Source organism: Megascapheus bottae, chromosome 26, assembly GCF_031878675.1.
Source record: "Megascapheus bottae isolate mThoBot1 chromosome 26, mThoBot2.hap1, whole genome shotgun sequence".
Classification (NCBI taxonomy): domain Eukaryota; kingdom Metazoa; phylum Chordata; class Mammalia; order Rodentia; family Geomyidae; genus Megascapheus; species Megascapheus bottae.
In genome coordinates this window covers 5,926,991-5,998,501 of record NC_143534.1, presented here as the reverse complement: position 1 = coordinate 5,998,501, position 71,511 = coordinate 5,926,991, and the positions used below count along the sequence as shown (strand labels likewise).

The 71,511-nt window shown below is 38.8% G+C and overlaps 3 protein-coding genes and 2 pseudogenes across 4 annotated transcripts; 4 read left to right on the top strand and 1 right to left on the bottom strand.

Annotated features, from left to right (window-relative positions):
* Nucleotides 1-207: 207 nt before the first annotated feature.
* LOC150045875 (aldo-keto reductase family 1 member C18-like) lies at nt 208-8,419 on the bottom strand (annotated as a pseudogene).
* A 7,747-nt stretch (nt 8,420-16,166) lies between these two features.
* LOC150045874 (aldo-keto reductase family 1 member C13-like) lies at nt 16,167-27,988 on the top strand. The gene is made up of 9 exons (XM_090318822.1): nt 16,167-16,295; nt 17,991-18,158; nt 18,988-19,104; nt 19,919-19,996; nt 20,493-20,615; nt 23,080-23,189; nt 23,795-23,960; nt 26,088-26,170; nt 27,697-27,988. The coding sequence occupies exons 1-9, from the start codon at nt 16,212-16,214 to the stop codon at nt 27,737-27,739; spliced, it is 972 nt and encodes a 323-aa protein (XP_090174948.1). The 5' UTR covers nt 16,167-16,211; the 3' UTR covers nt 27,740-27,988.
* Nucleotides 27,989-30,547: 2,559 nt separating this feature from the next.
* LOC150045873 (prostaglandin-E(2) 9-reductase-like) lies at nt 30,548-43,501 on the top strand. 2 transcript variants are annotated; one of them, XM_090318821.1, is made up of 10 exons: nt 30,548-30,707; nt 31,738-31,893; nt 34,773-34,940; nt 35,816-35,932; nt 36,691-36,768; nt 37,583-37,705; nt 40,967-41,076; nt 41,302-41,467; nt 42,023-42,105; nt 43,259-43,501. In XM_090318821.1, the coding sequence occupies exons 2-10, from the start codon at nt 31,810-31,812 to the stop codon at nt 43,299-43,301; spliced, it is 972 nt and encodes a 323-aa protein (XP_090174947.1). In that variant the 5' UTR covers nt 30,548-30,707; nt 31,738-31,809; the 3' UTR covers nt 43,302-43,501. The 2 variants fall into 2 exon arrangements, with proteins under 2 accessions (XP_090174947.1, XP_090174946.1); XM_090318820.1 differs by having other exon boundaries at nt 31,735-31,893.
* Nucleotides 43,502-45,488: 1,987 nt separating this feature from the next.
* On the top strand, nt 45,489-57,464 carry LOC150045872 (aldo-keto reductase family 1 member C13-like). Its single transcript, XM_090318819.1, has 9 exons — nt 45,489-45,603; nt 48,051-48,218; nt 49,187-49,303; nt 50,165-50,242; nt 50,748-50,870; nt 53,295-53,404; nt 53,893-54,058; nt 56,574-56,656; nt 57,211-57,464. Exons 1-9 carry the CDS (start codon nt 45,520-45,522, stop codon nt 57,251-57,253), a joined length of 972 nt encoding a protein of 323 aa, XP_090174945.1. The 5' UTR covers nt 45,489-45,519; the 3' UTR covers nt 57,254-57,464.
* Nucleotides 57,465-63,499: 6,035 nt separating this feature from the next.
* Nucleotides 63,500-71,511, top strand: part of LOC150045871 (estradiol 17 beta-dehydrogenase 5-like) — a 10,570-nt pseudogene continuing 2,558 nt past the window's right edge.

The following is a 71,511-nucleotide window of genomic DNA, read 5'->3' as shown; positions in this document are numbered from 1 at the left end:
TCAAACACTGTTTGGAAAAGGAGATGGAGAGAGGAACAATGGATGCATGGCTAGTGTGTATTCTGCACATCTATAAACGTATGCCGATTGAAAAACCCATATATTGTAAATATACACTGACTCAAACAATATGAGAGTAGCTATTAGAAGAGTTAGTTATTCACCCTTGTACAGGGTTTAGAACCCATCGCTGATGTACAGCTGAGTCTAAATCCCAGCTGCCTCCAGCAGCGCCGTTGCAGAGGAAGAGCAGGTCTGCAACCTGGCGAGGCAGAAGCGCAGACTGAGCGCAGCCTGCCCACGGTGCCTCCTGAGAGCCTGCGGGAAGCACAGCAGGGAGGCTGCGCCAGGGTCCAGCAGAGTCCTGAGCATCACCTGCATGTTCTCTTCGATCCGCTCCTCGTTGAAACTCTTGGCCAGGACCACAAGTCCTCTCTGCAGCAGGTAGCGAAGGGAAATCAAGGCTGGAGTTCGCTGGTGCTTTTTCGCGATGGCAGCCAGAACTGGGTCTTCCAAGAGAACTGGGGAGCTTTGGTCCACCCTGGAAGGAGAGGCCGAGGCTGGGCAGTGCGTTTGCAGGCGGCTTCCCAAGCCCAGCCATTCACACCAGAGCTCCTCAAACGTTGCCCTAGGACCCCCAACCCCGGTGTGGGTGTGGTCTGCTCCCCCTGCCTGGTCCCGGGGGCCCTTGACAGTGAAGACCCAGACCTAGTCTGGAGGAACTGAAGCCATTTCCTCAGTTGTTCCTCAAGTGCCATTCCTTTTCTGTTTCTTCTTTAGTGTCAGTCCTGGGGCGTGAACTTAGGGCATGGGCACTGTCCCTGAGCTTTCCTTCCTTCCTTCCTTCCTTCCTTCCTTCCTTCCTTCCTTCCTTCCTTCCTTCCTTCCTTCCTTCTTTCCTTCCTCCTTCCTTCCTTCCTTTTTTGTTTCTTCCTTTCATTCGCCTAGTGCTTTACCATTCGGGCCATAGCATCAATTACAGCATATTAGTGGTTATTTGGAGATAATGGTGTCATGGGCTCTTCTGCCTTGGTTGGCTTAGCACCAGAATCATCAAATTTCAACCCCCTGAATGCCTAGGATTGCAGGCTACCAGCACCCAGCCTTATTTTCTTATTACCCGTATTTATATCGTTGAGTTCCCAGCGCACCATAGACAACCAGAACGATGTCATTCAACTTGCAGAAATCCAGCAGTTTGCTTTGGTTCAGGTAAGGATGACATTCTACCTCTAGAGGGACAAGATACAGGATGACACTGAATGAAAGGACCTCCAGGATAGAGAAACAAAAGCCATATAATGAGTGAGTGTTGTCCTTAATGTACTATGTTATCTCTCATCTCTTTTGCTGTCCCTTGGTTATCTCATATTGTTACAGCATTTTACCTTGTTATCTGATATATTATTTATATGTTTATCTGGTTGTTTGAAATAGGATAGGGAAGGGGGGAAAACAAGATGAGGGGCAGGGGTGGGGGGAGGGAAATGGGGACCAAGACATGAGAAAGGGTATCAATGTTTGTGAAGTAATGCACCTTCTGTCTGGTGAATGTAATGTAACCCTTCTATTAATTACAATAAAAATCATATAAAAAAGAATTCACGTATAAAATCCTATATTAAAGCACAAAATAAATATTTAAAAAAGCTGAAAAAATATGTAAATTAGCATGACACTGTAACACAAAAAGTATCAAGAAAAGATTACTATTATTTTTTCCCAGCTCAGGGCCTGGAACTTTTACACAGTTTTGTCCTTCAGTCAAAGCCCCAATGTAGACTACTGGATAAATCCTTCTGGAAAACATGAGGAAAGGAATTAGGGATCATTGTTTATTGAAGGAGGCTAAGAAACATGGCAGAAAGCTGCTTGTAAGCTTCTTGGAATTAGGTTAAAAATGAGGAAGTATGAAAGATATTTTGAAAAATCAGTGGGGAATCTGATAATGGACTGTATATCAAGAGTGAAAAACTATCCATTTCCTTAGGTCTAACAATGCAACTGCAACTTCAAAGGGCAGTCAGTAATTTCTTTTGTAGATGATGTTTTGTGAAGTCTGTTGTAGTGAATAAATTTATCTACAATTAGATTTCAACAATGCAACAAACTGTTACATAGGCATGCATTCATACAGATAATGCCCCATGCAATTACCTCCATTAGAGGGAATAGCAAAAATTAACCATTTTGGACATACGTGGGAAAATATGGACACTTTAAAGATTTGAATGTGCACATCACAAAAACTGGTGTAGAACAAATATTAATATTTGGGAATCTGTTTCTGTATTACTTCCTATTAAATACCGCTCCATCTATAATATGATATATATGATAGTAATATGTATATTTACAGTAATTTTATATGTAATATTATATAAACAATATGTATTATGTAGTAATATTATATAATAGTATATTATATAATATATGTATTATATATACACACATATGTATATACATTCTTGACCAACAAATCTTGTTCTTTGTGACAAAGAAACTCAGAACATAGAACACTGTGCAGAATAGAAGTTCTTAAACCAGTAATCTAATGCTATCTAATGGCAAGAAGCAGGTGAGAAGATCAGCTGAAGTGCCATCAGACAGAAGAGAAGACCAGCTTTACTTTGCTTAGTTTCTGAATGCAGACTTCATCTACCTTCAATCTTACCATAAATAGGCAGTTCTTCTTCTCTACCGGGGGTGTCTTTCATAGTGTCCATTAATTTTTTTCCCTTTACAGTTATGCCTTTGGGCTAAAATCTTGAAACCAGAGATAACATGACAAATGCCTCAAGGATGTAAGTCCCATTTAAACCCACACCACTGAGCTCATGAAGATTCCATGGTTTTTATTGTTCTTCCTATGATTTCAGGGCCATATCTCATATACACCTTGTGCTCTTTAGAGCACATTGCTGACCACTCTCTTGCATCTTTCATGTTGTAGGGATAAGTATATCTTCTCTTTGAAATGTGACTATTGGGTAAAATGAAACATGACTGTATTTGCTTCTGGAAATTCTTTGTGTGTGTGTGTGTGTGTGTGTGTGTGTGTGTGTGTGTGTGTGTGCATCTATATATATATATGTATATATATATATACATATGAATGTATTTGTTCACAGGGCTTGAACTTGGGTCCTGGATGCTGTCCCTGAGCTCTTCTTCTGCTCAAGGTTAGTGCTCTGCCACTTGGAGCAACAGCACCACTTTCTGTTTTATAGTGGTTAATTGGAGTTTCATCAACTTTTCTGCATGGGCTGGTTTTGAACCACAATCCTCAGATCTGAGACTCCCAAGTAACTAGGATTACTGGTTGACCCACAGAACCTGGCTCTTTAAAAAATATTTTCATTATAGTTAAGTAGTTGTACAAAGGAGTTATCAACAAAGCAATTTACAACTATCATATTATACATTTGCAAGTTAGATCTTTGGTCTCAATGTTTGTTTTTTTTTTTTTCCTTTTCCTTTTTTGGTTTTGCTTTACAAAGCAAAGATACAGTTAACGGTTCTCCATGCTCTTATCTTCTGTTCCACAAAAGAAATATGATTGAGGGGAGGACATACCTGGCAATAGCACGGGACCAAAGCAATGTAAAATGGAAGGAAAGAAGATGGTGGCAGCTCACCTGGTTGCAGACAGGCTTGTACTTGAGTCCTGGCATGTTCAGGATCCTCTCCAGCTGTCTGCGGTTAAAGTTGGACACGCCGATGGACTTAGCCAGCCCTGCATCCTTACACTTCTCCATGGCCTGAGGAGGAAAAACAGTGGTAAAGAATGACTTATGCAGTGGGCTATCAAACTTAATAAATGCAAGATCGTATTGTTCTAAACAGCTCTGTCCAGACATGAAAATAAAGCTAACTGCCATGGGTTGTGGACAAGAGAAAACCCAGGAAAGCGAATTAGAGGAAACAATAGTGCCAGCAATGAACAGAATTTTTGTGCTCTCCATGAGAAAGATAATTCTTGTTTTCGCTTTTGTTTTTCTTTTCTTGGCCATGGGGCTTAAACTCTGGGCCTGGTGCTGTCCCTGAGCTCTTCAGCTCAAGGCTAGGGCTCTAGCACTTTGAGCCACAGCCCCACTTCTGGTTTTCTTGTAGTTAATTGGAGATAAGAGTCTCAGTCTTTTGTGTCTGGGCTGGCTAGGATCCTCAGATCTCAGCCACCTGAGTAGCTAGGATTTCAGGCATGAGTCACCAGTGCCCAGCAAGAAAGATAATTCTATATAAAGGAAAAAGAAAGATTATTATCATCATTTTCTCCAATCCATCTTCATTTCTCTATATTATATTATATAATATGTTCTATTCCATCCTTTAAGCAAAACTGCCATAATAGAGATAGTTAATTTCTACAAGACAGAATGCATTTCCTTTTCTTACCTGTGGAGTTTTGTCCTGACTCTCACTCTTTCAACTTTCCCCAAGACCTCCATTACAATTACTTACTTCCCATGTGGCACAGAGATCCACTATGTCAAGCTTAAAATTTCCATGTTCATCTTTTGGATAAATCTCATCTCCTGGCTGCAATGGAAGGAACCATGAAAGCTATCTCACAAGATTCATCTCTCCACCCACAGCGATATGCTCAGGCAGGGCTATGTCTGGAGCTGAAATCAGCTAGAATGCTGACTTACCTACGAAAGAGGTACAAGCGTCTGCATCTGGGTTTGTAAGGCATGTCTTTGGGTGATAGGCTTATTCTAATTTCTTACCTCAATGATGTGTGTTAATAAATAATACATTCTCAGGTCCTCATGGGGTACCTATGAGTAACTGCCTTACTTTCCATCCCCTTGTGTTTTTTCCACTGGAAAAATGCCTATCTTTCACTAAGAAAATCAGTTTTACATGGCCTTGTGAATTAGGGTATTGACTTAGGCTAAACAATCAAAGATGAATTAGTGGTCAACTGTGGTCTTTGAGATCATGACAGCTTCAGAGCCAGGCAAGTGAGCAAATGATGGCCAATCAGGATTTCTCAAGGTGAATTTTGATAGAGAAGATACAGTACAAATGGCTGTGAGCTTGCACTCTCTTAAGGCTCTATTTGCCCCTAGTCAAAATGGGACAAAACTTAGTCAAACTTCTCATGATGAAGAACAGGCCAGAAAGTATTTCAGAAGATTTCTCCTACTATGCCAATCTATCCATGGCCTTGACTACCCAATTTGATGTCATCTTGAGTAGATTTGTAGCTTTGCATCCATAATTGAGCTTAACTCATCCACTTATTAAAAGAGGGTCAGGCTGACAGCTGAGGTTAGATTGATATTAAAAATTGCCTACCTTTAGAGACACTGGGAAATGAATAAGATAGAGGTCAACATAATCTAGTTGAAGCCTTTTCAATGATCTTTCCAGGCTAGGTTGAACAAGCTCTGGTTGATGAGAAGTAGACCAAAGCTATAGAGGTTGGAGAAAGAAGTTGTGATAGTTTAATAAATTATCAAAATTTGTGGCTTCTCTTCACCTACATTGAGACATTTTTTGACCAGTTAGACATTGATGGTCACAGAAAACTTACTCTCTTTTATCCTGCATCTCCTTTGAGGCACTCTATTAAGCATAGTTCACTCCATTACTATGTACACATGCACATCTATGTATAATACCTTTGAAGTAGAAAATATGTCTTCTCTCTTCACAGTGCCATCTGCAATCTTGCTTTGTATGGCCTGCCCTACCTCCTCTTCATTTTGGTACAAAGAAGCAGAATCAATATGTCAAAACCCAGCATCAATTGCAAACTTGGTGTAGTCTGTAATCATTTTCCCGGGAACCTAGAGGAACAATGAAAAGTAGTGATTTTCACATATAATTGATGCTACTTTATATACTTGCAGTGAACTGTATTCCAATTAGCCTTTCCTCATGCCTTGCACAAATTCTGTGCTTGGGTAAGTAATCGATGGAAATGCGCCTTTCTTGTGTCAATGACAAGATTTGGGCCATATAAGGAACAGTTCAAGTTCTGAGAAATCATTCTTCTTTTATTTTTATTTTGTTGTCTTATCTTCATGTGCAGTTTGCTCAAAGGGAAAAGAGTGAAAATGTGCAACAGTGGCACTCATTGCACACTGTGATGAAAGTGAATTATACCATTCGTGGGGACGAGGGGGGAGGGGTTGGCACATAATAAGGGAAAGGAAAATCCTGTAAATCCTGTACCTCACTCATCTAAATGTAATCCCACTCACCTCATATTTATAATAACAGTAAAGTAAATTTTAAAAAGGGAACTCACTGAATAGAAGTACTTATGATCACTCCAGAATCAGTGCTTCGCTACAATCAAATTCACGGGGCTCTGTGCATAGTTTTACAACAGTGGTTTTTTCTTTTGTTTTTAGACAGCGAGATTATACAATTAACACAGGAAAAGTTTCACAGGAGGAAGTATTTTTAGCAGATATTCTGTATGGCCTAGAAATCTTCTTCACAGTGAAATTACATGGAATCCTTTAGCACTGAATTTAGAGAATACATTGGCATAAATGTAGTTTTCAAGGAAGGCCTTTCTGAGCCTCAATTCCCAAGTCTTTCACTAATGGCTGGTTATATAGACAGCCTTGCGAATCCTCAAATTCCAGACTCTGATCAGGAAGCAAGAACACATAAACCCCACTGCTTGCATGTGAGTTTGGGTTCCTCCACCATCTACAGTAGCCATAAAATGGCAAGAAATTAAGTTCTAAGATATCAGTGGCTCTTGTTTGAAAACAGCAGTTTGCATGCCAACCTTTCCCTACACCGCTATTTTTATGTGCATGTCAGGAGTAAATATGGACACTAAAGATATATATATATTTAAATATGCAGATTTACATGTGAGAAGTCATCAATACTATGAGAGGAAAATTCAAGTAGGTATCAGCCTTCATACCAAAGAATTTTTTTTTTTTGCCAGTTCTGAACTCAGGGCCTGGGCACTGTCCTTGGATATTTTTTACTCAAGACTAGTGCCCTGCCACTTGAACTATAGTGCCACTTCTGGCTTTTTCTGAGTATGTGGTACTGAGAAATCGAACCCAGTGCTTCGTACATGCTAGACAAGCACTCTACCACTAGGCCACACTCCAGGCCCACCCAAGATCATTTTTTAAAGGGAAATTATCGATAAGTTATCAACTTATATACCAAATATAGATAACAACTTGACAGTGCATTTATTTAAAAAGTAAAAAAGATAAATCAAACACACACTTTCTATTTAGTTAAAAAATGAAGACCCTATCTATTTCTCAGTAAAATTAGAGTGAATGAGATTTTTAGGTCTCCTAATCCTTTCTTGATACCAGTCCTGAATTATCTGAGGTGTAAAGGCACAAAAAGAGTCACCAAGGCTTAGGATCCAGTTATGCTTTTAGTTCTCCCCTTCGCTTCCTCAATTTTCCCCCAAGTCATCTCCCGTGGCTTCACAATTGCTTTAAAAATACTGAATCTGGGGCCGGGAGCATGGTCTACTGGTAGAGTGCTTGTCTAGCATGCACAAACCAGTAGGTTCAATTCCTCAGTACCACATGCATAGAAAAGAGCCAGAAGTGGTGTTGTGGCTCAAGTGGTAGAGTACTAGCCATGAGAAACTCCAAGGACAGTGCCCAGGCCCAGAGTTCAAGCCGCAGGACTTTCTAAAAAACTCAAAACAACCAAACGAAAAAAACGGATCACAAACCTTAACGTAAGATTTGAAACTATGAAAGTGCTAAATGAAAACATAAGTGAATGAATTCAGAACTTCAGGATCAACAACGTTTTTAGATACATTCCCTAAACCACAGAGAACAAGGAAACAAACAAATGGGAAAGGAGACAAACTAGAATGAATTAAGTCAAGAATGTTGTCAATGCCAAAGGAAACAATCAATAGAGCAAAGAGACAGTTTCTAGAATGTGAAAAGTAGTTATCATTTAATCATCTCATAAAATGTTGAGTCACATCATATATGAAACTCAGGATAATACAACAAAACAAGTATCACAATAGAAATGATCAAATGACACTACTAGAAAGTTCTCTAAGGTAGTAATACAAATGTCCATAATAAAGAAAACATGCTCTGTATCATTATCAGATAATTATTAACTGTTTTCTTTTTTTCCTCTTACCTAATTGGGAAATAGACTGGAACAGAAAAAAAAGAGCAATGAGCAGAATAATCAGTATCTCATATGTTATCAGATCCCAATGAGTGGTTAAACAGAGACTACTAATGAGCCACCAGAGAGCCACGCCGTAAAGCAGTGGCTTGAATACCCAGGTCAGCTTTCTAGTCATTCTGTCTTCTTTGAGACCTTCAAGTGAACATGAATGTTGTACCTTTTCAGAGGCATAGGTGCCAAAGCCCAGAACCGGAATGAAGTGACCATCATTCAATTGTATATGCAGATGCTTGGAACTCATCCTGGGTCACTTCAGGAGTGAGTCTCCTTCTCAGTGCCCTAAGCAGATTCTGTTTTTTGTCCCCTCTCTAGAGGCAGCATATAAATGGAAGTCACTTGGAGTCAACTGGCTGACTAATGAGCATCTGATGGCATGTGGGAGGAGTAAGGGTAAGTAAGAGTCCATATGAGAAAATAATTGGAAACAGTTCACCAAATCCCTCCCCCTCCTCCTTTTAAACAAGAACAAGAATACATGGGTCATATTCAGAGCTTTGGTGGTAGTATTTCCTTACATACATACCAGGCCGACTGACCAAATTCACTTCCTTTATCACCTTCCCTGGTCTCCTTGCCTGCTTTTTAAAATAACTTCGGTAGGTTTCCTTGTTCTGTCTTCCTGCACACATGCAAATCACTTTTACCACATCCATCATCCTTCATTTTCTCCTTTTGCTCTCCCTCCTCCTGTGGGTACCCACAAATGTATGTGTTATAGTTTGTTTACCTGACCCCTCTACACCCTCTTTATTGCTTCCCTTTTCCCCTATTATTCAACCACTTTCCATGCATGTCTTTATACCATCTTCATACATAGATACAACTGGTTCGAACACTTGGTTAAGAGGCATAAGGCCCTAAGCTCAGACCCTGTACACACACACACACACACACACACACACACACACACACACAAAAGAATTATTTTCTTTTATTATTATTATTTTTAAAAATTTTATCTTCAGGGTGATATACAGAGGGGTTACAGTTATATTCATAAGGTAATGAGTTCATTACTTCTTTTTTTAATATAAGTACATTTTATTTTTAATTTTTTTATTGTAATTAATAGAAGGATTACAGTTATATTTGCCAGATAGAGGGTGCATTAATTCACATTGATACCCCTTCTTTTTATTATTATCATCAAGTATTTGTAGAAAGAAATTACCACTTAACAAAGCTGTTTATGAAAACAATATATCTTGAGCATTGTCACCCCTGAAAGAGAGTTCTTAAGGAAATTTCTGAATAGCAACTCCAAACTCTTAAGTAAATGTTTTTCTTTAGAATCTTTTGGGTATCATTTAAAATTATTCAAAAGGAATATCCATACCTACTTTTTTCTGATGTTGTTGTTACAGTAAACCACTTTATCATTTATCTTATACATATGTATGTGTGATATCTATCTATCTATCTATCTATCTATCTATCTATCTATCTCTATCTATCTATCTCAAGACTAGTGAGCATTTTTCAAATTTTGATCCCCAATAAAGAATAAACAGTGAAGTCAAAGGAAAAGTAGAATTTTAAAACTTTCCTATTGGCAGGATATAAATTTGTATCTTCTTTCTTTGTATTTCTTGAGAATATTCAGTGCTGATTGATGTACAGTAATGATCTCAAGGCAGTGAAAAGAAAATCCTTATGTTTCTAAAGGTAGATAAATGGTTATCAGGCAATGATATAATTTTGTAACATATAGCCAGAGGATTCAAATTATTTATATGATTTATTTGTCATATGGCTTTTGGAATCTGTTAGCATGCTAAAGAGCAGAAAAACACAACTTCTGCTACATGGTGTTTCATCTTTTGGAATTAATGGCTACTATTAATTTCCCCTGTTCTGAAAAAAAGGGAAAGGCTCTGTTGTGGATGGCTGGAAAAAAGTGAACATTTCTATCATTGATCCAACCCTCTAACTTCTAGTGTTACAACTTTGTTTATTTATGTATTTAGAATTAAGATTCTACTACCCATTGCCATGATACTACGTTTTTAACTATGTTGCATTTCCTGATCATTACCATTTGGTCTAATCTTTGTAAATTAGTATATAGGAGGGAAATTTCATTCTGACATTTCTATACATGTATATTCTGATCCATCTCACATTTTTTTGAGTTGAAATTATTTTGTCTGTTTAGAATTAAACTTCATAGTTTATCCTGGTCTCCGGAGGTGTTGCCTCATCTCCAGAAGTACGCTCAAGTCTCTATTTGAATGGATTGGACAAAGAATGATTTTCTCTACATATACCACACCTCACAAGCCAGGACATTCTCTCTCCAACCTTTCCCAATGGCTCTGCTTTTCATTTCCTTTTTATTTGACCCAAATTTTCCATAGATAGTTTTGGTAAAAATCTTACATTAGTTTCCAGGCAAGATGAGCCTTAGTTTCAGGTAAAGGAGTCAGCTTTTCATGGTTACCTCCCCCACTTTCTGCTTCTCTTACCTTCTTTCTGTATTTCATAGAATCACGGAACCACCCTTTTTACATGATTCATGTTTCCAGGAGAAACAAGAACTGAAAAAGGACAAATCATCTTATTTTCTCACAGTATTTTGGAGTTCAAGGTAAACTCGAAGGCCACTTGGGATTACAGAGTGAGGGAAAATACTGGATTACAACACAAATAAAATGATTTGTCATTAAACATCTTTATATAGATTGAAGAGTATCGAAACCAAGAGAAGATGAGTGGGAGAATGCAGTTAAAAATTCATTGTATATCCTACAAAATTAAGATGAGTGAGGGAAGAAGTGGGTCAGGAAGGGGTGGGTGAGACTGTGGAAGGGGTGACATTGATGCATGTTATTCATAAACGGCATTGTTAAACGACAACTTCTTTGTACAACTACTTAATGATCATAATAAAAAGAAAAAAATCCCATGGAACTCATGTTTCTCTTCATAAATGAAGATTATTTCCTAAAATCATATTTATGAGAAAAACAGCCCCCCCCACTGATCTTAGACTTGGGAAAATACACATGCATGTCTTTTTGAGTCTAGCTGATTTAACTTCATGATATCCAGCAAAGAAGATTTCACTTTTTATGGCGGACTCATATCACACTGAAAATATATAACACATATTCTATCCACCCATTAATTAAGTGTAGAATAAACTCCTAAGTTGGAATTTTCAATATTGTTGGGCTACACATAAGTATGTAGGCAGTTGCCAGTACTGAGGTTGGAACTCAGTGGCTAGGTACTGTCCTTTAGCTACTTTGCTTAAGACTGGCACTCTATTGCTTGAGCCACATCTCTATTTCTTCCTTAAGTGGGGATAAGAGTCCCATGGACTTTTCTTCCTGGGATGGTTATGAACTGTGATTCTCAGATCTCAGCCTCCTGAGTAGCTAGGCTCACAGATAACCCAATGGCATTCAACCAGAAGCTATATTTCAAAAGGAAACTCCAGATTGATTTCCACAGTGACTAGACTATCCATTCCCATCATGGTGCCTATACTCTTCTCCTAGATATCATTTATCAAAAGACATAAGGGGGAGGAAGAGGAAAATAAGAAGAAAGAGTAGCAGGAGGAAGAGGAAAGGAAGAAGAAGAAGAAGAAGAAGAAGAAGAAGAAGAAGAAGAAGAAGAAGAAGAAGAAGAAGAAGAAGAAGAAGAAGAAAGAGAAGGAGAGGAAGAAGAAAGAGAAGGAGAGGAAGAAGAAAGAGAAGGAGAGGAAGAGGAAGAAGAGGAAGAAGAAGAAGAAGAAGGAGGAGGAGGAGGAAGAGGAGGAGGAGGAGAAGGAGAAGGAGAAGAGCAAGAGGAAGAAGCAGGAGGAGGAGGAGGAGGAAGAGGAGGAGGAGGAGGAGGAGGAGGAGGAAGAAGAAGAAGAAGAAGAAGAAGAAGAAGAAGAGGAAGAAGGAGCAGAAGCAGCAGCAGCAGCAGCAAGAGCAGCAGCTAAAAGGGAACACATGTGGCGCTTATCATATCTAGAGGTAAGACCTTGGGTTTTCCCTCTGATTTTCATTGTGTTTTTATGTAAACATTCATTCCCCTGAACGCTTGCTTTTTTGAGGACTAGATGGTTTACCAGCCACAGAGTGGAAAAGGTAATGTCCCTTACATGGAGATTTGTTACTATAGAAAACTAACAAATGGAGAAGGCCTAACAGAACTGTCTATGAATGGCAGGATGAATGAATTACTCACTATCACTGGAGAAAGCCCTGTCCTCTGTGAAACTCCTTGTTTATTCTCCTGGTGATGGAGCTGTGATTCTGAGTTGGAAGATTTCATAGCATGACTTAAGTTTGGCCTTCACTGCAGAAAACAATCAAGATCTGTTACTTTAATGTACTGAAAGTTAAGGTAACTTATCTTGTTTGGTCCCACATTGGAAACTGCCTCACAGAAAGACTGTTTGTTATGTCTAAAACATCTTCCTTTGTCCTCTCAGCCCACTAATCCCAGTGGATGGCAGACCTCTGGGAACTGGAGTAAGAGATTGTGCTGTTCACAATAGAGCAAAAGCCAGATCTCATGTCATGGGAATGCAGGACTCTCAAAAGAGTAGGGCTAAGAATTTATTTGCCCCAGAAACTATGTGTCACAAACAAATAAAATTAAAATGAATAGAAACGGACCCTCAGTGATTGTTAGGTTTATAGTTGAAATATCAGTTGCACAGTGTAAGTAAAGACCCAGTAGCAAAAGCTTATGCAGGAATAAAGAAAAAAACAGGAATAAGTTTAATATTTATCCCAGTAATGTAAAAAGAATTATGTATGGTTATTCCCTGTGACATCAATAATATAGGTGTCTTCCAAGCCCAACTCTGAATGAATTTTTTTCATATATTTTTATTGTAATTAATAGAAGGGTTACATTATATTCGCCAGATAGAAGGTTCATTGCTTCACCTACATTGATACCCTTTCTCATGTCTTGGTCCCCATTTCCCCTCCACCCCCAAAATGAATTCTTATAAACACCACGTGAAGTAGGTTGAACTATGTAGTTTACATTAATGGACATAAAATAAGCCAGTGAATGTCACTAAAAATGTTTTAGTTACTGTGCTTGATTGTCACATGAATCAGTGTCTTATATAGACTTTCCACACCTTCCTTTCCTATTCTACTCTCTCCTTCCTTTCATCTGACAACAGAGTATGATAAAGTCTCTTCACCTAAAAGCTCATTTCGTTTTCTTTTAAGGAGCAATGCTAAGTTGCAATGTTTCCCCATCACCCCACAGCCATTCTATTAGAGAGCTAAACTATGTTTTGGGTTTCATATCCTTCACAGTGTATCTTCACAGAGATGGTCATATAAACTTGTACCATATTTTTCTATAGTGTGTTATACATACCCTTCTTCCATGTTAATTTTCTTGGTGACCTCTCTATAATTATCGCATGATTATTCTTATATGGTGACGTATTCCTGGAGTTTTCTGATGCAAAAAATTAACTAGGATTACTTGATTCTAAAGGCTTTTTAGTATGTGAAATTTTTGCATTTTTTAGTTTACTTTATTCGTATAGAGGGAGAAATTTTTGCTTTAAAATAGGAAAAGAAATAAAAGTTTGCTGGGAGTATGGCATAATAGTAAACTGCTTGCCTACCATGTATGAAGCCCTGGATTTGAATCCTCAGTACCACATCACAGAAAAAATGGCAGCTGGTGCTGTGGCTCAAGTAGTGAGTGCTAGCCTTGAGAAAGCTCAAGGATAGTGCCTGGGTCCTGAGTTCAGGCCTCAGAACTAGCAATAAATAATTAAATAAATAAGAAAGAAAGAAAGGAAGCAAGCAAGCAAGCAAAAAGAACTAAAAGTTGATTTAATTCCAGTATGTCAAATGCAGAACTCACATGTTCCACAGTCTTCTCTGCGGAAGATAACCCCATCTGCCTGTTCCCTGTAGGGTATGCACTTGAGATTCCGTCAAAGCTTACAGAAGAGAGAAGTGGTATTCAACAGTCATTTCTTGTGAGCAATCCTAACGTTGATGCTGTGCATGCTTTCTCCTTGCAGCCTTGCTGGTTACCCTAATTATACATTTTTCTGATGAATACTGAAATAGAGGCCTGTGTAATGTCTTCTGCCTGAGGTTCCTGGGTGAGGAGGGGCCTGGAAGGCCTTGTGGCTCTGCCCTTTGAATATATACCTTTCCCATTCCATTCATGCTGCTTAGTGCTTGCACTTAGCTGAAGCTGAGTCCACCAGACTGGAAGAGAAGGCTGTGCATTGTCTTCACTTTTTGAAATTAACACATAGTTGTTTCCCTAAAGATTCTTCCTAACACTGTCTTTGTCATTTGCATGTTTTGTTTCCCTCTAACCTTATATAAATAGTCAAAACTGATTTGGCCTAGTGTCTATAGACAAGAACGAGGCGACCATTTTCTCTTAGAGTCTAAATTTTGGGAAGACTGAGTATTCATGCAGTCTTATCTTTCAAAAAGAATGAAATGTAAGTTTGACTAATATATTATTTATTTTCAATTTTTATACCCAGTTCTTTACAATAGTTGCTTAGTAAATAATTTACCAGTTCCATTTTGAATCCCAACAAATAGTCTATCAGATTTTACCACCTATTACAAAGTTTAATTAACTTCATTTCTTTTCTTTTGTGGATGATATTCAAGGTTGTCATGGCCTGCAGAAATCAGTTGTTTAGAACAGTGTGCCTTGGTCAATGCTCCTGTTCCTACTACATCTTGCACAGGATGTGACTCCTTTTGTATTTGGACAGGTGAATCTGGGCAATCACATTTACCATTGATCATTTATTTTAAGGTTATAAAGTAGAAATTAAAGGCATCAGTGAGTTTTTTTTTTTTTTACGTTTCAAGTTTTGGTTAATTACAACAGACTTGAATTTTTTTAGATTATGCTTCAACATTTGTGGCCAGAAATGTTTTTCAGGATATTGCATCTCTCAGAGATTACCACAACAGGAAGCATGTCATGGAATGTTATCCCACTAATAGTGATGTTTGTTTTCATCATTTTATTAAACGGTCCCAGCCACAAGTCTTCCCTGAGAATATATAGTTTCTTGTACAGTTCCTACTAGCCTTGTGGCTGATACTTGTCAAGAGTGAACTTCTTAATTCTTACATAAACTGTTGACTTTTGTGAGAATTATATGTTGCATTGGAGTTTGTGAGTAAGGATTTTAATCAAAAAATTAATCCATTGACTTTTCTTTGTATAAGGGAATACATTACAAGAAAAAATTAATCCAATTACTTTTGTTTGTATCATGGGAACAAATTATTCATTACTTTCAAGATGAGTGACAATTATTTCTGAAAGGCAGATACTTTGATATGTTCCAATTGAAAAATAACTGCTCTAGGGGCCAGGAGTTTGGCCTAGTGGTAGAGTGCTTGCCTAGCATGCATAGAGACCTGGGTTCCATTCCTCAGTACCACATACATATGAAAAAGCTGGAAGTGGTGTTGTGACTCCAGTGATAGAGCTCTAGCCTTGAGAAAGCCCAAGAACAGTGCTCAAGGCCTGAGTTCAAGGCCCAGGACTGGCAAAAAATAAATACATAAATAAAATCACTGGTCTCAGAAAGGAGATAAATCTCATCCACCAGGGGAAATGTATTTGTTGTCTTTGTAGGACATTTTCTTTGAGCTCATGATGATACTGCATTTTACTCACTGAGTTATAATGAAAGTTGCTCTTCATTGTTAATACATAACCAGCAAATGCCACCAAACTTGTCCTTTCGTCCTTCACTTGTGGTACTGTCATGAATCATTAATCCAAGTCTTGTTTTATTGACGATTGCAGTATAAATGTAATGTCGTATAAATTTACACTACCGCAGAGCTCATAAAAAAATGGTCCCAATTAGTCTTCTTATACCGCTCCCTTTATATTAGTTAATTATTAGACTAGTACTTACAATGATTGGCCATGACATAATTACACAAGTGACACTGGCTAACCATTAGTCAGGGATATGCTTCTAAGTTCCTCAGAATCCTGTGCAGGCCACACTGGGAACAACATCCATTCAGTCAGACAACTGACCTGCCATGAGTTGCAAGGATCATTGTGTGAAATTAAATGATGGCCACTTGATCCCTACCCTGGGGTTAGGAACCTACACACCTGAGGGGGTAAGTTATCCTAAGGTGGAATGATTAGAAGTAGAACTTGGTTGTCAAGACTTAGCCACTTGGAATTCACTTAGGAATTCACTTGGTATTCTGGGTTTCCAGGTTAGATCTATGGTCATACCTGCTTGCAAATCCCTATTTTTTCCATATATTTTTTCTGTTGTAATTAACAGAAGGGTTACATTATATTCACCAAATAGAAGGTGCATTACTTCACATATATTGATACCGTTTCTCATGTCTTGGTCCCTATTTCCTTCCCCACCAACCCGCCTCTCATCTTGTTTTCCTCCCTTCCCTATCCTATTTTAAATAACCAAATAAGCATATATACAATATATCAGATAACAAGGTGAAATACTATAAAAATATGAGACAGCCAAGGGACAGCAAAAGAGATGAGAGATAACACAGTACATTGAGGACAACAATCACTCATTATATGGCTTTTGTTTCTACATCCTAGAGGTCCTTTCATTTAGTGTCATCCTATATGGCCTTATCTACCTAGGTTTTGTTCTATTTTAAATATCTGCTAGGAGAGCCCAAGGTTTCTACTGATTATGACAAATGAAGGAAACCATTGAGCCTATGTTCCTTTGAGTCTGGCTTACTTCACTTAATATGGCAAATCTCTGTTTTTTTAAGAATTTTTTCATAAGCATTTACCCTGTCAAAAAGAAGGAATGGATGCATTAAAAAGTGTTCCATAACACATTGGTCTCTGTCCAAGTTCCACTGATCCATCTAGCTTTGGTTGGCGTCCTGGGACTTTGCCTTCTTAGTGGGTATTTAAAGATGAGGATGATGGGTGTCCCTAAATGGCTTATATAAAAGTGAGGAGTGTATTTTTGCATTATTTCTTCTTTTGAGAGACTGGATTTGATAGGTCCTAGCAGAAGACTCCGTTTTGTAATATGAAAATCTTGGAAAAATGCGCTAACAGCTTTCATTCTAGATAGGGTTCCACCCCCCTCCCCTTTTTATGGTCAGTCATGGGGCTTGAACTCTGGGTGTGGGCACTGTCCTTGAGCTCTTCAGCTCAAGGCTATATCCCTACCCTTGAGTCAAGCCCCACTTCCCATTTTCTAGAGGTTAATTGGAGATAAGAGTCTCTTGTCCTTTTGTGCCTGGGCTGGTTTTGAACCTTGATCCTCCGATCTCAGCCTTCTGAGTAGCTAGGACTACAGGCGTGAGCCACCGCGCCCGGCTTGGTGACCTCTTTATGTGAAGTATAATGGGATTATTTCAGTATGCTGAATTCTGCATGTCTTTCCAGGCAACAGTGGAGTCTTCTATATCAATGACCAACTAAGATTGCATGGGCTAGTAAAGGATCTAAAATGTAAAACTGTTATTTATCAGAATGATCCAGAAAATGTGAATTTGATTTTATTACTCCGTTTTCAAAAGTAACTAAAGATGTCATAAGTATGGATACTTTTGAATGTAACCAGTTGGGTCTGTAATCTCCAAAACAACATTATGGGTTTCACTTAACATTACGGCAAGTGAGAACTGGATGTTGAGGGATTGAATATGAGTCAGTGATCAGCTTTGTGAGGCTTTTTATCAAATGTGCCATCTGACAGTGATGTGCAGTGCAAATCCCTTCAGTCTCGTCAACTATCCTCTTGTCTCTGAGATCTAGTGATAACCTGTTTCTCCAAATACTACTTCTGGTCGCCCCCCTAGGTTCCAAAGACTAAGACCTTGGAGGCTATCAAGTTAGCTATCGATGCTGGCTTCCGCCACGTTGACACTGCTTATGGATACCAAGTGGAAGAGGAGGTGGGGCAGGCCATTCGAAGCAAGATTGAAGAGGGCGTTGTAAAGAGGGAAGACATATTCCTCACCTCAAAGGTAGTGTGTCTACAGCACGTACGTGTGCAAATGAATGGTGTGTTGTGAAAAAGAGAAAAATAGGAAATTGAAACAGGAGGTGGTGAAATGTGCTTATTGGCACACCTTTTACTCTCATCTATTTCCCATAGAAGATCTGCACTGTAACCCAGGGACAGAGAGTTGTTGGCTCACACCTGTAATCCTGGCAGCTCAAGAGGCTGTGGAAATCTGAGGATCACGGTTCAGACCCAGCCCAGGCAGTAAAGACTGGGACTCTCTGATCTCTTATAATCACCAAAAAGCCAGAAGTGGAGCTGTGGTTCAAGAGGTAGACCACGAGGTTTGAGCAAAGATTTCACAAACAGTGCTCAGGCCCCACATTCAAATGCTGACTCTCTCAAAGAACTGATATTTTCTAGATAGTAATGAATTTACAATTAAAATGAACTGATTTGCGTAACACATTGAAATGTTCAAAATATATGTCCTTCCAGCTAGTTAAATATAAAGATATTAACTGTTCATTAATTAATGATAAGAGAAGTAGAGCAATGAGAAATGTATAATATGCATGAGAAGTAATTTAGAGATTAGAAATCATTATTACTTGATAAAAGTGTTCCCTTGTAAAATTTATTTACAAATTCTACACATCAATGCACAATAATCAGATATCATGGAGTTCACTTTGATAGGTCAAATAAAAGGAAATCCAAATCTGAAGGTTTTATTTTCAATCATCAGTTTCCTTCTAGCACAAACTGTGCCAATCTTATGTGATATAAATATCCATCTTTGGATAACTTATTAATCTAGCACAATTTCTTCTTTTTTTTCACTTCTCTAGCTTTGGTGTACTTTCTTTCGCCCAGAGCTGGTCCAAACTTGCTTGGAAAGAACACTGGCAAGCCTTCAACTGGACTATGTTGACCTCTATCTTATGCATTATCCAGTGGCTATGAGGGTAGGCAATTTACATCATCAGCTTTTGCATTATCTGTTTGTATGCAAACTTTGTGGGTGTGACCATAATTTTCAGAAATGGTTGCATTAAATTGTCAGCAACTTTGTTTTTCCAACTATGCAAATTAGATCAGACAAAATTGATTGGATTATGAGAGAAAATTCAAGTGTTGTCTAGATTAAGAGATTACAGATAGCAGTTAGAAATGACTGAGATAATAAACCTTTCCACTACTCCCTCCCCTCTCCATGGACTTACTAGTGGTTTCTTGATTTGTTTCTCAGTGGCAAATGTGGCCTGGAAACAGTTCATGTTTTTAAAGTAGCTTTTCCACAACTTCCATGACAGACAGACTTGTATACAGCCTACTGTAGCCCTCTTTGGTTTGTGTACCTGTTCTTAGAATAGCAGGTGTTCAGGTAGCTAAAGTATCTTGATAGTTAAGGAAGGTACAAGATGGTCATGCATTGTTTTTGATGGTCTTTTCCAGTGAAAGTCACACATTTCACAGGAACAAACTGTAGGAATACACAGAGTAACCTATGCAAACTAGGAGACTTCATTAGGACTGGTGGAAAGATTATTTAATAATACTCTATACATAACCAGCATTAGAGAATGAAACAACAAATGTACCTGCAGGTATTCCCCAGAACTCGGTACCTAGATCACTTGGTAAAGTTAAGTATGAGTTGAGAGCGAGGTTCTCCTCACTTGCATGTGTGTTCAGTGGTTCATTCCCTAGGTTCACTGAGAAGTACTGCAATGGGTAACAAATACGTGACTGAGACTGATACAGTTACTCCTTTTCTAGCAAGGGGATGAACTTTATCCCACCGATGAGCATGGGAAGGTGATATTGGACACAGTGGATTTCTGTTCCACTTGGGAGGTGAGTATTTGAAGGAGAGGCAACAGAGGAAGCTGGAAGAGGAGAGAGGGTTTGTATTTCTGTGTCAGAGAGGGGGGTACATAACCCTGACTGTTGAAATTCATTATGTTTATGAGGAAGCTGTTCTGGGGCAGTGGAGATGAATGTGTTGATGGAAAATAATAGAGACAAATGGAGTGAAGAAGAATCAAAGGCAGCTGGAATAGACATCTATGTCTTCTTATGTAGGAATGCCTCTGATTCTCTAGTAAGGACCCATTATATCTTTCCTCATTGTCTTTATCAATTTCCCCTCTCCACAATCGATAGTGAGGTTGCCATTTCTGGCCAATCTAGTCCATACAGGGGAATCAGACACAGAGCGAAGGTAACCTCAATTGCTCTCCCACTGAGCAACATTCCCAGCTCCAGACTGTGTTCCTTTGAACAGCTCCAGTTGCACTTAGATTGCTGTATGAACTATACAAATGACTTTTTACTTCCATTTGCTCTGCAGGCCTTGGAGAAGTGTAAGGATGCAGGGTTGGTCAAGTCCATCGGGGTGTCCAACTTTAACCGCAGACAGCTGGAGAGAATCCTGAACAAGCCAGGACTGAAGTACAAGCCTATCTGCAACCAGGTGAGCTGCCCTAGACTCCTCTTCATCTTTTATTTCATTTTCATATCTCATTATTACCGTACTTAAAATTTTTTCCTCATTTGATTGGAAGGAAAGATTCTAACATCAATGTTTCTGTCCCAGAGAATATGAAAGTGTCTCAATTATGTCTCTATTTAAAGTCTTAGTTTAAATGAGAGTATACATTAGTGTCTGGTGATTCAGATCTGGCATGTAACTAGGAAGTAGAATTTGTTAAGTAAACTTGAGTTAGGAAGATTGGAAGATATGGTATTGTAGGATTTTCTATAAAAACGAATAACTCTAAGATTGCCTTTGAAATGATTAGGTTGATAGTAGGTTAGGATAGAGTGAAATATGGTGGGTAAGTGGTAACATTGTTTAGTTTCAATGCTTCTGTCCTTCATCTTGGCTTACTTGGCTGTTGGTACACCTACCTTGAAAGGAAAATGGAGTCTGTGAAAATCATCTGGGTTAGACTGATCATACCATGCGTTTATAGTAACACTAAAGGTTTAAGAAATCCACTCTGAGGAAATTACCAGAAAATACAGAGCTGACACAATCTCTGAAAACCTATTAGCTTCTGTTTGCTTTCTGACCTCCGGTCAGATTCTATGTCAGGTTCTGTGGGTAATTTTCTACTCATGTTTGAGGATCTTTGATTTAAAAATAAAGGTGAGGGGCCGGGAGTTTGGCCTAGTGGTTAAAGTGCTTGCCTAGCATGCATGAAGACCCGGGTTCGATTCCTTGGTACCACATACATAGAAAAAAGCCAGAAGTGGTGCTGAGGCTCAAGTGGTAGAGCTCTAGCCTTGAGAAAGTCCAAGGACAGTGCTCAGACCCTGAGCTCAAGCCCAGGACTGGCAATAAATAAATAAATAAATAAATAAATAAATAAATAAATAAATAAATAAAGGTGATAGAATCCCTTAAGTCTTTATATATATATGCATACTATGGATTTCCAATATATATTAAAATATTAATGTAACTATAAAATTAGATTTCCCTATTATTTGCCATTCTACATACCAAATATTTTGAATACCTGATTCCTCACTAAGAAATATTCATGTTCTCGATCTTGTATTGAAAGTACCTGGCAAGGGGCTACATTTATGTTGATGACTCTGCATCTAAATCTGTAACACTTTCCTGAATCTCTTCAGAGAAAATATTAGACACAGCTCTTCCATGGGAGTGACCTAGGAATGAAGAATTCTCTCGCATAATCTCCTATTACTATACACCAAGTTGTTAGTAGTAATTTTGTTTCAACATCAAAATCTAGTACTTATTCAGATTTTCTATAGTTCTTTGCTTTTGCTAGGCTCCAGTTTTTTTTTCATGCGTTGCTTCCTATCACATTTCTTACACTTTTTAACCTGAAATAGTCACCAAATCATTGTCTTTTGAAATTAATTAAATTTTTATATCAGTTTCTCTCAAATAGGTTTGACGGTTGATAGTATGTTATATTTCCAGATAGAATCTGACTAGGCAGTATGCCATTCTTGTAACAGTGATGATGTTTATTTTCATCACTTGGTTGAATATTCCTGGCCATAACTCTTTTAATTGCATGACTTCCCATATGGTGTTATCAATATTTGAATATTCTTTGTTTCTTGTCAGTCTCCAAGGTCCCATCTCAAGGCAAATTTATGCATAATTCTTTAGTTTTCATCAGTGATTTTTTTGAAAACTAGAATGTGTAGATTTGTGAGTAATTATGTTTGTGGTAATTACACTGCTTACTTATCTTAGATTGTAAACAATTTTATTCTTCACCAGGATAAACTACCTTTATTCTTGTAGATGAGGATCCTGGTTAAATTTCCTCTTCAAAACAATGCTCCGATAAAGAAATGGATTATTTTCCTCTGCAGGGAAAATAGTTGTGTCCCTTCTATTTGTTTCTGTACGTCTATTCTCTCAAGCTCATGAATATTTATTTACTGTATTGAGAATGGATTTTACTCATGACTGTTTCCAATACACAACTTTGACCAAATGTCCCCAGCAGAATTCTACTAAGCCGTTGTTTTGTTTTGGTCCTCCAGACTTGATATTGTAAATCAATCACCAAATTCAAGTTTCTTGCACAAGTTTGGGAGGGATCTCCTTTTGGTTTGTCTCCTGACTAGTGTTTCTTATGTCTTTGTAAGGATAAGCAATTACCTGTTTATAAAGAGGTAATATCATTTAGCATTGATCATGTGGTCCACAGAATTGATTCATTCAAGAAAATTACTTGAAGGAAATCATATTCTGGTGATACAGATATGAAATTTATTTTCATAACAAAAATAGCACTTCATCTTGGCTATTTTAACTCAAGTTTAATGTTCCATGTGTTTTTCTTTTTCAGCTTTGCTAATTTTTAAGAAAAGAGTCTCCCTTTATATCAATACTGGGTTTACATGTAATGTGGTACCATTCTGTCTTGTTCATATTGTAGGTAGAGTGCCATCCTTATTTGAACCAGCGCAAGTTGCTGGATTTCTGCAAATCGAAGGATATTGTTCTGGTGGCCTACGGTGCTCTGGGAACTCAGAGATACAAACCATGGTAATAAGTGCAGTAGGGAGTGGAAGAGACATCTTTAGTCTTATAGCTGTCACCACCTCTTCCTCTTCTTCCTGGTCCTCACCCTCCTGTCCTCCTCATCCTTATCCTCCTTGTACTCCTCGTCATTGTCATTGTCATTGTCATCGTCCTCCTCCTCCTCCTCCTCCTCCTCCTCCTCCTCCTCCTCCTCCTCCTCCTCCTCCTCTTCCTCTTCTCTTCTTGAAGGTCCTGGGCATTGTCTCTGAGGTTTTCTGTTCAAAACTAATGCTCTACCAGTTTGAGCCACAGATTCACATCCAGTTTTCTGGTGGTTGGTTGGGCTCAAGAGTTTCAGGGACTTTCCTGCTCAGTTGGTTTTGAACCAAGATCTTCAGCTATCAGTCCCCTGTGTAGGGAGGATTACATGCCTGAGACACCCACTCCCAGCTTAGTCTCAGCTTTGTACATTCTGAGATGGCTCAGGGGACAATCTGTACTTAGATGTACTCTTTGTGGCAAAACAAACACTCTTGGTCTGAAATGGAGACTCTAGTGCATTTTGGAAGTCTCCTAATGAAACTGGGTACTTAGCCACTGGAGTTCAGCACTTGTGTCTCTCCTTCCAGGGTGGACCAGAGCTCCCCAGTACTCTTGAACGATCCCGTTCTTGGTGCCTTGGCCACAAAGTACAAGAGAAGTCCTGCCCTGATTGCCCTTCGCTACCAGCTGCAACGTGGGGTTGTGGTTCTGGCCCAGAGTTTCAAAGAACATGAGATCAGAGAGAACATTCAGGTAATGCCTGTGGCTTTGGAGCCCCTATGGATTCTTCTTCACAGGAATCCTCTGAGCACATGTCTGGATCAAATGGTGGTCTGTAGCATTTCCTCTGCCTCTGAGATTTCCAGTGCTCTTGGAAATTCTTATAATTTACAACAAAAGAGAAGTGGGCAGCCATATTGAATTAGGATTGGGAAGAGCAATGAGAATTTGATTTCAGAATTAGATCATTCATACACGGCAAACCCCTGTGCACATGGTATTTTCAAAATTAAAGGTAGTCATCTTTGTAGAGTTTACTTGTAAAGATGATGTACAAAGGGGTTACAGTTTTATAAGTCAGATAATGTGTACATTTCTTTTTGGACAGTGTTACCTTCTCACTCATTTTCTCCCACTTGCCCCCTCCCTGAGCCCCCTGCCCCCAAGTTCATTTCCAAAGTAATGTCTAGGAAGTATTACTGCTGTATTGATTCACTTGTCATTCCACCCTCTGTGTGATTCCCTTTCCCCTCCCCAAATCAGATAACAAAGCATACAGAAGTAGAAAACAATGGCAAATGAGAATAGACAAAAGGAAAAAGAAAAGAAACAAATAACAGCAAAAAGTTCAATAAAAAGTTCTCTTGGGCTAAGAGGATGGCTTAATCGTTGATTGCTTGTCTAGCATTCTTCAGTACCACATCCAGAGAAAAAACCAGAAGTGGTGCTGAGGCTCAAGTGGTAGAGCGCTAGTCTTGAAAAAGCTCAAGGACAGTGCCCAGGCCCTGAGTTCAATTCCAAAGACTGATACAAAATCCATTTTGATAAGCATAATTTCAATTTATTTATTTATGTGTTTATTTATTTATGTATTTATTTATTGCCAGTCCTTGGGCTTGAACTAAGGGTTTGGAAACTGTTCTTGGGCTATCTCAGGCTAGTGCTCTACCCATGAGCCATTGCACCACTTCTTGCTTTTTCTGTATATATGGTATCCGGGAATTGAACCCAGAGCTTCTTCCATGCTGAGTGAGCACAAGGCCATGCTCCTGGTCCCAATTTCAATTTTCATACCTTTGTTTTGTCTCTGGTTAATGTGAAGTCTTTCCTACTTGAGAAACAATAATATATCACTTCATTGTCTCACTAAAAGAATACATCTTTTTCTAATTCAATTGTAACATTTTTAATCGATGTGAAATAAGGATCTAACTTCATATACATTGTTTAAAAATTGTCATCAAATGTTCAGAGTGAGAGCTGTGACATTTATGTCTTCTTTCCTGCCTTTGAATGTCTCATTTCCTCTCCCTTATTGTCTTAGCAGTGCCAGAACCTCAGTCTTGCTGTAACATATGGTAATGTGTTTTCCCAAGTCTTCCTTTGTGATACTGAAGAATGTCTTAGCCATCTCTGACAGACTGTTCTGTTATAGTTAGAATATCTTTACCAAGTTCTTCCTAGAGTGCTTATTAGTGCTCTAATATCTTAAGTTTTAGATAATTTTCTGAAAATTTAATCAATCCAATGTAATTTCAGAGATTATTTTTCTCTCTCTGCTTCTGTCCATGTTTATCTCCCTTTCCCTCTCTCTCTTTCTCAGGCTCTCTCTCTCTCTCTCTCTCTCTCTCTCTCTCTCTCTCTCTCTCTCTCTCTCTCTCTCTCTCTCACACACACACACACACACACAACATACCATCTAACCATTCATGAAACTTGTTTTGTTCTTTAAATTTCCTAATTTTTGGTGGAAAGATTTTTTTCATGTCAACTCCTTTATCCTTGTAAAATGATGTAACCAACATTTGGACAATGCCTGATTTAAAGTACGCTGAAAAGATTCTTGTTCATTGGCTAATACAGAAATCTAACTGTAGCCATAAAAATATGTCAACTGTGCAGTTTCAAAACTTGCTCTTGATTCTTTGGTAACTGCTATGTGTATGAAGTTCAAATGTTTTAATAGCAGCAGCAGTGGTTCTGTATCAGCTATTTCTCAGGCCTTCACTTCTGTATAGCATACTGTAGTTTCAACATACTTATGCTTTCAAGAAACTTGTTCAGTGTTTTAAATGCTGGCCATTCATTTGGTGTCCTTAGATATTCAAGATAGTCCATGTAGCATCTGAATATTTTTAAATGTTTCTGCTTGTGCCATAGGTATTTGGATTCCAATTATCTTTAGAGGACATGAAAGTGATAGATGGCCTGAACAGAAACTTCAGATATCTTGCTGCTGATTTGTAAGTAACACTGTTATTCTATATTAAGCTTCAACTCATTTCAGTATTAAATCTCCTCCTTCCTGTATTTTCCTCTCCAGTGACTCCCATTGTGGTAGTCAATGGAACATTTGGCTTTGAGTTTCTGAACTAAGAATATCTCAATGCAGAAAATAATGAAATTTCTGATTCCATTATTGAAGGAAATGTATAGACATCAAAAACATCTTCCAAGGCCAGGAGTTTGATCTAGTGGTAGAGTGCTTGAATAGCATGCACAAAGACCTGGGTTCAATTCCTTAGTACCATACACATAGAAAAATCCGGAAATGGTGCTGTAACTCAAGTAGTACAGCTCTAGCCTTGAGAAAGCCCAAGGACAGTGCTCAGACCCTGAGCTCAAGCCCAGGACTGGCAAAATAAATGTCTTCCAAGCCAGGCACCAGAGTCTCATACCTGTAACCCTAGCTACTCAGGAGGCTGAGCTCTGAGGATCACAGTTCAAAGACAGGCCAGGCAGAAAGTCCCCTGTGAGACCCTTATCTCCAATTAATCACTCAAAAAGTGGAATTGGTCCTTTGGCCTAAAGTGGTAGAGTACTAGCCTTGAGAAAAGAGCTAGGACAGCACATAAGTACTGAGTTCAAGGCCCATGACCAATAGGGAGGGGAACCAAACAACAACAACAACAATAACAACAACAACAACAACAACAAAATGTGTTCAAAAATGTGACAATGGACGTATACCATTGAGAACATATTTCCTTCTGATTGTGAATAATCTTAACTCCTAATATGGGTAAATGTGGTCCTATTTGAAAAGGGATTAGCAAATACACAGTAGCATTGCTCTAAAATGCTTATATTTCACTGCTTATATTTTTCTTAGTCTACAGGAAGATCAAGACTAGGGTAGGTACATAATACCATGAGTTAGAGTGTACCAGACATTAAACAATTTACAATCCCTGTTAAATACTTCAATAGGTAATGCTTCTTTAACACTTTATGTATTGTATTGGAAAATATAAATGACTTCTTTTAGTAGCAGAACCTAATACAATATGTCATAGATGGTGTTGGTAAGTAAATAATGAAATAAAATTGCACATTTACTTAACTTATATTCATAAATTAGTAAAATTAAAATTACATTTGTAGCCCTAAACAATAATCTTTAACTTACTTTTTGTTTCAGTTACTATCTGTCATTTTTTCTGTCCTGAGCTTGACATAAGAGATTTCTTTGTTCTTTGAGAAACTGTAATACAAAGGGCCATTTATTTTTCTTTCTATCTTTGGTCGATGGAAACATAGAGAGAAGGGAAAAGTGTATATATTAATACTTGTTCTTGTGTTTTCTGTCCTGTTCTGTTCATTTGGGAGGTATTAGTCCTCATATTTTAAAGCTAATCCTGTAAAATTACATTCAGTCAGAAACTATAATGACTATTTGTTAACTGAATGGTAGCTTTTCAGACATCACATTTTAACTTCTATAAAGATGGATCCTAGAGCTTATGCTATGCCTTCTTTCTCTTTGCAGCTTTGCTGGTCACCCTAACTATCCATTTTCTGATGAATACTGACATGGAGGCCTGTGAGATGTCTTCTGCCTGAGGCTTCTGGGTGCCTCCTGGGTGCCAGAGGCTCTTGTCCTTGGGCTTTCTCAAGGCTAGCCCTCTACCACTTGAGCCACAGCACCACTTCTGGCTTTTTCTGTGTATGTGGTACTGAAGAATAGAACCCAGGACTTCGTGAATGCCAGGCAAACACTAGGCCACGCTCTCGGCCCCTGATATCACTTTTTGAAATAAATATAATGCTGTTTTCCCAAAGATTCTTCCTATCACTGGCTTTGTCCCTTGCATGTTTTGTTTCCCTCTCACCTATGTACACATCGAAAACTGATTTGTCTGGAAGTCTGTCGACAGGAACCAGGAGATGATGCTAATCATTTTCCATTTAATATTTATTTTCAGGCTGAGTCTAACTGTGTCTCAGGCTGGATTGCTATCCTGTACCATGGTGAACCCCTAATAATCGCCATTTTCATGTTATTTCAGGGGTCTAGGTGGGTTGAGTGCACATGCTCCAAGGAGATGCTTGCTAGCAGGTATTTATGAATCAGTGATCCTCTAGTCCATAAAGGAAGTGTATTTCATTTGGTTCATGGCTGTCAGACTTTACAGTGAGGCATATATTGTGAGGTGATCAGCATTCCCCTAACCCCTCTCAACAGCTCTATATCAGAGCTCTAGGAAAGGAAAAGGTAAAGTATTCCTAAAGGGCCAGGACCTAGGGGAAACAGTATCCCCTTGGCAAGCTAGTAACATCACGCAGGTCCAGACAACAGTCAACTGTCTATACCCATGAAGAAAAACAAGACTCATACTGCGGGCGTTTCACTGTGTTCGGCTCACCACTGCCACATCTTCATACACAGTGGGAGTTTGGCCTGTTGATGGCAGCAAGAGTTACAGATTTACCTTCTTCAGGGCAGACTCATAGTGTTGAAAGGTACTTTAACTTGTAACTTTGATCATAGGATGTGTCATTTATCCATAGTCAAAATGGAAACACATACAGTCAAACTCACAGACAATTAAGGACCGATGGACAAAAGCAAACAAAGGACAAAAGGACCAGAAAAAAAGGAAAATATGTTAAAGTAAAATTAAAAGAAAGATTAAGAGATATAATGAAAATACAGAAAGGAGCAAATAAGAATGAAGGAATAAAGAAAAGGAAAGGAAGAGAATGAAGAGAGCTAAGACTTAATTTCAGAAAAAAATTAAAATTAAGAAATTATATACATGTAAAATAATAATAGTAATAAATATTAAGACTGACAGCGACATAGAAAACTGAGTTATCAAAAATAGTGTGAAGTAATTGTGCATGCAATTAAGGAAGAAGTCTTGTAATCATTGCAGACTATATCTAGGACTAAAGAGAACAGTAATGAAAAGACTAGAAAAAAAAGCAAGTGAAACAATTCTCAACATGAATCCCTCTGTATATTACCCTTACAACAAAATATAAAAAAAAATGAAATAAATTCTCCAATTTCTTTGGCACACTTTTTTTCTTCCTTGTGTCTAGTATTCAGCCTGTTGGTGGACTTCGCTTTCCTTGTGGTTATCAGCTTTTCTTGAGGCTTCTTGATATGGCCAGTACCTCAATTCCCATCTCAGGCCCATCTGAGCCTAACATGCGTCTCAAAAGGAACACATGAACTCTCCAATCGGTTGGTTTGAGAGGGCAGAGAAAAGGTTCTGCCTTCTAGACTTGAGTCTTTGCATGCCTCCTCTCAATCAGAGGTTTGCTTTGGGTGGTAGATCAGGAAGAGAGTGTTTTGTGTTGCTTAGAGTCTCTGCAAGGGAACCTGAGTGTCAGCAGAACTGTGGCATGTCTAGAATCAATGGCTTTGCCCAGAGGGCCTAGCTGCTGAGATCCTCCTTTTAGCCAAGCCTCAACCAGGTTCAACTTTTACGGCCCATCCATTTTTTTTTTTTTAGTGTGGTTTCTAACAGACTTTTGGTTGTGTAATTCTAGGGTGCAGGCTAGCTGAGGATTAAGCTGAGATGTCTGAGTGTTGAGTTTGTCTTTGCTCAGTGCTGAGAGGCAGGGCCACCTCTCTCTGAGCCTGCTGGGGCAGGTTGCTTCCTCTATGTGGAGTTTTTGCTTACATCAGAGAGGAGAAATGCAAGGATATGATTCTTTTGCCAGCGTGAGAAATGTGGTTGCTTCCCAGGCCCACGTTCCCAGACTGTGTTCTGGCAGGCTCTAGGCCATTCCCAGAGATGGCATTCTTCTTGGGTAGTAGAGGGTGTTAGAAGTCTCCACTGGATAGAGCACACCACTCATGTCCCAACATGGAGGAAAAGTGTAATGTAAGCATCTGCAAGTATCTCTAGTCTCTAACTGCTCAGGCAAAACGCTGCCTGCCTGGGCCTCACCAAAACCGTTGACTCCCTAGGTTGCGTGCTATGTCTGAAGTCCACCTGCAGCTGCAGACGTAGCACCCGAATGGCTCCACCATGTGACCTCACTGAATCGCTCATTGCTTATGATAACAAGGCTAATGGCAAATGTAGGTTCTGTGAATTAGCTTCCTTGCTTAGGAAACTGCCTGGACAACTGCATGTGGTTTTTGCCTTTATGAACCCTGCCCTGCTAGAGGTGGAGGTTAGCCTAGAAGTGGAGGACTGGGAAGCTAAGATGGCTTTCTTTAAGTTATAGCTTAAAACTGGGTTCTTAGGATGTTTGTGGTCAGGGTGGGGGCAGGAGGCCTCTGAAACACAGACCATTAAGTGAAACTAGCAGCCAGGCCCCAGAAACTAGGCTGCAGGCCAGTACGAAGTGGGCCACCAGCCAAGGGAGGGTTTTCTTCCAGATACTGTTCTCTGGGAGGAAGGGAGGCTCTCTTCTGTGGGTGCTCAGGCGTTTCTGTGTTGTTTGGGATTGTCTGCGACGTGACAACGGGTCTCTGAATGCATCCGTGTCCTGCTGGGAAGTGGATTTCCATTCCTGGTCTTCAAGTTCTCTGTGGAGGTGAGTGGAAGCCCCTGGTCATACTGTCTCTGTTGCTTTTGTCCCAGCTACCTCCGGCTCCCACCACCGCTGCTCTTGCCAGAAGGGCCTTACATCTATCTTCTTAAGCAGGCTGCTTGTAATTTTCGGCTTTGGATTAATCTCTGTATAATTTTAGTTTACTTGGTGTGACTCTCTAATGCAGATACTCTTGTGGGACCCTAAAACATTCCTTTGTCAAAGAGAGCTCTGTTGGTCCCTTGTTTATTTTCTGCCATCTTGCTTTTTTCCCCCCTGAAAATCTTTTACCAGAATGGTTGCATTCTAGGTAGTTAATGTGCTGAGTAAAAAGGCTCTACTTTTTCAAGGTTTCTTTTTCAGTGGATAGGCCATAAGGATTTCCCCCATAAAAGTAGATTTCACAGTATAAAGGTTGTTGCTGTTTGTTTGTTTGTTGACCTTCACATTTAAATGGATCAAGGATTATTGCTCAAGTGAAGTGAAAGTGAACACGATTTATCTTGCTAGGTCACACACTACTTCACGCTGAGCTTGTGCTCATTATCTCTAAAACATTTGGCTTTGTCATGTGTACAACAAGCCTCAGGGAGCCAGAGAAAGGAGTTGAGGTCTTACAACCCACTCGGTGCCAGGTTTCTCCTCATGTGGATGAGGCACTCTCAGAAGACTTGTGTCATTTGTTCTATCTGCCTGCTTCAGAAACTTTATACACCACAGGAAAATAAAGGGACTGGAAACTAGTTTTCTTTGGTTCTGTTCAGTTTATACTTAAATACCAACCTTCAATTTGTCCAAAAAATTTTAACACATGACCATGAGTGTAGTCTGTTGTTTTTCTACAACTCATTTTGTTTTTATAGAATTCCCTAAGTAGACCAGGCTGAATTCCAACACACAATGTGCCTGCTTTAACTTTCTAAAGGCTGGGATTACAGGCATGAACAACCATATATGAATATCTGGAATATTACTTTAACCTCACTGCATCTCCCAATAATGAATAACTTTTGGTTAATCATTAATCAAGCAGGTAGGTCTATGACTTGCTGACTGCCCTGCAAGAGGAGAAACAGATTGTTCTCAGCCAAAAGACAGACTGACCATGAGCTCCAAACATACATATGTGACACTGAATGATGGCCACTTGATGCCTACTCTGGGCTTTGGCACCTACACACCTGAAGAGGTAAGTCATCATTTGGTGGACAGTTCCAAAGAAAAGAACTTCGGGTGAGAGGAAGTTGACCCGTGCTGTTAACTTATCCGTTTCTTGTACGAATACTGGGACTTCCCTGGTTCTCAGGTTTGTTTTTCGTTTCTAGGATAGAGCTAAGCCATGCTGCCACGTGGTGTGTGGGCAGTAGGATTTAATTATCTTGTCCGTAAAAGAATGGGTGGAGGTGGAACAAAATTTTACCTAGGGAAGAATTACATACACCAGGTTTGTTTGCTTGCTTTAGAAAAAAGAAACTATGTACTCCTAGATGAATCAAGAAAGGGGTAACCTGGAATGGGCATGGTGGCTCACACCTCTAATCCTAGCTATTCAGGAGGCTGAGAGCTGAGGATCACAGTTCAAAGTCAGCCTGGGCACTAGAGACTTTAAGACTCTTATCTCCAATTAATTGCTTAGAAGAGGGGAAGTGGTGCTGTGGCTCAAGGGGTAGGGCAATAGCCTTGAGCTGAAGACCTCCGGGATAATGTCCACCCAGAGTTCTAGCCCCATGACCCACAAATACATAAAAAGAAGTAAGTAACCTGATTCAAACATCAAGTGTGCAGAATTTTTCAGAGTATTATGAAGTCATAATCATCAATTATTTAGAATGCTAGAAAAATTATTCTATGAACAAGTTGCACTGCAAAGGGCAAGATGGAAGGAAATCATACTGCATTATCTCTTTAAAAAGAAGACTGGCAAGTCTTCAAGTACAAAAGCTTCTGGTCGACCTTTGTGAGAACACTTGGTGGTCAGGATGGAGGGAAATAGTACATCTTTCTGTCCTGCAGGGCGATCCAGGAACTGGGCTAAAGATACATTTGTTTCTCATGGCTGACTTCTGGCCTCCACCTTACCCTTTTCCCAAGACCTTTACATGATATCAACTATTGGAAATTTACCTGAAAGTATCAATGTGTTAGGCATCTTTGGGATATAATAAGGGGACATAGTAGCTACTGGTTCTTTTTAATGTATGTTCAAATAAACTTTCCACAGACCCCTTGGTTTCCCAATATAGATGAGTTCCCTGACAATTGAATCCATAGCTTTAGTTCCTGAGAGATTTTAGAAATATCCAAAGATAAATACTGAACCTGTAAGTCTTTGGAGAATGTAGGATGGAGGCAGGGGAGAATCAAGAACTCCACTATAACCACTTCCTTATAAAGCTTTTGAGTTCATTTATACCTGAGAAAGTCTGGCATGGGATCAGGGGAGACAAGTAAAAGGTATTATCTAATTTAAATATTTTTTAGATTAATTGGTTGACTACCAGCAATTAAAGATTGACTCATGTGAATGCTAGATAAGCACATTACCCTTTCATCTATGCCCTAAGTTCTACATTGTGTACTTTATTTTTTGGTCATTTATGGGGTTTGAACTTAGGACCTGGGAGCTGTCCATGAGCTTTTTGGCTCAAGGCTAGCACTCTCTCACTTGAGCCACAGTGCTACTTCTGGTGGTTAATTGGAGATAAGAGACTCATTGCTTTATTCTCCTAGGCTGTCCTCAAACTGTGATCCTTAGATTTCTTCTTTCTGAGAAGCTAGGATTTCAGTCATAAGCCACCAGTGCCTTTTGTAATATTTTTACTTAGTTTTTTAATTTTAAAAATCTTTTTAAGTGCAGTTTCACATCATTATCCCATTTTGTGGAACAAACAATAACTTTAAATTTAAGCCATATATATCTTTAACAAAAGAAGTTTTATTTTTATTTATTTATTTATTTTGCAATTTGGAATTCACAAAGAATTCCTTGATGAAGATAAATTCTTTTTTGAAAATAAATACGTGTTCACTGAATATTTTTTTCCTGTTAATGTTTAGTTTTATAAAACCAAGAGAAAAAGGCTGGAAATTTGACCTAGTTATTTAGTGCTTGCCTAAATGCATGAAATCCTGAGCTTGGTCCCTTGGTACCACATACACAGAAAAAGTCGGAAATGATGCTGTGACTCAAGTGGTAGAGTGTTAGCCCTCAGAAAGCTCAAGCTCAGTGCCTGGGCCCTGATTTCAAGCCCTAGGAATGGCAAAAAAAGAAAAAAGAAAAAAGGAAGAAAAAGATGTGCAGAAAAAGAGTTATACCACGCAGCACTCTTCATCTAAATGTCCATTTGGTTCTGTTCGGCACTTTTACTTTATCATAAAATGGAAGATGGTAGATTCCTCTAACCTGCTGGTACCGACAGTGGAAGTTATTTATGTTTCTTGTTTTCCTTTAGCACACTGAATTTTGGCGTGTCCTAGCAATTAGACTATGAAACTCGGGAAATAATGCACAACATTCTCTATAGACAGTATGCCTCATGTTGGTTGATAGTTGGGAGTATACTTCATGGGTAGAGTAATATAAATTTGCACCATACTTTTGTGTATTTTTCCTAAGTACCTTTCATGTCAATTTGGTGACCTCAGTATAATTATTGCATGATTATTCTTATATGCTGAGGTATTCCTGGAGTCTTTCAATGACAAAAATTAACTAGAATTACTTGATTTTGATGGCTTTTTATGATGCAAAATTCTTGCTTTTAGGTAGGTTAAGAAAAAAATTAAGCACACATTGATTTAATTCCAGTACCTCAAATGCAGAACTTGCCAAAGGTAAGTTCTGCGAAGATAATCCCATCTGCCTGTGCCCTCCTGGGCATGCACTGGAGATTATATCAAGGCTTAAAGAGAGAAATGGTAATTCAATGATCATTTCTTGTGAGCAGTTTGAGTGGTCCTTGGAAGGTTTTAATTACAAACTTCTAGTCCAGGAACAGTTCCCGTGGTTCGCTCTGCACTAGCTCTCATAATCTGTGTCTTCAAATACTACTTTTGGTTGTTTCCCAGCTTCCAAAGAGTCTGACTTTGGAGGGCGTCAAGTTAGCTATCGATGCTGGCTTCCGCCATATTGACACTGCTTATACGTACCATGTGGAAGAGGAGGTGGGGCAGGCCATTCGAGGCAAGATTGAGGAGGGCGTTGTGAAGAGGGAAGACATATTCCTCACCTCAAAGGTATTGTGTCTAATAGTGTGTAACTGTGCAAGCAAATGATGTGATGTTAGGAGCTGAAATTGTGTTATTGAATAAGTATTTCCTTGTGAAGTTTACTTATTGGTACATTTTCACTTGTAAGACCCAGAAAGAGAGTCACAGGGAGACATGATTTCCCATCTATTATGCATTTTAACTTTAAATTCCCCCTTACTTTTTTTTCTTTTTCTGTAAGTAAACGTGGCAGGGGGATTTGTTACATAAGCAAGCAAACAAGCAAACAGGCAAAATGTAGATAAACAGACAAATAGAAGGGTAAGGACACACTGGCAAAGTACGGTTGAAGGGAGATTGAGAGAGACATGCCTCATTTAAATGCTAGATTAGTTAGCATGGACTTTGAAATCCCAATAACCTTGATCAAAGTATTCAGAATTCTAGTTCCTTATTTAGAACTAGACAGCTTACAACATTTCTTATCACTAAGAATATTGGTTTTGAACGTTTCTGGATAATAAACAATATATATCAAAATTTTGTCCAGCACATATGAAAAGGTGATTCCATTCAACTGTATAATTAGAAGGTGCTAACTGCTTAGTTATACAACTAGACATAAACATAGTTCATGTGTTGAATGTTATTATTTCATAAAAATTTATCCCCTTAGACATTTTCTATGTTCTATGTTTCCGTTATATGAAGTGATAATAATTTTCAAACATACAGCTCACCTCAATAGGTCAGATCAAAGGAAAGCCAAGTTTGAAGGGGATACCTTTCACTGAGATGCAGAATTTCAATGAAGTACAAAATGTATTGATATAAGGTAAAATCCATGTCTTGATTTGAATTGCTATTTAACTTAGTGATATTCTGTTTTTCAACCTCTTCAGCTTTGGTGCACTTTCCATCGTCCAGAAATGGTCCGATCTAATTTGGAAAAGTCCCTAGAAAAACTACAATTGGACTATGTTGACCTCTATCTCATTCACTATCCAGTACCATTGAAGGTAGGCAATTTGTTTTATATATTTTTACATAAGTTTTATTACTAATTTTGATGGCATGAACATCAATTTTACTGAGTGTGGCTGTTTCAGATTTGTATGTACTGAATATGTGTTATTCATCTTTTTCACAACAGTGAAAAGAGCAAAGTCAGGAAATACTGAATTAAGAGTTTAGAAATAGACCTCAGAAGTGACTATTCATGTACCTTTTATCTGCATTATTACTGATTTTTTTAAAAGTCTGAGCTTTTTCTATTGGTGCTAAATATGACTTTGAGAGAGTTCAAACTTCCTGCATCTCTTCACAGTGTCTCTGGATTTTGGCCATCAAAATCATTTTTTGTCCCAAATTTTTATTGACAATCTTTTGTTCATAGACCTTCCTTTGGATTCAGGAGTATCCCAAACAGTACTGGTTGCTTAGGCAGGGCCATCAGTAGGTATGCTTTGCTGGTAGACAAGATGCTGAAACTATTGATTTCTCTGTTAAAACAAAACAAAGGGGGCATTTCACAGAAAGAAGCTTTAGGAGCAAGCAGAGAAAAACGCATGGATACACTGGACATGGAAGCATTTGATAATGTAGTTACTTGGTTGAAAAGAATGGAAAAAGCCAGAGATATTCTGTATGACCTCACATGCACGTCTTTTGGGGGAGAGTACTTCATAGTGTGGTGCTCTACTTATTTTCATGTGTTCTCGGGTATGGGCGGGAGACCTATGATTGGATGGGATTGATGTGGTGGCTTCTTTTCCAGCCAGGGAAGGAGGATTTTCCAACAGATGAGCATGGAAAGTCCATGCTGGACACAGTGGATCTCTTGGCCACTTGGGAAGTGAGTATTGGCGTGAGAGACAACCGAGGAAGCTGGAACAGGCAGAGCTGGGTCAGGTTTCCATGTGCAGAAATGGGACGGACAGCCTTGGCTGTATTTATAAGGGGCTGGAGTGGTTGTGAAGAATGCACTAATGGAATGCAATAGTGAGAGACAGAGAAGAAGAATGGAAAAAATAGAAAGAGGCATCTTTGGTCACATACATAGCAATGTTTCTTTTTGTATCAAGATAATATAGGAATTGTTTTGGTGTTGTTTACTATCTCTTTGACTGTTATTAGCATTTTTCTTCTTCAAAATGATTTCTAGTTAGTTTCATGATCACTTTTAGGTAGCGCTGCTTCCTCCTCCTCCTCCGCCTCCTCCTTCCTCCGCCTCCTCCTTCCTCCTCCTCCTCCGCCTCCTCCTTCCTCCTCCTCCTCCGCCTCCTCCTCCTCCTCCTCCTCCTCTTCCTCCTCCTCCTCCTCTTCTTCCTCTTCTTCTTCTTCTTCTTCTTCTTCTTCTTCTTCTTCTTCTTCTTCTTCTTCTTCTTCTTCTTCCTCCTCTTCCTCTTCCTCTTCCTCTTCCTCTTCCTCTTCCTCTCCTCCTCCTCCTCCTCCTCCTCCTCCTCCTCCTCCTCCTCCTCCTCCTCCTCCTCCTTCTTCTTCTTCTTCTTCTTCTTCTTCTCTCTAGTTCCATTGCATATGCTAGGCCAGTGCTCAACTACTGAACAACACTCCCAGTTCCTGACTCTGTGTGTGTGTGTGTGTGTGTGTGTGTGTGTGTACTGCCACACATGTGTACAAGTGAGTCTTTATAACCTCTTCTCCCCTAGGCCATGGAGAAGTGTAAAGATGCAGGGTTGGCCAAGTCCATCGGGGTGTCTAACTTTAATCACAAGCAGCTGGAGATGATTTTGAACAAGCCAGGGCTCAAGTACAAGCCTGTCTGCAACCAGGTGAGCTGCTTCATTCTCCTCTAAATCTCACATTTGTTTTCATGCTTCAGTATTTCTGCCCGATTTCTTTTTCCTCTTCCCAATCCATCTTACTTCTGTAGCACAAAAGATTTTAGAAGAATCAAAAGATATGCAAAATGCTCCGTTATAGTTCTGCCAGTAAAGGTTTAGTGTCCCAACGATATGATTCTATATGATTTATTTAGTATTCATCTGTAAAGAGCTATAAATATTAGAAATGTAAAGGTGCAAAGGAGAGAATTCTGTATGATAAAAGTCTATGGAAACAAAGCAAGGCATATAAAGATAGAGAAATATGTGATCAGTTATTGTTAGCTGCTTGTGTGGAATTTGAATGCTTCTATCTGTTGAACCCAAAGTTCCCAATCCCCCCGAAAGACCACCAGAGTCCATGACCAATGCAAGCAGCAAAGAGCCGTTGATTAGCAAGCTTGAGCTTGGTCCTCCATGCCTTAGAAACCAGTGGTGCTTAGAGGCCCCGAATACAGAATTAGCACAGCTTTTACAGTACAGAATAAATAAGTTTTTTTTTTCATTCTCACAGCCTTAGCCTCATGTTTTGGTTAACTTTTACATTGGAACACTCCTTCATTTCTTATCGGCTTAAGGTTAGGATGGCCTTGCTAGCTGTGGAACACAGCTGCAGTCCTAGAGATGACCTTTGAATGTCCTTGCCAGGGGTCTGAGTAAACAACTGATGGAGCATCTTACAGTTCCCCTGAGAAGAGGCAGTTAGGGGGTTTCTCAGAACTTTACAAAATGGAGACTGCTTAGAAATAACTTTTTACTGAAGTTCATCAAACTTCAAAATTAATTTAGGCCTCACACTCTCCTATGTCTTTTATTCTCTGGTTTTCATAGTCTATATCAGAGGCACACATAAAAAAATAAATGATGAAAGTCCTGCAGGTTAGACTGCTCATGTTGTCTGTTTATGGTGATGCTAATGGGTATTACTAATGCATGAAATGGACCCTGGAGGGCTTATCACAGAATGTAGTGAGGGCTGGCCAGAAAACTTCTTAGCTTCCCTTTGCTTTCTGACTTCTAATTTTTTTAAAAAAAAACTTTATCCTGTTCCTGATTCTGTACTGTCATTTTACTTTTTAACTTCTTCCAGTAATGGAGTGAGGATCTTTGATTGGAAAACACAGGTTTCAAAATACAATGATACAACACATGGAATTCCTAATATAAATATTTACAAAGTTAATGGTATCATTTTAATAGATAATTTTATTCATCCTCTTTCGCCTGTATCCATAGTGGATTTCAGTAGATTGATCTGCATTCCTTTCTTTAGTATTTTGTTGAATTTTCACAATGAAATTTATAGACATATCTATTCCTTTTAAAGACCACAGGGGCATGTAAGAAGGAAGATATTCTCTTATACATAATCAATTATAATTCCCTATGAGTATATCCAAGATAATTAATAATAACTTTCTTACATCATTTAAATCCAATGTACATTCCTATTTCCCATGGGTTTCTGAATCAGCTCTCATAGTTCTCTTTCCAAGCTCTAACTCTCATCTATACAATCCATTTTGTGGGCTTCTTAGGCTTTTTTTTTGCCTTGAACTTAGGGCCTGAGCACTGACCTTGGGTTTTCTCAAGACTAGAGCTTTACCACTTGAGCCACAGCACCACTTCTGGCTTTTTTATGGATATAGTACTGAGGAATCAAACCTGGATCTTCATGCATGTTAGGCAAACACTCTACCACTAGGCCAAACTCCTGGCCCTTAGGCTTTTTTTTTTAATACTTGAAATACAGAGCCAATAGCTTTTTACATATTCCGGTTTATTACATTTTTGTCTTATGGCATCCGTGAGTTTTTAACATTTTAAGTCTTTATCAGAATAGACTTGAATTTGGGGGTCGCAAATGTCCTTTAGAATATCGCATCTCTCAAATACTACCACAATAAGGAGAATGTCATGAAATGTTATCCCACTGATAGTGATATTTGTTGTCTTCATTTCATTAACTAGTCCCAGCCACAACTCTTCCCTGAGAATATATGGTTTCTTGTGCAGTTCGTACTAGCTTCGTGGCTGATACTTGTCAAGAGTGAAGTTCTTATTACACAGTGAATTTTTACATGGTGAAAGAGTGATTGATGGATAACGATTGACTTTGAGTATTAGATGTCTCATTGGAGTTTGTGAGTAATGATGGTTTTAATTAAAATTAATCCATTTACTTTTCTTTGTATCATGCCAACCAATTACTCATTACCTCAAGATAAGTGACAGTTATTTCTGAAAGGGAGATACACTGATATATTCCAATTAAAAATCACTGCTCTCAGAAAGGAGTTAAAGTAATTTTATCCACCGAGGGAAATGTGCTTGTTGTCTTTGAAGGACGTTTTTCTTTGAGCTGGTGGTGACATTGCATTTTACTCAATAAATCATAATGGAGTTTACTCTTTATTAGTGTACATATAAGTCAGACCAAATGTCACCAGCAAAAGCCACCAAACTTGTCCTTTTGTCCCTTACTTGGGGTGTTGTCATGAATCATTAACCAAACTCTTGTTTTATCAATCATTTCAGTATGAGTATAATGCCATGTAAGTCTGCATTACTATTTACTTTTGTTTACTTTCTCCTTAGTGCCAATATTGAGATCCCATGTAATATGTTACTCATTTTTTCATCTTTTCATTATCTTTAAGTAGTTGTCCAAAGTAGGTGCCATATCACAAAGCAATTACTGAAGACCAGGCATTGTGATCAGGGTGAACCTTTCAACAGCCTCGCTCCCTTCCACTCACCCCTCCCCTCTTGTCTTAATCTTGTGGCATGCACCATGAACTCTTGATGAGTTCTCTCCATCTTCCCTATTCATTGTCTACTCCTCTCCTCTCGTCCTCACCCTGAGACACCCATTTCCTGGTGCCGAGCTGGCTGGGCTTTGACTCAGTCTTTCTAAAAGATTATATTACTTGAGCTCTCCAAAGCCTCTTTTATACTTTAACTCATTTGTCACCACGGGCGTGCCACCCAACATGCTCACTTACCATTTAAAAGGACAATCTGTCTATCACAAGTGAAGGAAACCATGTAGCCCTTGCTTCTCGGGGTCTGACTTACTTTATCTGAGATGATTCTTTCCCCAAGTCTTTCCATTTCCTTACAGATGGTACATGATCTTTCTTTCTGAATGATGAGTAAAGTTCCATTGTGCATGGATGGCCCATCCTCTTCCATCTTGCCCGTTTCCAGGTGGAATGTCATCTCTACCTGAACCAGAGCAAGCTGTTGCATTTCTGCAAATCAAAGGACATTGTTCTGGTTGCCTATTGTGCCCTGGGATCTCAGCGACCTAAACGATGGTAATTAGTATAACTTCAAGTTTGCCTCAGCCACAGCCATGGCTGCACTGCATGGTCCTGTGTGGGCGCTTTCAGAGTTCTTCTGAGTTGGGTCAGGGCAGAATGCACAGTTCCGTGCTGTCTAGCAAAGTCCCGTGGAGAGTGGGAGCTCTGGCAGGTCTGGGGAGCTTCCTGACCACCCCAGAACTTCCTCTGTGGACTCAGCATTGCTGCCTTTCCTTCCAGGGTGGACTCGAGCGCTCCAGTTCTCTTAACTGATCCAGTTCTCGTTGACATGGCGAAGAAGCACAAGCGGAGTCCAGCGCAGATCGCCCTGCGGTACCAGCTGGACCGCGGGGTGGTGACCCTGGCTCAGAGTGTCAAGGAGAAGGAGATCAAAGAGAACATCCAGGTGATGAGGCCGCCGTGGGCGTCAGGTCTCCTGCATAGACTCCTTTCCAGGGGCCTGTGAGCGCCGTTCTAGTGTCATTTTAGCCCTAATATTTCCTGTCACTAACTCAAGTGAGAGACAGTACAGCCCCCTCCATGTGGGACTGGAGAGGGCAAAGATGTGCATTTCAGCAATAATTCACCAGGCTGTTGTGAGGATACATTCTCTCTCTCTCTCTCTCTCTCTCTCTCTCTCTCTCTCTCTCTCTCTCTCTCTCTCTCTCTCTCTCTCTCTCTCTCTCTCTCTCTCTCTCTTATCCAATTTCAGAAAGTTAACCAAGATTTAGGGACCCATTTGTTACACTGTTTTAGCTTTCATTGAAAGTCATTTTGATGTTTAGGGTGTCCTAAATTTAATCTCAAAGGGGGTTTTTAGAAAATTTTTCACCTGGTTAATAGGTTCTAGAAAATGTAAGACATTTCAAACATTGTGTGTTTTTGAATCTGATTGATTATGGTTTCCAAGATTGACAAAAATCCAGGCTGATTATACTTAAAACATCTACTTGCATTGCAGGTTTATGAATTCCAGCTGACTCTGGAGGATATGAAAGTCCTAGATGGCCTGGACAAAAACTTTAGATATGCTCCTGCTCCATTGTAAGTAACTTTGTCAAAGATACTGCATCAATTTATTTTCTCTTCAAGGCCTTTACTTATTAGTGTATGCTTGTTCAGAACCCAAACACTGCCTTGGCTCTCGAAAAGCAAGTTCTTGGAAGCAGAGAACTGAATATTTGCTTTCGCATTTCTGAACTATGAATTTTGTAATGTGGAGAATAGAAATACTTTTGAGAAGAGAGATACCAAACCATGGGAAATGAAGGAGGTGAGGTTCAATTGTCGAGGAAAATGCACAGTCATAACAAAAATATTAATTCTTTTTACAAGGCTTAGTTGTATAGAATATGATATTGAACATGGATTCTAAATGAGAACATCTAAAGAATGTGTATTCCATATGTCTGTGGAAATTTTACTTTTTATTGGAAGTAAATGTTATAATGCTTGAAAAAGGATTTGACTTTTAGAATAGCCTGTGGTCAAAAATTAGGAGATATACATGCATATATATGTGATGGTTATAGAGAAAAATAGAGGGTAGAGACATCACAATCAATCAGCTGTACTCATCACGTATTAAATGTTTTGACAGGTGCTTGCTGATTTTTTTATCACTTTATTTTTGGTGTTCTTCATTGGAAATCTGTTAATCATATGGTAAAATCTTTTGTATGCAGAAGTATCTATCTTAAATGATATTCTTTCAATATCTGAATCTCTCATAATATGTTTTGTGTGATGGAGGAGTAAAGAATAAAGGAGTGAAATTACTAACAGTAAATCCCACACTTTCCAGTAACTTTCATGCTGATAAAGGATAGACTTATTTCTGTACTAAGCATGATAAAAGCAGTGTCTATCCTCTTTGGAAATGAAGTAGAAAGGACTATATTCTTCCTTTGTTTGCTTTGGAAGATGGACAGAAACAGGAAGAAAAAGAATATGTACCAAGGTTGGTCGATTCTGAATTGTCTGACATTCTTCCTAAGCAAGAGAGTATGACAGGACACATTTTGTTGTTATATTGTAAAAGCATGTCCAATAAAGTCATGTTCATAAAAGTTAGAACAGCAAATTCTTTACCTGATCAGGATGTATAATGACTTTCAATCGAATAATAGTTCCATGTAAACATGGATTTGTAAACATGGATCCTAGAGCTTATGCTATGCATTCTTTCTCTTTGCAGCCTTCTTGATCACCCCAATTATCCATTTTCTGATGAGTACTGAAATGGAGGCCTGTGTGATGTCTTCTCCTGTGTGCAGAGGGGCCTGGAAGTCCTTGTGGTTCTGTCCCTTGGATTTATCTGTTTCATTCCATTCGTGTTGCTTAGTGGTTGCCCTCAGCGGAAGCTGAGACCCCCAGGCTGGACGAGAAGGCTGTACATTGTCACCACTGCTTGAAATAAATACAAAATTGTTTTCCTAACGCTGACTTTGTCACTTGTGTGTTTTGTTTCCCTCTCACCTTATAGAAATAACTAAAACTGATTTAGCCAGAAGTCCATAAACAGGAATCAGGAGACCATGCTGAGCATTTTCCCTCTGAGTCCAACTTGGTCACCATTAATTTGAGAAGACTGAAAATCAGCTGGAAGATTCAATAATCATGCAGTCTTATTTTTCAAAAAGGATTAAATTTAAGTTTTCATTCATGATTATTTAGAATACATATAGCATGACATTACATCATTGTCTAAAACATTCATTATTTTTAACTATTATGTTATACTCACTTCATAATATCCTTCTTCAAAATACTTCACTAAAAATAATTGACCAATTCCAATGTGAATCTCAGCAAATATTCTATAAACCTTTAGCCACCCATTCCAAAATTTAATATTTAAGATATTTTAAGCTAGCACAACAATGTTCATTGCAACAATATTTACCATAGCTAAAATATGGAATCAGTTCAGATGCCCCTCAGTAGACAAATGGATCAACAAATGGATGTACTTATACACAATGGAATTCTATGCTACCATCAGAAAGAATGACATTACCCCATCTGTAAGGAAATGGAAAGACTTGGAAGAAAATTATATTAAGAGAAGTAAACCAGACCCAAAGGAACACAGGCTCCATGGTTTCCCTCATTTTTAATAATTAGTACACATCTTAGATTCCCTAACAGAGGGTCACAGTAGCTCAAAAGCTGGTACATATGTTATATAGGATGAGATTAAATGAACTGAAGTCTAGGTAAATGAAACAAGAGGTTTATCTTTGTGATTGCTGTTCATAATGTACTATGTAAAGTCATTCCTTTCTCTCTTTTCCTTTTTTCTACTTATGATTAATCAGTCTCATGAGGTTACTGTATCTGGATTGGTATACTGGTATACTATATACACACTTATTGGTTTATTTGAAATAGAGAAGGAGAGGGGGAAAACAAGATGACTAGGAGGGGGTCAGGAGAGGGATAGGGTGAAAAACATGAGAAGGGGTATCAAGTTTTGAGAAATAATGTACCTATCACCTGATGAATGTAACTGTAACCCCTCTATACCTGATCCTGACAATAAAATGCAATAAAAAGATACTTTAATTTCTTTTATGGATAATATTCAAGAAGATCATGACCTACATAAGTCCGTTCTTAAGTACAGTCCATCTTGGTCAATGTCACCTGTTCTCCCCACATTTTCCACAGGGGACCCTGGACAATTACGTCTCCCATTAGTCATCTCTTCTAAGTTTATAAGTTAAAGGATTTTATGAAAAAAACATGCATTTTAGTCTCACATAGACTGAATGAAAATTAGAAGAAATTCAAAAGTTCTTTCTACTAAGGCATAGGATGCAATCCAGATATTTGAGAAACCTAGATTGGTGTCATTGCCTCCGCCAGTGCTGTGGGGAACTAACCGAAAGGCACAGTGGGATCTATGGAGGGGAAGAGTCCTTCAAGTTGTCCAGTTGTGGAGTTTGCATCGAGCAGGGATTATAAACATGACAAATCACATACTATATAGCCAGGAGTCAACTTAGAGATGAAGGAAAGTCATAGCCAAATATCCTGGTAGAAGTGCAGAGGCTCAAGAGCTCATGAAGAGTAGCCCCAGGTCACTGCAGAAAGGATACATCTGCTATCATAGGTAGGGTCCAGATGGCGCTAGTAATATGTGCCATTAGTATTATTGAAGTTCATTGTATGCATGAATGGAAATGATATGAGGAACCCATTTTACTAAGTACAATTCAATGTACAAAGTACAATACAATAATAAGATAAACCTTCATAAAAATACAGTGATTCTAATTCCCTTCATATATGTGACACATTATCTCTCCCCTTAGTTAATTTTTAGACTACCAGTAGGACTGTTGAACTACTACACTGGTTAATCATTAGTCAGGGATATGGCTATAAGTCACTCAGTGTCCTGTGCAGGCCGCAGAAGACACAGCACCTTCTTTGTCAGACAACTGACCAGCCATGAGTTGCAACGATCATTGTGTGAAATTAAATGATGGCCACTTGATCCCCACTTTGGGGTTTGGGACCTGCATGAGTGAAGGGGTAAGTTATCATATGGTGGATTGCTGAAAAGGAAAGACCCCTAGAATGATTGGACATTGAACTGGGCTGTGGACTTAGCCCCGCCTTGTGTGAGTGGTTCTTGAGTCTTCCAGGATAGAGCCATGCCGTGTAGAAAGGAGAAGATGTAATGCTAAGGAAACGACTGCGGCTGGGTGCTGGTGGCCTGTCGTCCTAGCTACTCGGGGAGCAGATATCTGAGGGTGGCAGTGAAAAGCTAGCCTGGGCAGGAGAGGCTATGAGACTCAAATCTGTAATTAACCACCAGAAAAAAAGTGGTAGAACACTAGCCTTCATAGGAAAATCTCAGGGACAGTGCTCAGTCCCTGAATTCCAGACTTACCACAAAAAGAAAAGAAAAACAAAAACAAAACTTAGGAGAAGTTGGACAATGGGAGGAATTATACATACCAAGATTTATCAGGCAGAGAGACTTTACAATTTCAGGAGAATAAAAAGTGAGCATGAGACTGAGTTCAGAGTTCTATTACTGCACTTGAAATTTTCAAGGTTTAAAGAACTTTTAAACACTAGACACAAATGAGTATGATAAAAAATATGATTGTTTTTGGAGTTTCCTAGGAAATATCTCAATGAGATTACTTTGAAAGGACTGCTTGGGAGTGAAATGGTGATTCCCAGGACTGCAAGCCCCAAAGCCCCTGGCTATCCTCTACGGAGTAAGCAGTCCTGACAGTGTCATAGGATGACAGGATTACAGAAGGCTTTCATTTGGTTTAACAAGATGAAAACAGGGCAGTGAAGATTTCTCTTGTTCCTTGTCTGTGGATGCTGAGTTCCCTCCCTTTCCCTTCTCAAGATCCTTTAACTGTTCTCTATTGTAGCACTTATACCTGAATATAAGATTCAATGTCACGATAGGCAAAACTAGAATCTAATAGTGGTATGCATGTTATTGGTCCTTTTAAGTGAAGAACAGATGCTCCTCAAGAATGACATAACCAACATGGACAGAAGTCATCTCTACATTTTGGCGTACTCTTTACTTGCCTAATCATGGACAAGTTCCTCGTAGTTTGAGCTTATATGTTGTGACCACATATTATTAAATTTTGCAAAGTCAGGTAGTGAGAAGATTAGGAAGAGGAAGTATTCCAACATGGTATTGTCGTGGTAATTCCCTGAGTGCTTTTATGTTCAGGAAAGAAATGCTGGTATTAAAACTAGCCTCTATGCGTCAGTATCTCATTCACTTTTATTTCACAGAGTAAGGAAACCTCAAATTCTCAAAAAAGCAAGAAAGATTACTTTGTTTTTCTTTATTTACTCTTTACAAGTGAACATTCAAACACTCACACTTGGCAGTAAAAAAAAAAAACATAGCCCCTTAAAGGATCTTTGATTTTCAAGATTCACTCCTAATTGTAAATCTATGTCCTTTGAGAATACATTTTTTCATCAACATTTAATCTGTCAAAAAGAAGAATCTTGCACTGAAGAGCTCAGGGACAGTGCCCAGGCCCAGCTTTCAGGCCCCAGAATGACCACCACCACCACCAAAAACAACAAAAAGAAATGGATGCATTAAAAACTGTTCTATAATGCATTACTCTCTGTTCAAGTTTCATTGACCAATCTAGCCTTGGCTGGCATCCTGGATCTTTGACTTGTCAATAGGTATTTAGAGATTAAAAAAAGATGGATGTCCCTAAACATCTTATATAAAAAACAAGGGTGTATTTTTGTATTTGATCTTATTTTGAGAGTCTGTATATGGTGGGTTCTAGCAGAGGACTCCATGGTAACATGAAAATCTTGGAAAAAGCGCTATTGGCTTTCATTATAGACAGAGTTTGCATTTTTATGAAGGGTCAGTTACTAGAGAATTCAGCCTATCTCACTGGAGAGGAATCACAGAAGCTCACACCATTTATTTCTTTTACATTTTAGTTACAAACATGTTTTTCCTCTGGGTTGTTTACTTAGTGATCTCATTATATGAATTATGATATGATTATTTCAATATGCTAATTTTGGCATGTCTTTCCAGACAATCTATAAATGTGAGTTGTTCTGGAGTCTTCTATATGACTTATTATCCAAAGCTCACATAGATTTGTAAAAGATGTAGGACCTAAATTCTTGTTTAGGACCTAAAATTCTTATTTACCAGAAAAACTCAGAAGATACGAGTTTAATTTTTTTACTCCATTTTCAAAAGTAACTAAGATAAACGTAAATGTCTACTTTTAAAACATGTAACTCATTGGGTCTAGAACCTACAAAACATTTTGTGTTTCATTTAGTATTATAGAAAATGGAAATTCAATGATCAGGTAATGTTTTCCAAAAACATAGTTTGACAATATTGGCAGTGCAAATCCCTTCAGTCTCATCAACTATCCTCTTGTCTCTGAGATCTAGTGATAACCTGTTTCTCCAAATACTACTTCTGGTCGCTCCCCTAGGTTACAAAGAGTAATGTCTTAGAGGCTACCAAGTTAGCTATCGATGCCGGCTTCCGCCATATTGACACTGCTTATGCATACCAAGTGGAAGAGGAGGTGGGACAGGCCATTCGAAGCAAGATTGAAGAGGGCACTGTGAAGAGGGAAGACATATTCCTCACCTCAAAGGTAGTGTGTCTATAGCATGTACGTGTGCAAATGAATGGTGTGAAACAGAGAAGGAAAAATTATGAAACTGAAACAGCAGTGGGCAAAATGTGCTTATTAATACACATTTTATCCATGGAAGATGTATTATGAAAATCAGAGAAAGAGTCAGTGGCTCACACCTGTAATCCTAGCGTTCAAGAGGCTGACATCAGAGGATGACAGTTCAAAGCCATCCCTGGAAGGAAAGACGGAGACTTTCTTGCCTCCAATGAACAACCAAAGTACCAGAAGTAGAGCTGTGGTTCAAATGGTAGAGCACTAGCCTTGAGAAAAACCCTAGGACACACACACACACACACACACACACACACACACACACACACACACACCCAAACCAGAAGCATAATGATTACTTACTGACTATATATTAATTTACTACATTAAAGTGCATTTAACTTTATGCACCTCAACACAAAGCACCACTATGTAGAATGTGTTGTGAAATGAGATAAACTGTGCTCAAATTATGACTTTCCTTCTCCCCTTGTTTGCTTTCTACAAATTTTCTTAACATTAAGAAGATCAGTCTTTAACATACATAAATTTCAGAGAACTGGCATTATCTGGACAGGAAATGATTTGCAGTTAAAATGTTCTGATTTGTGCAACACATTGAAATGTTTGAAATACATGTCCCCTGAGCTATATACATACAAAGTTGTTGATTGTTCATTTAGAGCAATAATAAATTTATTACACATATGGAAAGTAATTCAGAGATTTGAAATCATTATTACTTGATAAAAATTATCTCCTAGAAACTGATGTTCACCTTAACAGGTGAATCAAAAAAAATCCAAATCTGAAGGGTATATTTTCAAACATCAATGGATCTTCTAGCACAATGTGCCAATCTTATGTGACATCTATGTCCATCTTTGGATCACTTATTCGCTGAGCGTAATTTCTTTATTTGACTTCTGCAGCTTTGGTGCACTTGCCTTTATCCAGAGCTGGTCAGACCTAGCTTGGAAAGAACACTGGCAAGCCTTCAACTGGACTATGTCGACCTCTATCTCATTCATTATCCAGTGGCTCTGAAGGTAGGCAATTTACATGATTAGCTTTTCATGACCAGTTTGTATTCTTAACTTTGTGGGTATCATCATAATTTCCACAAATGGTTAAGCTTTGAGCAGACACACATAAAGTTAATTTATATGTTTTACTAAGTATTCAAGGTAGATTAGATCAAAGAATTAATTGTATTCTGCAATAGAAGTTTCAAATGTTGCCTAGACTTAGAGATTACAGAGCTAATTGGGTTTAATAATCTTCCCCAGCCCCTGTTAACTTCTGGAAGTTTCTTTTTTCTCAGCTTTGTCTATTGGTAGCAAATGTGCCCTTGAAACATTTCACGTTTCATGGTCATGAAAGGTCAGTAGCTTCTCCACAACTTCCATAATCAGACTTGCATGGCTACATTAGCCATCTTTGGTTCACATATCTGCCCTTGGAACAAAAGGTGTTCAGGTAGCTAAAGAATCTTGATAGTTAAGGTGCGTACAAGGTGGATATCCATTATTGTTCTTGGTCTTTTCCAGTGAAGGATGAACATTTCAGTAGAAGAACCTGTGAATAAGCTAAGTAACCTATATGAACTAGGAGACTTCATTAGGACTGGTAGAATGACGGTACACATAATATCAGAGACTAGAGCAACTCATGTACCCAAAGATACTCTGTAGAACTCAGCACAAGCCTCTTGATAAAGTATGGGGGGCGGTGAGTGAGACTCTACGCATTTTTGGGCATATTCAGTGACGAATTCCTTAGATCCACTGAGATGTATTGCGATGCGTACCAAAAAATGCAACTAATGAGATGGATGTAATTGCTTTTTTTCATATATTTTTTATTGTAATTAATAGAAGAGTTACATTATGTAATTGCTTTTGTTACAGCAAGGGGATGACCTTTTTCCAACTGATCAAAACGGGGAGTCATTAGTGAATGCAGTGGATCTCTGTGCCATATGGGAGGTAAGTGAGTGAGTATTTGAAGGAAAGGCGACAGAGGAAGCTTGAAGAGGAGAGTTTGAGCATATTTCCATGTCAGAGAAGGGGGTACATAACATTGGCTGTTGAAATTCATTACGTTTATGATGACGTTATGCTGGGGCAGTGGAGATGAATGTATTGATGGAAAATAATAGAGACAAATGGAGTGAAGAAGAATCAAAGGCAGCAGGAATTGTCTTCTTATGTAGGAATGACTCTGATTCTCTATTAAGGACCCAGGGATTCTTTTTCTGACTGCTATTGTCTTTTTTTCTCATTGTATTTATCAGTTTTTCCTCTGAATAATCATGAAGATTTTTTTTTCTCCCAATACAGGGGGATCAGGCACAGAGCCAAGGTAACCTCAATTGCTCTCCCACTGAGCAACATTCCCAGCTCCAGACTGTGTTTCTTTGAACAGCTCCAGTTGCATTTAGATTGCTGTATGAACGATACAAATGACTCTTTACTTCCATTGGCTCTGCAGGCCCTGGAGAAGTGTAAGGATGCAGGGTTGGTCAAGTCCATCGGGGTGTCCAACTTTAACCGCAGACAGCTGGAGAGGATCCTGAACAAGCCAGGGCTCAAGTACAAGCCTGTCTGCAACCAGGTGAGCTGCCCTAGACTCCTCTTCATCTTTTATTTCATTTTCCTATTTCTGTATTGCTGTAATGGTTTTTAGTTTTGCCTTCTGAGTTGATCATATTAGCCTGGAAGTAAGGAATCTAACAATAATGTGTCTGTCTTAGAGGACATGGAAGTCTCTCAATTATCTCTCCCTTATAAAAGTCTCAGTTTAAGTGAGAACGTCTACATGAGTGTCTAGTTGATTCAGAAGCTGGACATATATCTAGGAGACAGCATTTGTTGACACACTTGAGTTAGGAAGAATGGGGAGATGTGGTACTGTAGGATTCTCTATAAAAGGAATAACTCAAAGGTTGCCTTTGAAAAGATCATGTTGATAGTAAGCTAGGATAGAATGGAATATGGAAGTGTAAGTGAAGTTTCCATGTTTCTTCCTTCATCTTGGCTTACTTGGCTGTTGGTACACCTACCTTGAAAGGAAAATGGAGTCTGTGAAAGTCATTCAGGTTAGACTCATCATATCATGTGTTTATAATGACACTAAAGCTAGAAGAAATGCACTCTGAGGAACTCACCCGAGAACACAGAGCTGATGCAGTGTCCGAAAACCTCTTAGCTTCTGTTTATTTTCTGACCTCAAATCAGACTTTTAAGAATATGTCTTCTCTGTCTGGTTCTGTGGGTAATTTTCTTTTTGATTCTTTCTACTCATTAGTGAGGATCTTTGATTTAAAAATAAAGGTGAGTTTGGCCTAGTGGTAGAGTGCTTGCCTAGCATGCACGAAGACCTGGGTTCGATTCCTCGGTACCACATACATAGAAAAAAGCCGGAAATGGTGCTGAGGCTCAAGTGGTAGAGCACTAGCCTTGAGAAAGTCCAAGGACAATGCTCAGGCCCTGAGCTCAAGCCAAGGACTGGCAAAAATAATAAATAAATAAAGGTGATGGGTTAGATGTGTGGTCTAGTGGTAGAGTACTCACCCAGCATGCACAAAGCTCTGGGTTTGATTGGCAAATAAATAAATATGTATGTATGCATGTAATAATATCCCTGTGTCTTTATATATATTGACACAGTTTTTTCAGTAAATGTGAAAATGCTAATGCAATTCAAAAATTAGATTTGCCATTAAATATATGAGATATTTAGAATAGCTGATACCTTGCTAAACTATTCATGTTCTTGATCTTGTATTAAAAATAACTCACATGGAGCCACATTTATGTTGGTGAGTCTACATCCAAATCTGTAAAAAAATTTGTTTCAACATCTAAATCCACTATGTATTCATATTTCAGGTAGTTTTTTTCCTTTTGGTCAGGTTCCATTTTTTAAACACATTGTTTTCTGTCACATTTCTTAAACTCTCTTAACCTGGAATAGTCAGTCACCCAATCCTCTTATGATATTAAGTTTTTGTATTTATTTCTGTCAAGTAGGTGTGACAGTTGATACTATGCTGTATTATTCAAATAGACCCATACATGTGATTCTTGTTATAGTAAAGATGTTTCTTTCAATCACTTAGTTGACTATTCCTGCATTCCTGACCACAGATCTTTGTAAATGCACAATTTCCCATATTGCCACAATAGTATAAATACTTGAATAGTCTTACTTTGGTACTTATCCATCACCAGAGGCCCATCTTAAGGTAAATTTACACTTAACTCTTGAGTTTCCATCAGTGATTATTAGGAAAATTAGACTATTGAGGTTTGTAAATCATTTAATTTTAATGACTCTGCCTACTTATTTTAGAATGCAAACAATTTTACTCTTCACCAGGATAAACTACTTTTATTTCTGTGAGATGAAGATCTTGATTAACCTTCCTCTTCAAAGCAATGCTCTGATAAAGTAATGGATTATTTTCCTCATAAGGGAAAAGCAGTTTGTCCCTTCTATTTGTTTCTGTAGGTCTATTCTCTCAAGCTCATGAATATTTATTTACTGTATTGGTAGAATGGATTTTACTCATTACTGTTTCCAATGCACAGCTTTGACCAAATGTCCCCAGCAGAATTCTACTAAGCTGTTGTTTTGGTCCACCAGATTTGATATTGTAAATCAATCACCAAATTCAAATTTCTTGCACATGTTTTAGAGAATCTTTTGGTTTGTCTCCTGACTAGACTTTGTCTTTGTAAGGTTAAGCACTTACCTAGTTAGCAAGAGGTATAATTGTGTTTAGCATGGATAATATGGCCCACAGAACTGATTCACTGGAGAAAACGACCGGAATAAAATATAACCTAGTGATAGAGATGTGAATTTCATTTTCATAACAGAAACTTCACTTCATCCTGGTTACTTTAACTCAAGTTTAATGTTCCATGTGTTTTTATGATTCAGCTTTGTTTATTTCTTTTTAAAGATGTCTCCTTTTTGTGAACACTGGGTTTACATGTAATGTGATACCATTCTGTCTTGTTCATATTGTAGGTAGAGTGCCATCCGTATTTCAACCAGCGCAAGCTGCTGGATTTCTGCAAATCGAAGGATATTGTTCTGGTTGCTTATGGTGCTCTGGGAACTCAGAGATACAAACGATGGTAACAAGTGCAGTCAGTTTGCTTAAACAACTATACCAAACTGGAAGAGATAGCTCCAATCTTTTGTTTGTTTGTTTTTTGCCAGTCCTGGAGCTTGAACTAATGGCCTGGGCACTGTTCCTGAGCTGCTCTTGTTCAGGACTAGCAATCTACCACTTTGAGCCACAGTTTCACTTCCAGTTTTCTGGTGGTTAAATGGGAACAAGGATTTCAGGGACTTTCCTGACTGGCTGGTTTCTAACCAAGACCTTCATGTCTCAGCCTCCTGTATCACAAGGATCACTGGAGTCACCAGTGCCTGGCTTAGTCTTAGCTTTGTAAAGTACGTTCTTAACTGGCTCAGAGGAAAATTCGGATTTAAGTGTACTCTTTTTTTTTTCTGAGCCACTACTCTTGGTCTAAAATGGAGACTCTAGTGCATTTTGGAATCTCCTAATGAAACTGGGTACTCAGCCTCTGGAATTCAGCACTTGTGTCTCTCCTTCCAGGGTGGACCAGAGCTCCTTAGTACTCTTGAATGATCCCATTCTCAGTTCCTTGGCCACAAAGTACAAGAGAAGTCCTGCCCTGATTGCCCTTCGCTACCAGCTGCAGCGTGGGGTTGTGGTTCTGGCCCAGAGTATCAAAGAACACGAGATCAGAGAGAACATTCAGGTAATGCCTGTGGCTTTGGGGCCCCTATGGATTCTTCTTCACAGGAATCCTCTGAGCACATGTCTGGATCAAATGGCATTTCCTCTGCCTCTGAGATTCCCAGTGCTCTTGGAAATTCTGTGCCATTGATCCTTTTTCTTTTTTCATATATTTTAATTGTAATGGATGGAAGGGCTACATGATATTCACCAGGTAGAAGGTGCCTTACTTCACAGACATTGATACCCTTTCCCATGTGTTGGTCCTCATTTCCCTCCCTGCTTCCCCATCCTAGGTCAAATATGATAGTTCTTTTTCTTAATGGCAGCAATTTTTCTCCACTCGTTTGTTGAATTCTTTCCTGTTTGTCCATCTATCTCGGTGGAGGATCCTTTCATTTTCCAGTGAATCACTTTTGTGATACTGTTACCACAGTAGTTATAAGACAAATCATCCACAGTAGAGCATTTATTTAGCTCAAGATCCTACTGTTTAGCCTGTCACCAGTGGCTCATACGTGTAAGCCTAGCTAGTCAGGAGGCTAAGATCTGAGGACTGATCTTGGTTAAAAGCCAGTCTAGGTAGGAAAGTACATGAGACTCTCATCTCCAATTAATCACCAGAAAGGTGGAAGTGGCCCTGTGGCTTAAAGTGGTAGAGCACTCACCTTGAGCTAAACAGTTCAGGAACATACCCAGGTCGTGAGTTCAAGCCCTATGACTGATAAAAATAATGAAAAGTCCTATTGTTAGAACTCTTGCTCTTAGTTTAGCCTAAATACAGTACAAGCTTTTCTGTCTAAACCGAGTTTGCACTAATGTCAAAACCTGTCAGATATTTTAAGGAAAATCAGACTATTCTGTTCTGTGATACGGATTGGGCTATTTCCTGGATCCATCAGCTCCATATCAATTTCCCCATACTAGTGCAGGGTTTTTATATTCACACAGTCATAAGCCAAGCCAATGTGTTTCTACCTGCATGGCTTTCATGCCCAGGCTCAGAAATGGTGCATCATTGCTTTTTCTAGATGCTGCTAAGTTAGTTAGATTCATGTGATGGGGAAATACAAACATCTTCTACAAGAAGGAGTTGAAAATCAGTCAACTAAAGGTATGAAGACTTGGAAGTATGATTATAGGAAGGCATTTTAATAACTAATTTGCATTCATATGTTCTCAGGATGAGCTGTTTCTCTGAAGTCCCAATGTATCAAAGTTTCCCCTCTAACATTCTCTTTGTGTTTGTATGCTGGCTTTGTTGTGTCTCATGTACAAAATTTCTCTCTCATTGTACTATTTAGGCCTTTGTTTTGTCTCTGGTTAGTGTCAAGTGTTTTCTACTTTGGAAACATAATAATAGTAATATTTCACTTTATTGTCTCACTAAAAGAATACATTTTTTCTCTAATTCAACTGTAGTATTTTAATCAATGTGAAATAAAGTTCTAACTACACATACATGATTTAAAATGGTAATCAAATGTTCAGAGTGAACGTTATAACATTTGTGTCTTCTTTCCTACCTCAAATGTCTCATTTCCTCTCCCCTATTACCTTAGCAGTGCCAGAACTTCAGTCTTGCTGTAACATATGGTAACATGTTTTCCCAAGTCTTCCTTTGTGTTACTAAAGAATGTCTTAACCATCCTTGACAGACTGCTCTGTTACAGTTAGAATAACTTCCCAGAATGTTCATTAGTGCTCTAAAACCTAAGTTTTTGATAGTTTTTGGAAATATTAGTCAATCTAATGTAATTTCAGAGCTTATTTTTCTGTCTCTCTGTTTCTCTCAGTGTCTGACCCTCTCTCTCCCTCTGTCGCTTACACACTCACACACAGATACACCACCATCACTACTGCTACCACCACAACATTTAGCAATAAGTGAAATTTGTTTTGTTCTTTAAGTGTTCCAAATTTAGGGGAAAGATTGTCTTCATGCCAGCTCTTTTATCTTTTTTTTTTTTGCCAGTCCTGGGCTTGAGCTCAGAGCCTGAGCACTGTCCTTGGACTTTCTCAAGGCTAGAGCTCTACCACTTGAGCCTCAGCACCACTTCAAGCTTTTTTTCTATGTATGTGGTACCGAGGAATTGAACCTTGGTCTTCGAGGATGCTAGGCAAGCACGCTACTACTAGGCCAAACTCCCAGTCCATCTTTTATCTTTTTTAAAGTGATATAATTAGCATTTGAGCAATACCTAATTTAAATTTTGTTGAAAAGATTTTTGTCCATTGACTGATATCGAAATCTAATTGTAACCATGAAAATATTTGAATTGTATAATTTCAAAGCTTGCTACTTGTAGCTTCTATGAAGCCAGAATCTTTCAATAAAATCGGTAGCGTTTCTTGGTCAGCTACTTCTCCAGTCTTTATTTGTATATAAAACCTTGTCATTTGTTTCAATAAACATATGGCTTTAAAAAACTTGTCCAACGTTTTAAATGCTGGCTATTAAACCTGATTTATTTGCATATTCAAAATTGGTCAATGTAGCAGCTAAGTATTTTAAAATGCTTCTGCTTGTATTATAGGTTTTTGGATTCCAGTTATCTTCAGAGGACATAAAAGTCCTAGATGGCCTGAACAGAAACTTAAGATATCTTCCTGCTGAATTGTAAGCAACTGCATCACTTTATATTAAGCTTCAACTTACTTTGGGTTCAAGTCTCTTCTTTCCCTTTCAGAAGCCAAATACTGCATTTGCCTCTCCAATAACTCCCAGTGTGGTAGTCAATGGAGCATTTTTTTGTTTTTGAGTTTCTGAACTAGTAATTTGTCAATGCAGATAACAATGAAATTTATGAGAAGACGAAATGAAAGCAAGTGAATGCTGTCTCCAGCATTGATGGAAATATGCAGTCATCAAAACTGTCTTCTTTCTTGGCCTGTGGTCAAGGAATGTGGCAATGGGCATGTCATTCGTGACACGCCCCCCTTTGGTTTCAAGCATTCTCAATTCATGATAAGGACAAATGGGATATTATTTCAATGGGGGTTAGTGAATCTAGAATAACTACTCAAAAATGGGTACTATATTAGCACTGCTAATGTTTTTATTATTATAGCCTAGATAATTTTTAACTGAATGGGATCTTTGCTGATATCATATATTTAATTTCTGTAGAAATGGATCCTAGAACTGATGATGTGCATTCTTTCTCTTTGCAGCCTTCTTGGTCACCCTAATTATCCATTTTCTGATGAATACTGAAATGAGGCCTGGGTGATGTCTTCTGCCTGAAGCTCCTGTGTGCAGAGGGGTGTGGGAGGCCTTGAGGCTCTGCCCTTTGGATTCATTGACTCCATTCCATTCATGCTAATTAGTGCTTATGCTCAGCTGAAACTGAGTCCCCCAGGCTGGAAGAGAAGGCTTTTCAATTTCATCACTTTTTGAAATAAGAGTAAAATTGTTTCCTTCAAGATCTTTTTTGCCCCTTCTCTATTTCTTGCATATTGCGTTTCGTATCATTTCATTATGATACAGGTTCTGCTAGAAGTCTGAAGGCGGAGGTTAGAAGGTTCTAATATGGTTAGTTCGTTTTGTTTTCTTTCAGGGTGAGTCATGGGATATAGCCTGGTTGGCCTTGAACTTGTGATCTTCCTGCCTCCCCAGCTGAGTGCTAGGCTTGTAGGCAAACATCATCATGTTTGGCTATTCATGATTATCCTGTGCACATTAGAGATGTGGGAAAAGTCCAGGTCTCAGGCTTCAGAGCAATGGCAGATAGCGGGACATTAACAGTCAATGTTCCTCCAGCATACGACGTTTAGTTCAAGGTTCTTAGCGTTGAAGGTGAAGGTGCAAGGATGATTGACGGTCTTAAGGCAGCTCCATGTTGCAGCTTCTGGAAGCTGGAGAGCAAAGCTATTTCTGTGGAAGAGCTGAACTCTAGTGAAGTGGATCCACCTAGACTACGGATGATCAAGACCAGCCAATAATAAGGAGTGAGCTGAGATGCCAGGGAAGCAGGAGGGAGCCAAATATATCTCTGCTTGGGAAATCTACTGCACCAAATGGTTTCTACATCATTTCATCCTGAAGTCGAAAGAAAGACAAAAGAGAGCTTTTCACATGTTTCCTTCAATATATGCTGAGCTGGATGTGGGTGGCTCACACCTATAATTCTAGCTAATCAGGAGGCTCAGATTTGAAAGATGTGAAGCCAGCCCTTGAAACTCTTATCACTAATTAACCAGCAAAAAAGATAGAAGTGGAGACATGGCTCAAATCATAAAAACATCTGCAACAGACAATGAAGTGGTAACAGGAGGGCTTGAGTTAAAAGTCCTAGTAATGGTGCATACACACACACACACACACACACACACACACACACACACACACACACACACACGCCCCACAAGCACTGTAGACTGGGAGTCATGTATAGCTCTGTTTGTAAGAAAAAAAAAACTAGACCTAATTTGCTTTACTTTGTGGTGCATGGAAGAATTTTTGACAATTAGGATGCACTTACAAAATGGAATTGAGGGCCGGACACAGTGGCTCACGCTTGTAATTCTAGCTACTCAGGAGGCTGAGATCTGAGGATCATGGTTCAAAGCCAGTCAGGGCACAAAAGTCCATAAGACTCTTATCTCCAATTAACCACCAGAAAACCAGAAGTGGTGCTGTGACTCAAGAGGTAGAGTGCTACTTTTGAGCTGAAGAGTGCACGGACAACACCCAGGGCCAGAATTCAAGATCCATGACCGAAGTAAAAAAAAGAAAAAAGAAAGGAATTGATTGATTGCATAATATATCATATGAGGAAGTTTAGCAAATACTCAAAATGGACTGGAACATTCAGAGAAAATGGTCATTCTAATTCCAATGTAATAAAAATGGCAGAACATGTAACCAAATCCTAAAATTAGCAACTGTTAGTCATAGAAATCTTACTACAAGATGCTAAAATCTATGGGCAGGAAGTTTGGCCTAGTGGTAGAGTGCTTGCCTAGCATGCACGAAGACTCGGGTTCAATTCCTCGGTACCATATACACAGAAATAGCCAGAAATGGTGCTGTGGCTCAAGTGGGAGAGCTCTAGCCTTGAGAAAGTCCAAGGACAGCGCTCAGGCCTTGAGCAAAAAAAAAAAGAAATCTACTTGTCACTGGATAGTTATCAAAAATACAGTTACTGGTAAACAGAGAACTATGTGTCAAAGCAACATAAACAACCAGTGGAAAATGATAAGACAACATGATAGGCTCTGGCCGGGAGGGGGCAGCAACAGCTAACAATTTGTTTCTTCAAAGCAGCGTAATTATACTCAGGTGCTCTGAACTCATCTTGTTTGGCCAAAACCATTAATGGTTATCCCTAACATATTGATAACAGCTTTGTCCTCTTAGCCAAGGATACATTGTAACACTATAGAGCCTGCTAATATTAAATGCAAGCCTTTATGCATGGTAACATTTTTAGGTACCTCGAAGATTATTTGCCATATCTTTGTGTTCCATAGGGGAATTTTTATTATTAAATAATTTTTATTGTGATTAATAGAAGGGTTACATTATATTCACCAGATAGAAGGTGCATAACTTCACAAACATTGATACCCTTTCTCATGACATGGTCCCCATTCCCCCCCCCCCTCCACTTACCTTGATTTCCCATAGGGGAAATTTTTAAAAATTTGGTTTCATTGGAAAAAATGTTTGAAACAATGGTCAACAGTTTTCCCAACATGTGAAATAGAGACCATGATCAGAAGATAGATAGAACTGAGGTCTTTTTTTTTTCCAGCATTGCCTGTTCTACCAGATTTTTCTATTTTAATATTGCTCAAACATTTGGCCAGCTCTTACATTCACAGAAGCACCCAGCTCTCAACACAAGAGTCAAAGGCTTTCAAAACTTCTGAACACTTAGATGCACACAAAATTCAATGAGAGAAGTCTGTTAACTTCAGTATTTGCTTTTGTTAGAGTAAATCTTGGCTATCGTCCTGTCTTTTATTGAACGGGTTGAATACTGTATAATTTTTATTCTTTCTGTATCTATTTGGCTTTGCTATCAGGGTAGTCTTGGACTAAGCTTGAATTAGGAGTTGTACCCTCTTCTGCTCTTTATTGGAAGAGTTCAGTTGTAACTGAAACTCATTAATCTTCCCTCTTCTCCATTTCCATCCTTCCCTTTTCGTTCTCCTCCCCTTCTTTACTCCTCCCTTTCCCTGACTTCCTCTCCGTTTCTTTTTTCGGGTTCTAGGGCTTAAACTCAGGGTGTCTCATTTGGTATACCACTTGAACCAGATCTCTCGTGGAGTTTTCCTAGTTATTTGGAGACAGAATTCCTGGACTTTTATGCCTCAGCTTGTTTTGAACCTCGTTCCTCTGATATCACTCTCCTGGGCAGCTAGGTTTATAGGTCTGAACAACTAATAGTATGACTGAAATTCATTCTATTATTTTGTAGAATTCATGGTGAAAGTAATTCATTCTAGTGCTTAGCTCTCTGAAAAACACTGGTTACTGATGCCAGCACATTTTCTTTCTTTTTTTTTCCAGTCCTGGGGCTTGAACTCAGGGCCTGGGCACTGGTCCTTGAGCTTTTTCAAGGCCAGTACTCTACCACTTGAGCCACAGCACCACTTCTGCCTATTTCTGTGTATGTGGCACTGAGGAATCAAACCCAGGGCTTCGTACATGCTAGACAAGCACTCTACCACGAGGACACACTCCAGAGCCCCCAGCTATTTTTCTATAGTAAGTATATTGACATGAATAGTAATACTGCAGCAATTTGTAAAGCTTGTGATAAAGAAGAATCAGGCTTGTGCTAAATCTTCAACGAAGTTGATCAGCTTCCTTAGCTAACTTATTAACTTGTATCCTTTCTGGACATTGTCAAATTTCCCTCCACGAAACACTGACTGAATGAATTCTAAAAATCTAAACATAGAAAACCTCTTCAGAATTTACCACTATAGACTATGAGAAACTTTTGATTAAATAACCTCCTTGTGTCCTAAAGATGCTTATTTACTGCTGAAATATTTTATTTCCACTGTTATCTAATATCACTTACTCTCTGATTTTAAGTTTAAGGATGGGACTAAATCTAAATACAGAAAATATTAAGCTCTCTGCTGAAAGTAGAGACAGTGTCAAAGTTCAGAAGGAATACCCAGAAAAAGTTGCAACTACCAAAGTCCAAATTTAGGTTTCACAGATGGAAGAAGCCAAGTTTCTTGATGTGTAAATAACAAATAAGAGCATGTGAGGTTCACAGCACTGAGAAAACACAGTTGGAGTCAGAGTTTTTGAATGTTTGAATTCTGCCACAAATTTCTATTCTGTTCCAATGGTTAAGGGCAAAGATTTCTTCTTTTGTAAGTGAATGCTTTTCCTAGAGTGCAAAACTTTAAAAAATTAATAGCATTCATTTATCGATGTCTAAAGGCAGATATAGGTCTTTGTAATTGTTTATCTAAAATTGAATTTTTTAGGAAAATGACCACTTACTATCACAATCTTGCCCTTTTTGTCTCATATTTGACATGTCTATATGTCAGCATTTGACAATACTGGTATTTTCTGACTTTTTAATTAACATATTAACAGCCCTTAATTGTATTTAAAATGTATTTATTAATATAATAATCACACATTCTACCTTTTTGGAATTGTTTACATAGCATTCTTAGTTGGCTCTTTTCATAAAAGACAAAAGTGATATGGACAATTCTAATCCATTTTAAGCATAAACTTGCTGTTCTCCAAACAATGTGTTAGTGCTTTATATCTGCGCAGAGTCAACCTACAGTGGATTAAAAATAACATTTTAAAATTCTTAGGAAGCATGCAGAGGCATGAAGACAAAGAAATGGATTCCTTTCAAATAAATTTAGATATAATAATAAATATTATATTAGGTTTGTTTGCAACAAAACTAGGAGATGAGTTACTTTCATGATAAATTTAAATATAATAATTTTAATTTTGTTTGCATCAAAACTCAGAAAGTAATGTATTAAATATTTACAGCATGAACTGCCTACCTATATTTCTTGTCTTCAATGACTTTATAATCTACTTAGAATTATAAGAAATGCAATGATAGGACTGGGAGTGTGGCCTAGTGGCAAAGTGCTTGCCTAGCATATATGAAGCCCCAGGTTCTAGTCCTTGGTCCCCCATACAGAGAAAAAGCTGGAAGTGGTGCTTGACTCATGTGGAGAGTGTTGACGTTGAAGAAAGCACGGGACAGCACTCAGCCCCTGAGTTCAAGCCCTAGAACTGGCAAAAAAAAAAAAGTAAGTCCTACAAAGGTCAGATACTTTGGTCACAGTCAATCACATACCTTACAATGGTGATCTTGGGAGTAAATCCTCATTTATCTGATGCTGAAGACCTTAAGTGAGGAAGACTATAATGCAAAGACTAGAATGAGCCATTTGTTAAAGATGACCCCCAAGAACCTTGTCGGGCTACCTTCCAGGACATACATTCATGTTTTGTTTTGTGGTATAGTGTTTTGCACAATCTCGTCCCATGAAATACAAACTTGGATTATTATATTCCCTGACTTTACTTGGTGCTCATTTTTGAATGTTGGCACTGCCTGCCATTGTTTTTCTGGTAATATGAATGTTTTCTGTGTGGATCTTTAAGCTTATCATCAGACCAATTTTCCATAGTCTACTGAGACCTGAGTCAATATGTCTGAGTCTATAGTTGAGTGCCCTGGACCTTAACCTGTGGGTCCCTTGGAATGGAGAAAAAGAAGTAATGTTGCAGAGTTGTCACCAGACAAGTGGATGGAAATACGTCATGGAAGGCATTACAGATCTAGGAGTTTAAAGCAGAATTTGACTGAAATGCAAAAATTTCCCCTGGCTGAGTACAGTGAAGGCTGTCCAGGAAAAACAAAACAAAACAAAACAAAAAAAGAACCCCTCTCCCAAACCCCCAAAACAAAATAAAAAAAGCAAAAAAAAAAAAACCCAAACCCCACTGGTGCTTGGCTTTATTCATTTTTCTAAAAATTCTGGTTAAAGAACCCAAACTAAAGACATGTTTAGTGACCTTTCTTTATTGCTCTTTGAATGATGCTTTCATTATTTTAAATAATATACCATTTCCAAGGGTCTTTATGATTTCAGAAAATATTAATAAGAAGAAAGGATGAATCTGAAGGATTACAGACCAACAAAATTTCAGAAATTATCCCATTAATGTATTACAGTAACTCACTATAATACATGGAAGATTCTAAAGAGAACAAAAATACTTAAAATCTATAGCTTCTGTGTCACTGTATAGTAGTTTATTATAACAAATATGGGAGCTGGTTTTAGTTCTCTTTGTAAATAGACAACAGCTTTAGGTCTGCTTTTTCATGCTGTTGATTAAACAGTGGGCAGTCAGGAGGAATCACAGTTTCCTGTAATACTTATACCCAGTGAGACCAAAGGAACAGTCTCTGTCAAGCCAGAGGAGCAACAAGCAATGAATTCCAAGCTTCAGTATATTAGACTGAATGATGGGAATGCCATTCCACATCTGGGCTATGGCACCTATACACTAGATGAGGTAACAAGAATGGTGATGGATTGAAAGATTGAAAAGAAAATAGATCTAGAAGGTCTTGAAGCTAACCTGGACTGCAGTCACCAATTTCCAGTGTGACTCTGGGTGGCTCAGCCAGTCCTCAGTTTTTCTAAGCTAGACCTATGCCACATACAAGAAAGGACAATGTTAGAGTTTGATCTATATAAGGACTTGGTCATGTCATAACTTCTTGATTAATCTGGGCATTATATTGTGTTTATAGCGTGGTGGCAAAAAATATGAAAGTTAGCAGGTTAAAACTGTCCATTGGTTTCTATGCATGAAAGGATACTGATGGTGTTGGAAATGATCTGTTCTTTCTTAATTCCTACTTTAGAAAGTCTTGCTTTCTTGACGAGATCCAGAGAAATCAAAGTGGTAAAAGTTAACTTGAGATGAGAAGCATAAGATATATAATGGTTATGTAAAGGTTGGGCATTGCTGTTCTGTTCTGGGGAATCACCTTAACCATATCATAGGAAATAATGGATCAAGTAGAGTAGAATTTCTCCTATTGCACTCTCAACTAAAAAAACCCAAACAAACCCTGAATGAAAAGTGTAGTAATATGCCAGAAGAAAAATTGAACCTCAGAGACTTGTGAGAATTATTGGCCCTTGTTATTGTGGGCTTGATTGAGGATGGCTGAGGTGGTTTTCTAAAATGAACTAACCATGGAAAGTTTACTAAATCAGAAAGGGACTTCAGAGTCTACAATCCTCTTTATACTAATTAATTGTGTGACAACAAACAAGTTCCTGGAACTTCTAACTTCTAATTCATATTTATCGGTTTTGTAAGACTGAACAACTTAAATTCTGTGCCTGAACTTAGTTAATTTTTAAGTCATAAAAGTAGGGAATACTGAAGGCACATACATGTTTGGCACTCATGAACCTCTCTAAGTGCTGTTATACCTAAGAAACATCAGGGCTGGTGTTAGGTCAGGACTCTATGAGCTAATGTGTCAACCATTACATATGTTTTTGAGTAAGAAAACTTTCTGAAATTTTTTTACATAAATTAAGAAAAACCTGTGTCTTAATTTGCCTTCTCTAAAATCATTTACTGAATGAACTTTAATAAAAACTGTTACCCACATTTGGTAGACGAGGCAATACCTTCTCTAAATCAAAGAGCTTTAGTTTTGGGGGATTGAACACGATACCAATCATCTCTTATATAATGGAGTTGACTGCTTATTGATTAATCTACATCCTTTAAGTATATATCATTTTCCTCCAGTGGAATGCTCGAGTTCTGAATCCTTACCCAAAAGACCACCAGAGACCAGAGACAGGAACCAATGTAAAAGCAAACGAGTCTTTATTGCAAGCTCGTGCTTGGCCTCCCGTATTCATTGCTGCAACCGGTGATGCTGAGAGCCCCGAGCCCAGAGTTGCAGCACTTTTTATACACTTCTTTGGGGAAGGCTAGGGCTATGCATACATCATAGCATCTTGTAGCAATCCATTACATAATGCTGGAAGGTTACAGAACAATTCTAAAATGTAATTGGCATATCATAAAGCGGAGAAGAACTCAAAAAGTAATAGTGCCTAAATCAAAGGGACTGGGTACTTCAAACTGATTGGTTAGGGACATCTTGCCCTAGACAAACGTCACCTGTGGGTCATTCTTCCCTGGGCAAACTTCACCTGTGGGCCATCCTGCCCTGGGCAAACTTCACTGGGTCATCCTGCCCTGGGCAAGCACCCTTGAAGCTGCTATTTCTGCTGGTTTAGAACTAGTTCAGAGTGATCTTCTGGCGGGGTCTGCTTAAAAATAACTTTTTACTGAAGTTGATCGAACTTCAGAATTAATTTAGGCTTCTCACCAGCACTTCATTCTGTTTTGCAGAGAGAAAGACTATATATGAAAACATGAACAAGACGTGTATACCTTCTCTCAAGAGCACTGGCCCAAGTTAGCATCTGGGAAATTTGATATCTTTCTGCTTTGCAACACATAACAATAGAATGCTTTTTCATTGCATGCATAACCAGAGGGGTTAATGATTGAAGTTTGTGTGTGTTCTAGCAGAGAGAGGGACACCAGGTCAATAGCACTGGAAAAAAAAGTATATTTTTCATGTAGACAAGATATGCCATGTATTGTCAAAATTCCATGCTCCATCTTTCCTGTGAGAACTCAAGGAAGCATGGACCATAGACAGAAGGTATTCTGTGTTTTGTTCTATGTACATTTCTCCTGTGAGACTTTTACTTTGTAGTTTACTTTTGTAAACCACAGGGAGACGCTAACTATAGGCTGAGTCATAAGCTTCCAGTACCAATGATTGATTAGCACTAGCTGTTTTTTGAAGTCCAGAGAAAGTCAAATTCTATTTTTTGGTTTTCTGGTTTTTTGGTTTTTTTTTAGTCCGGTCATGGGGCGTGAACTCTGGGCCTGGGCATTGTCCCTGAGCTCTTCAGCTCAAGGCTACCACCCTACTCCTTGAGCCACAGCACCACTTCTCATTTACTAATGGCTAACCTGGGATAACAGTCTCTTATTCTTTAGTGCCCAGGCTGGCTTTGAATCATGATCCTCAAATCTCAGCCTTCCAAGTAGCTAGGATTACAGGAGTGAGCCACTATGCCCAGTCCAAATTCTATTTTTAAGTAGAGAATAACACAGAAAGCCAGGTTTGGGTTCTGCCCTTAGAGACAACTGCAGAATTAAGCCAAGACATAGGTAAAAATTGGTTCGTGGTTCAGTGCCTGGCTGTCTATGCTTTGAACAGGCCTCCAAGGTCTTTCTTGGGCCTAGTGGTAGCATGCTTGCCTAGCATGCACAAAGACCCATATTTGATTCCTCAATACCACATACAAAGGAAAATCTGGAAGTGGTGCTGTGGCTCAAGTGGTAGAGCTCTAGCCTTGAGAAGGCCCAAGGACAGTGCTCAGGCCCTGAGTTCAAGCCCTAGGACTGGGGAAAAAAAGTCTTCCATGGTTTGGTTTCTTTCTCTCTTCCTCTTCTGCCAATGGCAGTATCTCAGCCTCACCTGCTTATGTCATTCCCTCTATTCCAAAGGTACCAATAGATAAGGGTTTTCCACCTTGGAATTTATAGACATTAATCCCTTTCTCCAGAACACTCATGATTAATTAAATTATGTTAAATAAAAACATTTAAAAACACCTCAAAGAAATTGATTTGTGGAAAGGTGATAATTTTGTGACCAGACCATTTGCTTTATGGATAATCCTTTGTCTTTTAAGGAAGTAGGAATTTAAATCCAGGGAAATAGTACCCTGTTACAGGACTAAGTGATCTGAAGCTGGCATTAGAGTATGAAAGGCCTTTTAATTGAGTTAACTATCTACTTTGCTTAGAGTGGGCTACCTCACCAGTGTAGCTCCAACTTCTGCTTCTCATTGTTGGTCTAGATTCCTAACAGCAAGACACTTGAGGCCACCAAAATCGCTATCAATGCTGGCTTCTGCCATATTGACACTGCTTATGTGTACAGAGTGGAAGAGGAGGTGGGACAGGCCATTCGAAGCAAGATTGAAGAGGGCGTTGTGAAGAGGGAAGACATATTCCTCACCTCAAAGGTATACATTTATGAAATGTGATTTGGGGAAGTAAGAATTACATGATTGGAACAGTAGTCGGAAGAACTGTTCTTGTTCTTACTGGTACTCTTGTTATTCACATAATTTTCACATGTAAGATCCAGTATCTGAGAGAGAGAGAGAGAGAGAGAGAGAGAGAGAGAGAGAGAGAGAGAGAGAGAGAGAGAGAGAGAGAGAGAGAGAGAGAGAGAGGAGAGAGAGAGAGAGAGAGAGAGATACAGACTTCCTACTTACTCTCTACCAATTTACAGATTGAAAATCTTTTGAACTGTTGGAGTCTCAACCCAAATATGTGTCTTTACAATTGCTATGGAACCACTCAGATCTGTGATCAAATCATAGCTTTCTTTACATTCAGAGTAACTTTCTAAAAAGTTACTATGACTCTTTGGAATAGAAAATCTTACCTTTACTACTGGGAGAGATCAGTATGAGTTTGTTTGGTATTAAACAAAATATTGCTTATGTGTTTACTTTTTATTTTTGCCCCGCACATTTTAAAATGTTCCAATATCTTTCCTTTCAGTTATGGAAATAAAGGTATGCAGAGCTGTCTCTGCTAATTTGAATAGCTATTTAAGGAAATAGTAGTTCTATAATCTCTCTGGAATAGGATTCAGAGTTTGCCTATTTTTATTACTTGACTAATAATGTTATCTCACGTAGTCTCCTTGCATGGTCCAACAAATTATCAGACAATGGCATGGATATGTCAGATCAAGAAAACCTAAGATGGCCGAGAGTTTGGCCTAGTGGTTAAAGTGCTTGCCTAGCACGCATGAAGACCCGGGTTCGATTCCTTGGTACCACATACATACAAAAAAGCCGGAAGTGGTGCTGAGGCTCAAGTGGTAGAGCTCTAGCCTTGAGAAAGTCCAAGGACAGTGCTCAGGCCCTGAGCTCAAGCCCAGGACTGGCAAAAAAAAAAAAAAAACAAAAAAAACAAAAGAAAACCTAAGACTGGAGGCATTAACTTTCCCAGTGGCCATCAGTATCTTGTATTTTTTTTTTAACTTTTGCAGGTGTGGTGCACATTTCATCCACCAGAGCTTGTCTGGACTTGTCTGGAAAGATCACTGAAGAAGCTGTAGTTGGATTATGTTGATCTCTATCTTATTCACTTACCAACTGCACTGAAGGTAGGCGACTTGCATCATCTAACTGCATTAACTGCAGCTGTTTGCATGATCATCATTTCCATAAATGACTGAGAAGAATCTTTGATCATCCATTTAGATAAGCTTTAGTTATAAAAGGGATGCAAATGACCCGCGATATTTCCTACGAGTTATTGAATTATGTAAATGGGCAATTGAATCAATGGTTAGATTTACATTTAGTGTTCAGCTATTTCTGTTTCTCCATACATTACATTTTTAATACTAGAGGCTTGCTTGTGTTGCATGCCAGCTTTGCCCTTGAAAGCAAATATAGCATTAGATAGTTCGTGTGTCATGGCCTTTACTCTCTCATACTTGCTCTCTTACAACTTTGGTTAACCATTTCTTTCTTCACTTACTTGCCTTGGACTCACATGTGTTCAGATTGCTAAAGATTACAAAATATCCGGAATCAAGAATGGAATTCATTGTTTTGCTGAAGATCAAGGTCATATAATTCCTGAATTTCCCAATGAAAGAGAAGTATTTCCATGGAGAAAGTAAAGCAGAGAACTAACATAAGTCATAGGGAGATTTTGTTGGGATGTGAAAACAAGATTTTAAGTGTGTGTGTGTGTGTGTGTGTGTGTGTGTGTGTGATAGATTATCACCGCATAGGTACCTAAAGACGTACTCTACAACTCTCATGCAAGCATCTTTGTAAGCAGAAGTGGAGGAATTCTTCATTAATTTAATGATCATTTAGCATCCCCTTCCGTAAGTGTACAAAGGCCCAGTGCTATGGGTAGGATGCAAGAGTTTGCTGAGATTGCTTTAATGTCTGCTTCTGTTTCAGCCTAGAGAAGAGACTCTTCCAAAAGATGAAGATGGAAAATTAATATTTCACACAGTGGACCTCTGTGACACATGGGAGGTGAGTACTTGAAGAACAGTTTTGAGAGGAAACCCAGAGAGTCAGGTCATGTATCCACAAGAATGGAGTCTGTACCCTTGAAATTAAGAAATCCTTTACATTTACAAGGCTGTTTTGCAGGAGTGGTAGGAAAGAAAGCATTACTGGAAGGTGAAAGAGATGAATGACTGAAAAGAACTAATGACCAGAATAGTGATCTCTTGTTTGGAGACATGCGGTGATGTCGCCACTTCTTCAAGGAGGACACAGCATTCTTTCTTTGCATGTCAATATATTCTCCAAATATTTTGACCATCTTTCTTCTACCAACGATCAGTTTTAACCAGTTTGTCATTTATTGATAGTGTTTCTTTCGTCAGCTCCATTTTGCATTTATATCAACTCAACCAACTGTACAGATAGATCTTCAGAATTCTTTCCTTTGTAGGCCATGGAGAAGTGTAAGGATGCAGGGTGTCCAACTTTAACCGCAGGCAGCTGGAGAGGATCCTGAACAAGCCAGGACTCAAGCACAAGCCTGTCTGCAATCAGGTGAGCTGCCTTCTTCCTCTTCCCCCATCTTCTTCATGTACTTCCTTCTGTGTTTCTGCCAGCTATTGCATTTACCTTCTCCCCAGTGCAACTTAACTTTTTGTGGAATAGAAGATTCTAGGAACAATGGTTGTTTCAAAGGACACGGGAATTTGTGCCTAGTGAGGATTCTTAGTGTCCAATTACTGTACGAATCCAGAAGGTATACATGTACTTAAGGTGGCTGCAGTTATTAGATGTCAGGGGCAAGGTAGTTTTTGTGGACCTGTGAATGATGATGAGATTGGATTGTTGATAGTGTTGTGTCTGTAAAGCAAGGAAATCTCATAGAATCATGAATCTGGATCTTCATGCATGCTAGGCAAGCACTTTACCACTAGACCACCACACTCTTTGCCACACCCCCCCCCCCCCACACACACACACGCACACACTTTTTGTGCCAGTACTGTGACTTAAACTCAGGGTCTCAATACTCTCCCTTAGTTTTGTGGATCAAGGCTGATGCTCTACCACTTAAGCCATGTCTCCACCCTCGATTTTTGCTGGTTGATTGAAGGTGAGTCTTGCAGATGTATCTATCTGCCTGGGATGGCTCAGAACCTCAATCTCCAGGTCTCAGCCTCCTGAGTAGGTAGGATTATAAGCATTACCCACAGGCTGTCAATTTTATTACTCCCTTTCATGAAAAACAAACAAAACAAAAAATCTCTGCCCAACGTCAGCAGATTGCCTACAAAAATGGTTCTTTTATTCTATAGATTTTCCCTCATGAATATTTGACCAAATTGTTCTGTGCAAATATCATGTCTACATTTCAGAAAGGTCTTTCCTTGTCCCACAAATAGAACTTGTGATGCCTCTTTGTCCTGCAAATGGTATTTAACATTGATGATGAGGTCTATAGGGTTGATTTACCTCCAGGAAGATTACTATTTTTTTAGACCAATCCAGGTAACAGATATATGAAATTTATGTATTTGTTAAAAAACAAGCATCACATTATTTTCATCATTTCAATTCAAATTTAATGTGCCACATATTTTTTTTATTCAGGTTTGTTTACTCTTAATTTTCTTCTCGATGTTAACCTTATTTTATAATTCCTGTCATCTGTATCGACAGGTAGAATGTCATGCTTATCTCAACCAGAGCAAATTGCTGGATTTCTGCAAGTCAAATGACATTATTCTGGTTGCCCACAGTGCTCTGGGAACTCAACGATCTAAATGGTAATGCAAAAAAAAATGTTTACCTACAACATTATGTTGAATCCAATATTTTTTAGTTCCACTATACTTAGTGTGCTGGCATTGCTTTCAAACTGGTTTAGGAACAGGGGAGAATTGCATTTCTGATATGGTTCCTGCTACCAGTGATACCTGATGGCCTGAGAGACACCCGAGAGTGTACTGGAGCTCTGCAGACAAACAGAATATTCAGTCTGCAGTTCAGCATTTCTGCCTTCCCTTTCAGGGTGGATTCCAGTTCCCCATTTCTTCTGAAAGACCCACTTCTTGGTGTCTTGGCCAGAAAAAACAATCAAGTCCAGCCCAGATTGCTCTTCGCTACCAGATGCAGCATGAGGTTGTGAGCCTGGCTCAGAGTTTCCTAGAAAAAGAGATCAAAGAGAACATCCAGGTAATGCACAGTGCTATGGGAATCTGGTCTCGTGCGTAGAATTCACAGGTAATGGGGGCGTCGGGTTTCCTACATTATATTCTTGATCTGGGTGTTTCCCCAGAACTTCTTAGTATGATTTTT

What these genes read in the sequence shown, in the direction of transcription:
- LOC150045873 (XM_090318821.1), top strand. Translation starts at nt 31,810, where the DNA reads ATGAGCTCCAAACATACATATGTGACACTGAATGATGGCCACTTGATG. An exon ending in ACTATCCAGTACCATTGAAG is followed by an intron (nt 35,933 to 36,690) that starts GTAGGCAATTTG and finishes CTTCTTTTCCAG; the next exon opens with CCAGGGAAGGAGGATTTTCC. An exon ending in AGATCAAAGAGAACATCCAG is followed by an intron (nt 41,468 to 42,022) that starts GTGATGAGGCCG and finishes CTTGCATTGCAG; the next exon opens with GTTTATGAATTCCAGCTGAC.
- LOC150045874 (XM_090318822.1), top strand. Translation starts at nt 16,212, where the DNA reads ATGAGTTGCAAGGATCATTGTGTGAAATTAAATGATGGCCACTTGATC. An exon ending in ACATATTCCTCACCTCAAAG is followed by an intron (nt 18,159 to 18,987) that starts GTAGTGTGTCTA and finishes TCACTTCTCTAG; the next exon opens with CTTTGGTGTACTTTCTTTCG. An exon ending in AGATATCTTGCTGCTGATTT is followed by an intron (nt 26,171 to 27,696) that starts GTAAGTAACACT and finishes TTCTCTTTGCAG; the next exon opens with CTTTGCTGGTCACCCTAACT.
- LOC150045872 (XM_090318819.1), top strand. Translation starts at nt 45,520, where the DNA reads ATGAGTTGCAACGATCATTGTGTGAAATTAAATGATGGCCACTTGATC. An exon ending in GGACCTGCATGAGTGAAGGG is followed by an intron (nt 45,604 to 48,050) that starts GTAAGTTATCAT and finishes TCGCTCCCCTAG; the next exon opens with GTTACAAAGAGTAATGTCTT. An exon ending in ACTCAGAGATACAAACGATG is followed by an intron (nt 53,405 to 53,892) that starts GTAACAAGTGCA and finishes CTCTCCTTCCAG; the next exon opens with GGTGGACCAGAGCTCCTTAG.